This window comes from Thalassophryne amazonica, unplaced genomic scaffold (assembly GCF_902500255.1).
Source record: "Thalassophryne amazonica unplaced genomic scaffold, fThaAma1.1, whole genome shotgun sequence".
NCBI lineage: Eukaryota > Metazoa > Chordata > Actinopteri > Batrachoidiformes > Batrachoididae > Thalassophryne > Thalassophryne amazonica.
The window spans coordinates 3,069-75,157 of record NW_022986308.1 but is presented as its reverse complement, the minus strand read 5'-3'; the positions used below and the strand labels follow the sequence as shown (position 1 = coordinate 75,157).

General features: G+C 42.4%; 1 long non-coding RNA gene across 1 annotated transcript; it reads right to left on the bottom strand.

Moving 5' to 3' along the window:
- Positions 1–42,892: 42,892 nt before the first annotated feature.
- Positions 42,893–68,092, bottom strand: LOC117506029. Its single transcript, XR_004559340.1, has 4 exons — positions 68,074–68,092; positions 67,896–67,977; positions 43,047–43,137; positions 42,893–42,970 (listed from the first exon to the last, which is right to left on the bottom strand). It is a non-coding gene; the product is annotated as an uncharacterized LOC117506029 (long non-coding RNA).
- Between the last annotated feature and the right edge of the window lie 3,997 nt (positions 68,093–72,089).

The following is a 72,089-nucleotide window of genomic DNA, read 5'->3' as shown; positions in this document are numbered from 1 at the left end:
AAGTAGAGAGGGTGTCTGTCTCCCTGATCTGAATTGGGAGCTGGTTCCACAGGAGAGGAGCCTGAAAGCTGAATTCTACTCTTACAAACCCTAGGAACTACAAGTAAGCCTGCAGTCTGAGAGCGAAGCGCTCTATTGGGGTGATATGGTACTATGAGGTCCCTAAGATAAGATGGGACCTGATTATTCAAAACCTTATAAGTAAGAAGAAGAATTTTAAATTCTATTCTAGAATTAACAGGAAGCCAATGAAGAGAGGCCAATATGGGTGAGATATCTCTCCTATCAGCTCAAGGTTGATTAGCACACTCCTGACCGATCAGCCAGGTCCCTCTGGAATGCCCATGATGCCAGGAAGCCCAGTGTTGTCAGCACCTGTGTGGGCACATACAACCCCTGGCTCTTCATTGTATTGCGCTCTGTGCCGATCACAGTTCTGTGCGCAACTCCAGTAACAGCGGCCTTAGTAATGAAAATTGGTTTATGACAATTATTGTCATTTGCAAGTAAATCCTCATGTTCCCTGAATACATGCTCACGTCGGTTTCCACCATTTGCAAGATCCTCTAACAACACTAACGCAGCAGTTGTTAGTGTCATTTTACCATGGTTGCAATTTGTTGGGGGATAGGGGGGACATGTCCACCCCCCACCTTTTCAACCAGGGGGACAGAATATGGTATGCCCCCCACCCCCACCTTCTGACATATATGTGTGTACTTGAAACATGCTGTGTCAGTCTTATGTGCAAACCATGTCAGAATAGTATCTTTGTTTCTGTAAGTTTGTATTTTTTGCAGCATTGACTTGTTTCCAACACCTGTTTCTTGTTTGTCACATTCAGAATTTTCTGCATTTGCCCAGATTTGAATCCAAAAATAGTTGCCTCTAGGGACTAGTGTCTACACATAAGTATCAATGGACCATATGCTAATGTACTGAATTCTGAAAGTTAGAAAGGAAATCAGAAAAGCTATCTGGGACCTCAGAAAGCCCATCTGTAATTATTGCTTGATCTCCAAAATCAGTCTATGTGTTGTGGGCTGGGGTGTTTGGCTGGCTTGGTTTTTGTTTTCTGTTTCTCCCACCAGGTGGTATGCATTCAGGACTGAGTGGCTGAGCATTAGGACCTCACCCTGAACACCTGAGGCTTGTTTTCACGTGCAGGTCATCAGGACTCACAGCTGTGGTGTATTTTGTCTTAATCAGAGATTGCTGCATTTAAACCTTGAATGCACAGTGTGATTGCCAGAGACTCGACCTTGTGAGCAGACGTGTGAGATCGATGTCAGGAGAACAATCTCACCATCACGGACGCAGAGACCGCTCCAGGTTTGACGCCACATTCTGTGAAGGAGGATTGGGTGAGGTCTCACGCTCTTCAGCACACTTCCTGAGGTAATTTGGTTTTGGTGACTTTTATGAAGTAATGACAGTGGATTTGGTGTCCCTCACACCTTGTGTTATTGAGCTGTCACGTTATGCTAATTGTCTAATCAGCTTCTGCTGCAGTGGAGATTTGAACTGAGTTGTTCCGTGCCTGCAGGGTGAGAAGCTGATGTATAGATTTAAGCCAGGAAGTGTTTGCTGATTGCGTGCACCTTTGAGTTGTGTCTCTCTGTGTGGAGTTGGACTCACCTCATGTTTTCTTTCTTCACAGACTTGGTTTGTCGCGGCCACCTGGGGGGTGTCGGCGGGGTCCCTGGGTCCGAACTGCTGTGGCTCTGGACCGTTTGCGCTGTTGAGAGCGCACCGTGTTTCCACCTCACCAGACCGCGGACTTTTTAGTTGTTTAACACTTCACTCACTGTTATGTTTATTAAATTCTGTTATCCTTTGAACCGTGCTCTGCTTATTTTATGCTGGGTCCTTTCAAACGCTGGGTCGGTGCTCCGACCGCGTCTGAAACATAACAGTAGTCTCCGGTCATTTAACAATGGACCAGCGGAAGCAGAGATGGTATTTTTGCCGGGAAGGCTGCAGCAGATGTTGGAGTTGATCCGGGATCAGTTGCGGGTGCTCTCCGCCCGGGTTGTGCTCGTTGGTGCGCGCATGGTGGAGTTTACAGCTTGGGTCGTGTCACACCCCGCTGTTACGGCTGTAGCCCCATCTCCTCCCGTGCAGCTGGCTCCGACGCCTGTTGTAGCAGCCCCGGTGGTATTTAGTTTGCACTTTAAGCTGTTTGGTATAACCTGCTGTCGTTTACAGCAGTGTGTATTGGTTTTTACTCTGTTACCACAGGGATTTTCTTATTTGGCACTTTGGCTCCCTCTGTTGGTGACAGAGGCACATTACCGTCTAGGTTCAAAGGATGGAAAATATGTTTTTCCATTCTTTGCACTTGACAATGTAGGCCAATGTTAGTTTTTTTTATTGGTCTATTATCTGTTTCTTGTTTTAGTATGTGGTGTTTTTATCAGGGGTTAATTTGTTGTTTTTGTGGATTATAGCACTGTCAGTGGTCTGGTGGAGTTGAAATACAGGCTGTCTGGAGCATGGCATGGACCCAGGTGACTTTGTTTGTCTGTTGGTCTTTTTTATTTCTTTTGGTTTCACCTCCCAGGGTTTGATGGGACGGTCCTCTGGGGGGTGATTGGGGGGGTAATTGGGTTGTTTTTTCTTTTTTCTTTTTTTTTGTTTTTGTTGTTCCCTCTCTTCTCCTCTGGCTCCAGCCGTGTGAGCCGTACGTTGTCAGCGTTGTTGGAATGGTGCAGTTTGGTTATGCTGGGCGTTTCCCAGGTAACCTCTGCACCCGGGGGGGGGGGGGGGGGGGGGGTTCGGGGTGTTGTTTTTTTGTTGATTCCCTGTTCCACCTCCGGCTTCAGCGCGCCTTTGAGCCGTATGCCGTCGGCGTAGCTGAGGTTTGGGGCAGTGGAATATACCCGCAGCTGGTGGCTGGTTTAAAAGTTGGAGGGGTGGCGCCGTCTTGTGCCGTACGCCATTACCGCTGTTCCACTCCTCCCGGTTGACTTTTGGGGTATAGTCATGGTTGGTGACACTTTACGTACTTCCAGTTTCCACTGCCCTGAGGGGGTGGGGTTGGGGTTGTTTTGTTTGTATGTTTTTTTTTTCCCCCCAGTTTCCGCCCTCAGGGTGTGACTGTGGTGTCCTCTGGGGGGGAAAGGGCGGTGGGGTCCATCTAGCCGTAGACGGCCGGGACTGGGTCTGTTAGTCATGAGGGGGGGCGTCTCCTGGGGTTTGATGGAACGGTCCTCTGGGAGGCGCTGGGAGTCCCCGTGGGTGACTTTGGATCCCAGAGGGACCTCGGCTGTGGTTATTACTCCTGGAGCTGGCGAGATGTCCTCTGGGGGGTGTTGGTCCCTACATGTCGTCCGGGGGGGGGGGGGTGTAAGTTATTTTTTTTGCAAGCTTAAGTTTGGGTTGTGTCTTTTTTTTTCTCCTCTTCCCGGGGTTTGATGGGATGGTCCTCTGGGGAGGGGGGGTTGGTATGGTTGTTTGTGTTTGTCTTTTTTTCCTATTTTTGTCTTATGACTAAGCAGACTTTAACACACAGTCGGAAGAAGGCTGAGTGCACAGGTTCAAGAACTCCTGGCCAAAATTATGCAAAGTGAACAACTAAAGTAAGAGTCAACAGGAATGAACGCAAAGATGCAGTCAGAGGTGGAGACTCTAACAGGTTTGCTAAATGAAACAGAGGGCAAGACCATTAAAGTCAACAAAGGATATCTCTGCACTGGAGTGTCAGCTGCGGAGCAGTCTACTGCAGACAGGCTCAGGGTGATAAAGGATGAGCTCCAGGATGAGAGTGATAGTCTTGGCACAAAGTTCCCTGTTGACAGAGAAGAGGCGGCTGGAAGCGTGCATTATCCAGCTGAAGGAAGAACTAGAGAAGCTCAACATTTAGATGATCAATGACTGCATGAAGAAATTAACATTGCAGGTGGAGCAGCTGATGATGGAGCTGTCGTCAGAGCACAGTAACGCACAGCTCCTGGAGACGGGCCTTTCCCAGCTGGATCGTCAGCACAAGGAGCTGAAACTGAAGCTGCAGGAGGTGTTTTTTGTTCCCAGCCAACATTCCAGCCATGGTCCCTGGAGGGGGGCTTTGTTTTTTCTGGCCCAGGTCCGTGTGGTCGCTGGGAGGCTTCCCGTGAGGGTGGGGTACTGTTGTGGGCTGGGGTGTTTGGCTGGCTTGGTTTTTGTTTTCTGTTTCTCCCACCAGGTGGTATGCATTCAGGACTGAGTGGCTGAGCATTAGGACCTCACCCTGACTTGGTTTGTCGCGGCCACCTGGGGGGTGTCGGCGGGGTCCCTGGGTCCGAACTGCTGTGGCTCCGGACTGTTTGCACTGTTGAGAGCGCGCCGTGTTTCCACCTCACCAGACCGCGGACTTTTTAGTTGTTTAACACTTCACTCACTGTTATGTTTATTAAATTCTGTTATCCTTTGAATCGTGCTCTGCTTATTTTATGCTGGGTCCTTTCAAACGCTGGGTCGGTGCTCCGACCGCGTCCGAAACATAACACTATGCAAGTGAAATTATGTTCAGTATGAGTGTTGTCATTAGTGCCACTTTGAAAATTTAATTCATGATAAGTAGTTTATCCTAAACTTATGATCTGTTGTTTTTTCAAACTTATGCAAAAACAAATCTTGAGGAAAAAAATACAGTATGTGATAGTTAATAATTATTAAGAGCCTGTTCGTTCATATTTATAAATACATTTTACCACATTGCAGTTGTTTTTTTTTTTAATGAAAACTCAACCTATCATTCTTTTTGAGTTCTACACATGTGGTGATACCATATTTACACCAGGATGTTAATAAAATCAATGCTGGCTATTCTCAGAATAAAGTACTTATATCTATAGTTTCAAATTGCACAAGTCAAATGGTGTCCACTTTATGGTCTTCTCAAAACATTAAAATGACTGTTCTGGATGCTCAGAATGCATCTGAGCTTATCTAGAAACCGTTGGCTTCTGCGGGCCTAAAGCAGCCCCCAGACCCGTGGCCTATGGGCTTCAGCCCTGCGGGCCTCGCACTTTGTCCCCCCCAATTTCTAGTTCTAAATTGTGCCCTTGCATTTTACGCATCACTTTGCACGTTTTTATATCCACCCATATTACTGCAAACACGTGGATGTGTTAAATGTTCATCAGTGTGTCTCTGATGTGCATGTCACTCTGATGACTTCATGTTTTCACACTATCAACAGTTCCCAGCATCACCTCTACGTGTTGGCAGAGGAACAATAGCTGTAGAAACGTGTGCACGCCAGCCAGGATTTTTGCGTGATGCACTGCACATTTCCATACTCATTTCACTTTTGATACATCTGAACATTGCCGTGAGGATGGCCGTACACCAGGTTTTTGTGCGTAAGCAGGCTTTGTCCATGAGGCCCCTGGTTTCAGCAGAGCAGGTGTGTGTATTTGTGCATTCGTAACACATTCAGGCAGTCTGCAGTTCTTGACCGCACTTTCTGGCATTGTCTTATAAATATAGCGGTGTTACCTTTCTTTTTCATTTGGTCCTCGTCACCCTCTGTGGGAACTTCCGCCTCCTTCCGGGGAGAAGTACTCTGCGCTGGTTGCCATGGTGCATGGGAGAATCTGCGATCGATGGAGTGGAGGAATCTGCGTGCACACACTGATCCATGATTGGCATCACCTGGTTCATAGTATCCATGTCTGCTCATGCTGGCTTGGTCTCTCAGCTCAGTCATTTATCCTGGATGTCTGAAGCCAACGTTTTGTGCAATAGGGCCCAGGTCTGGGCTCTGGCTGGACCACTCAAGGACATTCACAGAGTTTTTCTGAAGCCACTCCTTTGATATCTTGGCTGTGTGTTTAGGGTCATTGTCCTGCTGAAATATGAACTGTCGCCCCAGTCTGAGGTCAAAAGAGCTCTGGAGCAGGTTTTCATCCAGGATGTCTCTGTACATTGCTGCATTCATCTTTCCCTCAATCCTGACTAGTCTCCCAGTTCCTGCTGCTGAAAAACATCCCCACAACCTGATGCTGCCACCACCATGCTTCACTGTAGGGATGGTGCCTGGTTTCCTCCAAACATGATACCAAAGAGTTCAATCTTTGTCTCATCAGACCAGAGAATTTTGTTTCTCCTGGTCTGAGAGTCCTTCAGGTGCCTTTTGTCAAACTCCAGGTGGGCTGCCATGTGTCTTTTACTAAGGAGTGGCTTTTGTCTGGCCACTCTACCATGCAGGCTTGCAGAGATGGTTGTCCTTCTGGAAGGTTCTCCTCTCTCCACAGAGGAATGCTGGAGCTCTGACAGAGTGACCATCGGGTTCTTGGTCACCTCCCTGTCTAATGTCCTTCTCCCCCAATCGCTCAGTTTTGACGGGTGACCAGCTCAAGGAAGAGTCCTGGTGAATCTGAACTTCTTCCATTTATGGCTGATGAAGGCCACTGTGCTCATTGGGACCTTCAAAGCAGGAGAAATGTTTCTGTTCCCTTCCCCAGATTTGTGCCTCCAGACAATCCTGTATCAGAGGTCTACAGACAGTTCGTTTGACTTCATTCTTGGTTTGTGCTCTGACTGTCATCTGTGGGACCTTATATGTAGACAGGTGTGTGTCTTTCCAAATCATGTCCAATCAACTGAATTTACCCCAGGTGGACTCAATTCAATTCAATTCAATTCAATTTTTTTTTTATATAGCGCCAAATCACAACAAACAGTTGCCCCAAGGCGCTTTATATTGTAAGGCAAGGCCATACAATAATGATGTAAAACCCCAACGGTCAAAACGACCCCCTGTGAGCAAGCACTTGGCTACAGTGGGAAGGAAAAACTCCCTTTTAACAGGAAGAAACCTCCAGCAGAACCAGGCTCAGGGAGGGGCAGTCTTCTGCTGGGACTGGTTGGGGCTGAGGGAGAGAACCAGGAAAAAGACATGCTGTGGAGGGGAGCAGAGATCGATCACTAATGATTAAATGCAGAGTGGTGCATACAGAGCAAAAAGAGAAAGAAACAGTGCATCATGGGAACCCCCCAGCAGTCTACGTCTATAGCAGCATAACTAAGGGATGGTTCAGGGTCACCTGATCCAGCCCTAACTATAAGCTTTAGCAAAAAGGAAAGTTTTAAGCCTAATCTTAAAAGTAGAGAGGGTGTCTGTCTCCCTGATCTGAATTGGGAGCTGGTTCCACAGGAGAGGAGCCTGAAAGCTGAAGGCTCTGCCTCCCATTCTACTCTTACAAACCCTAGGAACTACAAGTAAGCCTGCAGTCTGAGAGCGAAGCGCTCTATTGGGGTGATATGGTACTACGAGGTCCCTAAGATAAGATGGGACCTGATTATTCAAAACCTTATAAGTAAGAAGAAGAATTTTAAATTCTATTCTAGAATTAACAGGAAGCCAATGAAGAGAGGCCAATATGGGTGAGATATGCTCTCTCCTTCTAGTCCCCGTCAGCACTCTAGCTGCAGCATTTTGAATTAACTGAAGGCTTTTTAGGGAACTTTTAGGACAACCTGATAATAATGAATTACAATAGTCCAGCCTAGAGGAAATAAATGCATGAATTAGTTTTTCAGCATCACTCTGAGACAAGACCTTTCTGATTTTAGAGATATTGCGTAAATGCAAAAAAGCAGTCCTACATATTTGTTTAATATGCGCTTTGAATGACATATCCTGATCAAAAATGACTCCAAGATTTCTCACAGTATTACTAGAGGTCAGGGTAATGCCATCCACAGCAAGGATCTGGTTAGACACCATGTTTCTAAGATTTGTGGGGCCAAGTACAATAACTTCAGTTTTATCTGAGTTTAAAAGCAGGAAATTAGAGGTCATCCATGTCTTTATGTCTGTAAGACAATCCTGCAGTTTAGCTAATTGGTGTGTGTCGTCTGGCTTCATGGATAGATAAAGCTGGGTATCATCTGCGTAACAATGAAAATTTAAGCAATACCGTCTAATAATACTGCCTAAGGGAAGCATATATAAAGTGAATAAAATTGGTCCTAGCACAGAACCTTGTGGAACTCCATAATTAACTTTAGTCTGTGAAGAAGATTCCCCATTTACATGAACAAATTGTAATCTATTAGACAAATATGATTCAAACCACCGCAGCGCAGTGCCTTTAATACCTATGGCATGCTCTAATCTCTGTAATAAAATTTTATGGTCAACAGTATCAAAAGCAGCACTGAGGTCTAACAGAACAAGCACAGAGATGAGTCCACTGTCTGAGGCCATAAGAAGATCATTTGTAACCTTCACTAATGCTGTTTCTGTACTATGATGAATTCTAAAACCTGACTGAAACTCTTCAAATAGACCATTCCTCTGCAGATGATCAGTTAGCTGTTTTACAACTACCCTTTCAAGAATTTTTGAGAGAAAAGGAAGGTTGGAGATTGGCCTATAATTAGCTAAGATAGCTGGGTCAAGTGATGGCTTTTTAAGTAATGGTTTAATTACTGCCACCTTAAAAGCCTGTGGTACATAGCCAACTAACAAAGATAGATTGATCATATTTAAGATCGAAGCATTAAATAATGGTAGGGCTTCCTTGAGCAGCCTGGTAGGAATGGGGTCTAATAAACATGATGATGGTTTGGATGAAGTAACTAATGAAAATAACTCAGACAGAACAATCGGAGAGAAAGAGTCTAACCAAATACCGGCATCACTGAAAGCAGCCAAAGATAACGATACGTCTTTGGGATGGTTATGAGTAATTTTTTCTCTAATAGTTAAAATTTTGTTAGCAAAGAAAGTCATGAACTCATTACTAGTTAAAGTTAATGGAATACTCAGCTCAATAGAGCTCTGACTCTTTGTCAGCCTGGCTACAGTGCTGAAAAGAAACCTGGGGTTGTTCTTATTTTCTTCAATTAGTGATGAGTAGAAAGATGTCCTAGCTTTACGGAGGGCTTTTTTATAGAGCAACAGACTCTTTTTCCAGGCTAAGTGAAGATCTTCTAAATTAGTGAGACGCCATTTCCTCTCCAACTTACGGGTTATCTGCTTTAAGCTACGAGTTTGAGAGTTATACCATGGAGTCAGACACTTCTGATTTAAAGCTCTCTTTTTCAGTTCAGACTCCAGTTAAGCTGTAGAAACATCTCAAGGATGATCAGTGGAAACAGGAGACACCTGAGCTCAATTTTGAGCTTCATGGCAAAGACTGTGAATACTTATGTACATGTGATTTCTTATACCCCCATCACACTAGAGGCCAAATGAGCCTGAATCCCCTCCGAATGAAAATTCAACCCATATTCTGGAAATGCCGAGGTGCATTCGGAAATGTCGGACTGCATACTCATGACAGTCTAAACAGTCAGTCATGATCGTGTGGCTGCTCTGAATGTTTTGGTCATGTTCAAAACATTCGTGGCACAGTTGAAGTGGAAAAATAATGAACAGCAGTTGAGGTGGTCTGACTGTGTTCTAAATACTCTCACGGCATCAAAACAGCATTCGGAACAGTCTGATCGCACTCAAGAGACATTCACCATGGTAAGCCAAGTCAACTCCTGCTGTTCTGGACCGAGTTCATTTCATAAGTAATTAGTGTGTTATTTCCTCCTCCTACCACTAGGTGGTGTCTTTGTTTTTGGGGTTGGGCTTGACATTTGGGCAGTCATATTGAAATTCATGGTAGTCATGTGACAGCAACAACATCTTAATCCATCCTCTTTTGAAATCACTTATAGGAGCATCGTCTGTGAGTATTTTTGAAGGATATTGTTAGTATAAATATATAATGTGTATATTTCTGTATATTTTTGTAATTTCAACGAAGTGAGAGCTATTGATCTTTGACATGCTATTTCATATATCCAGCTAGTTACTGTAGTAGCTTTCTAGGCTAGCTGTAGACCATATGTTTGGGGATGTGTCTTAGATATCTTAGTTTATACATATTTTATGCTGATTGTGTGTTTTATTTTGTTTCTTCCTTTTAGTTTTACACCTTTTGCATGCTGTCAGTTTGAATAAATTTGCCAAATCTGACCAGTGTGTGATGGGAGTCATCTGTCTGTCTAACTGAAGAAGGGGGACTCTTTAATGAGGGCAGAACACCTGCCGACATGTGCTGAATGCTGCACAGAGCTGCCGGACAGCACCAGCAGTCCATCCCATTTGGGGTGTGCAAAGGAAATATCATAATGTGCAATGTCTGTAGCAAATTAACATTGTGCCACGTTGCATGAACATTGCACAATCAAACCAAAAACACTGTATGTCACTGGGAGACAATGCATCTCTGAGAAGCACGAGAGTAGCATGCACAGCTGAACGGAGTGTTACGTCCATAATGAGCATGATATTACAGATACATTGTCACCTCATGTGTAAGAAGATGCATCTGTAATATAATGTTGTCATGGCTGTAACACCCAATTCAGATGGCTATACGCCAGGGTAGGCAACCTGTTCCAGAAAGAGCCATGAGGGTGCAGGTTTTCTTTGCAGCCACTGACTCCACCAGGTGATTTCACTGATTAACTGATTCCATCTGCTCAAAGTGATATTAATCAGTAAAATCACCTGGTGGAGTCAGTGGCTGCAAAGAAAACCTGCACCCTCATGGCTCTTTCTGGAACAGGTTGCCTACCCCTGCTATACGCTGTGAGTCAGGGTGTCACAGAGACGCCCTGACTCACAGGGCTCTCTTTTTTTGTAGATTTAACAGTTTTTTTAATGTGAGTCAGCCGTGGTTCATTCACTGTAAATCCATTTACATATTATGTCTGTAAAGTTATCTACTGTGATGCTGTATTTTTTTTTTACAGGAAAACACTGGCAACCACAGCTGCCAGTGTTTTCCTGTAAAAACAACAGTCATTTTTTACAGTGTATAATGACGATACATCATCTAAACCATTAGAAATACTAACAATGCAAGCATTTACCAAGGCACTACAATGTAAGTAAAGTAAGTAATAACCTTTGGAATGGCTCCAGACGTGCCTCCCACCGCACGCCGACCACTTGCCATGCTGCAGCCTGTCATGTCATCCGTGTGATATGGGTTCGAAGTGGACAGATGCTTCGTCCACTACAAAATAGTAGTATCAATACTACTTGCAGTAGTAATACTGCAAGTAGTACTGATTCTACGAGTAATAATTCTTGGATTAACAATAATACATTCAATAAACCTGTGTCAATGTTTATTGGTGGAACCGACGAAAAAGAAATAATTGATTTGGTTCATAATTTTAAAAGTAAGAAATCGACTGACTATAATAATCTGGATATGGCTTTATTAAAAATAATTATTGATTGTATAGTAAAACCTTTCAACCGCATTTGCAATATGTCATTAAGTACTGGTAAATTTCCCTCTCAAATGAAAATAGCTAAAGTATTACCCTTGTTTAAATCCGGTGACAAACATGTTTTTTTCTAATTATAGACCTATTTCACTCCTACCACAATTTTCCAAAATTCTTGAAAAAATATTTGCTAAGAGATTGCATGACTATTTATTAAAGCATGAGATACTTTGTGATGAGCAATATGGATTCAGAAAATCTCGGACTACATCACTGGCATTGATGGATTTTGTTGAAAGTATAGTGACGCCAATTGATAGAAAACAATATACAGTTGGCATTTTCTTTGATCTACAGAAAGCATTTGACACGGTGAATCATGCAATATTACTAACTAAATTACAAAAATATGGGATCAGAGGTCTTGCATATGACTGGATAAAAAGTTATTTACAGGGAAGATTTCAATATGTTCAGTTCAATAACACTGACTCTGTACTTTGGGAAATTACTTGTGGAGTGCCGCAGGGCTCTGTGCTTGGTCCCTTGTTGTTTATTTTATATATTAATGATATAGGTTGGGTGTCGCAATTACTAAAGTGTATTTTATTTGCAGATGATACAACTGTCTTCCGTAGTGGTGATAAACTAGAACAGCTTCTGGACATGGTGGAAGATTAGTTGAAAAGGTTTAAGGCTTGGTTTGATGCTAATAAATTGTCACTCCACCTTGGGAAAACTAAATATATTATATTTGGAAATAAACAAGTACCTAAATGTAAAAGCCTTACTATAAACAATATGGAAATAGAAGTAGTAATGCAGAACAAATTCTAGGTGTTATAATTAATAACAAACTCAGCTGGAAACCACATATAAATGATATCAGATTGAAAATGTCAAAATCATCGCCATTTTGTATAAAACTAAAGACATACTTTCACAAAAAGGGTTACTTACTTTATATCACACCTTGATAACTCCATACATGACATATTGTGTTGAGATGTGGGGAAATACATATCAAATACTAATCAAATATTTCTTTTACAAAAACGAGCTATAAGAATCATCTACAATAAACATTAACGTGAACCAACGCATTCTCTGTTTGTGTCTTTACATTTATTAAAATTCCAAGATCTGGTGGATTACATCACAATTTAATCTTTGTTTAAAGCAAAAAGCCAAGCCTTACTGACACATGTCCAGAATCTGTTCAGGTTGAGGGACTCCGGTTACAGTTTATGCAGTTTTTAAGAAACCACCAGTAAGAACAAATGGAAAGGGTTTTTGTGTGTCTGTGACTGCGGTGAAGAAGTGGAATGAATGTCCAACAGAGATTAGAATGTGTGGTACTTTAGTATTTTTCAAGAGATTATTTATAAAGAATATTATAACAAAATATTACAGTGAAGAAAATATGATTTGAATTATAGGTATTGTTTAATTATGGACAAATATATGCATATGTGTGTGTTGTGGACATGTATGTATCATGCGTTTGTGTGAGTGTATGAATATGTGAGTCTGTGTCTGCGTAGTGATATGTGTTTACGAGCCTGTGAGTATGAGTGAATATAACTGTTAGATTTGTGGTATAAGGGGTGGGCGTGATCCGCTCTGCTTCAACCCACTGCCTTTCAGACACATGGGGTTTGTTTTTTGGTTAATATTATTATTTTGTTATAATGTTATATTGGTTTTTTATTGTTTTTGTTAAATTGTTATATTATTAACGTGTGCAGAATAAATAAACTCATTCATTCATTCATTCAAATAATTAGTCCATATGATGCCGCGTCCAGACAGAGCTTGCCGCTCGCTCGCTCGCTCGCCCAGCCACTCCCCTCTCTCTCTCTCTCTCTCTCTCTCTCTCTCTCTCTTACTCTCTCCAGGACATTGGGACTTTAGTAGACAGCAGACCTTCCTGCTGTCCTGCAACTGTAAGCGGTGATGAGGGTGGAAGTTTCTGTGTGGAAGATCCTGTTATGTGTCGGACGCAGTCGGAGCACCGACCAGCGTTTGACAGTAGGACCCAGCATAAAGGAAACAGAGCACGGTTCAAAGGATAACAGAATTTAATGACATAACAGTGAGTGCTCAATTTACAACCAATAAGTGCGCAGTCTGGCGAGGTGGAAAAACGGCGCGCTCCCAGCAGCACAAACGGTCCGGAGCCAGAACAGTTCGGACCCAAGGACCCCACCGACACCCCCCAGGTGGCCGCGACCAACCGAGTCTGTGAAAGAAGAAACCATCATGTGAGTCCACCACTCCACACACAGAGAGACCACTCAAAGGTGTACATAATCAGCAAACACTTCCTGGCTTAATCACCAATCAGCTTCCCACCCTGCAGGCATGGAACACCCAGTTCAATTCTCCACTGCAGTGGAAGCTGATTAAACGACTAACATAACAGCTCAATATAATAAAGTGTGAGGGACACCACATCTACTGACTGTACTCATGTTAGTCACAAAACCTAAAGTACCTCAGGAAGTGTGCTGATGAGCGTGAGACCTCACCCCCTCCTCTTTCACAGACCATGGCATCAAACCTGGTACGGTCTCTGCATCCATAAAGATGAGATGGTTCTCCAAACGTCGATCTCACCCATCTGGTCACAAGGTCAAGTCTCTTGCAAATACACACTGTGTACTCCAGACTTAAATGCAACCATGCCCCAATCCATACAGATGCACCACAGCTGTGAGTCCTGACGAGCTGCACATGACCAACCTCAGGTGATCAGGGTGAGGTCCTAATAACTCAGCCACACATCAGCCACTCAGTCCTGAACGCATGCCACCTGGAAGGAAAAACAGAAGACAGAAACAAAAGCCAGCCAGGCACCCCAGCCACACAACAGATCCCTGATGAACTGTACATTTCAGAGTGGCCTTTTACTGTGGCCAGCCTAAGGCACACCTGTGCAATAATCAGTATCTTGATCTGCCACACCTGTGAAGTGGGATGGATTATCTTGGCAAAGGAGACCACAGATTTAGACAGATTTGCAACCAATATTTGAGAGAAATAGACCTTTTGTGTATATAGAAAATGTTTTAGATCTTTGAGTTCAGCTCATGAAAAATTGGAGCAAAAACAATGTTGCTTTTATATTTTTGTTCAGTATATGATATCCAATATATGGCTTGATACATATAGTCCAGGTTCTCCTGATTGTGGGCGTACTGTGATGCATCACAGGCTGGAGGCTATCACTGCTACACCAGTAATGACGAGCGTGCACATCAATCAATCAATTTTTTTATATAGCGCCAAATCACAACAAACAGTTGCCCCAAGGTGCTTTATATTGTAAGGCAAGGCCATACAATAATTATGTAAAACCCCAACGGTCAAAACGACCCCCTGTGAGCAAGCACTTGGCTACAGTGGGAAGGAAAAACTCCCTTTTAACAGGAAGAAACCTCCAGCAGAACCAGGCTCAGGGAGGGGCAGTCTTCTGCTGGGACTGGTTGGGGCTGAGGGAGAGAACCAGGAAAAAGACATGCTGTGGAGGGGAGCAGAGATCAATCACTAATGATTAAATGCAGAGTGGTGCATACAGAGCAAAAAGAGAAAGAAACACTCAGTGCATCATGGGAACCCCCCAGCAGTCTAAGTCTATAGCAGCATAACTAAGGGATGGTTCAGGGTCACCTGATCCAGCCCTAACTATAAGCTTTAGCAAAAAGGAAAGTTTTAAGCCTAATCTTAAAAGTAGAGAGGGTGTCTGTCTCCCTGATCTGAATTGGGAGCTGGTTCCACAGGAGAGGAGCCTGAAAGCTGAAGGCTCTGCCTCCCATTCTACTCTTACAAACCCTAGGAACTACAAGTAAGCCTGCAGTCTGAGAGCGAAGCGCTCTATTGGGGTGATATGGTATTACGAGGTCCCTAAGATAAGATGGGACCTGATTATTCAAACCTTATAAGTAAGAAGAAGAATTTTTAAATTCTATTCTAGAATTAACAGGAAGCCAATGAAGAGAGGCCAATATGGGTGAGATATGCTCTCTCCTTCTAGTCCCCGTCAGTACTCTAGCTGCAGCATTTTGAATTAACTGAAGGCTTTTTAGGGAACTTTTAGGACAACCTGATAATAATGAATTACAATAGTCCAGCCTAGAGGAAATAAATGCATGAATTAGTTTTCAGCATCACTCTGAGACAAGACCTTTCTGATTTTAGAGATATTGCGTAAATGCAAAAAAGCATATTTGTTTAATATGCGCTTTGAATGACATATCCTGATCAAAAATGACTCCAAGATTTCTCACAGTATTACTAGAGGTCAGGGTAATGCCATCCAGAGTAAGGATCTGGTTAGACACCATGTTTCTAAGATTTGTGGGGCCAAGTACAATAACTTCAGTTTTATCTGAGTTTAAAAGCAGGAAATTAGAGGTCATCCATGTCTTTATGTCTGTAAGACAATCCTGCAGTTTAGCTAATTGGTGTGTGTCCTCTGGCTTCATGGATAGATAAAGCTGGGTATCATCTGCGTAACAATGAAAATTTAAGCAATACCGTCTAATAATACTGCCTAAGGGAAGCATGTATAAAGTGAATAAAATTGGTCCTAGCACAAACCTTGTGGAACTCCATAATTAACTTTAGTCTGTGAACAAGATTCCCCATTTACATGAACAAATTGTAATCTATTAGACAAATATGATTCAACCACCGCAGCGCAGTGCCTTTAATACCTATGGCATGCTCTAATCTCTGTAATAAAATTTTATGGTCAACAGTATCAAAAGCAGCACTGAGGTCTAACAGAACAAGCACAGAGATGAGTCCACTGTCCGAGGCCATAAGAAGATCATTTGTAACCTTCACTAATGCTGTTTCTGTACTATGATGAATTCTAAAACCTGACTGAAACTCTTCAAATAGACCATTCCTCTGCAGATGATCAGTTAGCTGTTTTACAACTACCCTTTCAAGAATTTTTGAGAGAAAAGGACATCAGTGATCTGATGTCCGTCGTGGTCTGATCACATGGGTGTACATGCATTACAGTGGTGTGATAGCCAGTGGGCCCTGGTTTACATGTCATGGTTTACATGTCATGTTTACAGGTCTCCAAAAGATAGTGGACCACAGTGCTCGCTCTGCCATGCTCCTCCCCTTAATTGCCCTCCACCCAGATTTTGGGTGGTGTTCGAACTGCAGTCGTACAGCATTCGAGGTGCATTTGTGATATTCATACTGTAATTTAACGGCATCCTAGGTATTCATACTGTGTTCCAAAAACATTTGGACTGCAGTTGGGAGCTGATACACACTGAATGTGCATGAATCAGTCGAGGTGGGATCCGCCCACATTCTAAGTAGTCGAAGGGCATTCTTAGACAGCTGGTGGAATATCTGTCCGATTGTGGCTCGAATTGTGGCTTCTTTTCCTGTTTGGTCAGATTTTTTGTTATTGTTGAGTTTGTGTGCCAAATAAATTCGTTCATCCATTCATTCTGCTTGATTCTGCTCATTCTTGGCATGTGTAATGGGGCCCTTAGTTTTTAATTTTTTATTAAATCTGCAATAATTAAAAAAACACCTTTTTTCTTGTCATTATGGGGTACTGTGTGTAGAATTTTGAGGAAAAAATAATTAATTCAATTTGGAATAAGGCTGTAAAATAACAAAATGTGGAAAAAGTGAAGCACTGTGAAACCTTTCTGGATGCACTGTAGAATAGGATAAAGATACATGTCAAACCTGCAACCAGTAATTTAATTTAATTAGATTTTGTGCTTACAGTCCTCGACACACTAAATCCTTCTAAACGGTGCCACCAGCTTCACATGACCACCTGCTATCAGTCGCACTTTTAATAAATCACCCACAAAACAGTCTCCAGCTCAATGTGTAAGGGTCTGGACTCTCCACGCGATTCAGTGTGAATGTTTTATTTGATGCTGTTGGGGTTGTTTTGGCATCTTTGTGGTAATTTATTCTGGTGATTGGTTTCATTTTTTTTACAATGAACATTTTGAGTTTTTATTGTCTTCTGCGATGTTAGCAATGTGTCGTGTTGTTTATTTTTCCATCACGTGTCCGCAGCGCAGAGTGGTGGTCTTACAGGGATGTAGCTGGCGTTGATGTAGTCAGAGCAGGGGTCATCATCCACATAGGACAGCTTCACCCGCGTCGAGTCATCTGAACACAAGATAAATCAGAGCAGCTATGTCATATGACGTCTGTAAATGAGGAGGGGCATGGCGTTTGCACTCACAGGGCCAGAATATTGTTGTAGCGGTTCTTTCCACGGTTCTCAGGCAGCAGGGCTGTGTCCAGAGGCTGGTTCCGGCCAACGTCTTTCAGGTCCTGAGAAGACAACAACGTATCCACTGTAACATCCAATGCAACATCAACGGTTTAGGGCCCTGTTCCACTGGGGAGAGGATTAATTGCGCATGAATTGAGTACACAAAGTACGGGCGTTTGTTGTCGTCCGCAACAAAAATGGCCAAAAATGACAAATGTCCCAGTATGAATTACGGATATATTAATAATATATAGTGAATATATGATGAACAATCACAGTTATATAACATGTGTAGTGAGGAAACGGATCCGACACATTGAGATTATCACGGCAGTATTACAGGTGTATTATGAATGCATTTCGGACGTGTTGACAACCCCTGGTATTGTCCTAAATGTGTGTTGCCGCAGATGTCTGACTCTTTGTTCGATCCTGCTGATGATGCCCTCCAGCCTGTTGATCCAGTCTCAGACGAACCCGAACCGAGGCAATACAACTTCCTGCACTCCAAGGGCCTCAACTTCGTACACATCAACATGCGGAACCTTGTTCCAAAGCTGGATGAACTACGCAGGTTGGTGGTGGACACTGAAATAGCCGTGATAGGAGTACGGAGACATGGCTCGACGCAACAGTGTCAGACGCAGAAGTGGAAATACCTGGTTACCTGCTTACACGTAAAGACAGGAATCGTGAAGGCGGAGGTGTCAGTATTTATGTAAGGAGTGACATTGCTTTCAACCCGCGGAACGACATCAGCGATGATCTAGAGACAGTATAGACTGACATATATCTCCAAAGACGAAGCCCATCCTCATCGGCGCGTGCTATAGATCACCAAAGCAGACAGACTTTTTCTAATGTTTAGAGGAATCATGCATGAACTGTGACAGCTTCACAGCTAGGGAATGTATTATAATGGGTGACTTCAATGTGGACGTTAGTGCTCCTAAAGCAAAAACCAGTGAACTTCACACTAGCTATAAACTTTTTTTTTTTTTTATCGCAGTTTGATTTGTCACAGCTAATTACTGAGCCAACAAGGATTACTCCAACCACAGCAACTGCTCTAGATTTGTTTATTGTATCTGACCGTGCCAAAATATCTCAAACTGGTGTATCAGATTTCACTGTTAGTGATCATCCACTCATTTATTGTACTCGTAAGCTTAAAAAGTCACCAATTAATCAGCATAATGGTATACATATCAGGTCTCTCAAAAATTATAGTAAACAACTGTTTGAAACTTGTCTGTCTGAGGTGGACTGGCAGGAGGTGTATGGTTGTACATCGGTGGATAGGGCATGATATGTATTTAAAAATAAGTTTCTCTCCATCATGGACCAAATAGCACTGCTCAAATATGTTTGCATTAAACAACATACAGATCCCTGGATGACAGGAAAGATCCTGCATCTTATACATCATCCCATGATGAAGAACGTTTCAAAGAAGACATGGCAGGAATTATACACACATTAGGGATATACTATCCAGGTAAGCATAAGGAGGGGCAGATCCTGGCCGTTTTGAAGAGCCCACCAATCCCAAAGGACAAGATGGGGACCAGAGAGTGGCTTGTATGGTGGTGTAAACTTCTCAGAGAAGAGTGGAAAAAAGGACAAATCACCACCTTAATAAGCCCCAAGAAAAGTTATGACTCCGTAGTAAAAATGACAGCTGGGTTGTTGGAAGTAGAGACGGTCCTGGTTGATGTTAAAGCAAAATCAGTGTCTGCATATGCTGAGTTTAAGTCCATGGCAGAACGGCTAAAAGGGTTAAGAAGAATGCTTAAGGAACAATATCCTATAATGGAAGATATGAGTGGAAGTCAGATCCTCGATAATGAAGACGAAGGCAAGATAGACTCCCAGGCCGAATCCGAACAAAGTGATGAGGAACACAACCCAGAGGTAGGTGGAGATGAATCGATATCCCTGGGAGGTCCTAATCCTGGGGGAAGTGGTCAAGAATATAAAAGCCTGGACCAGCTCCACACAAGCTTTGACCCAGAGTGGCCAAAACTGCCCCTAGGAAGTGTGAGAGGAACAACCTCAACAGTTAGAAAACAGACAGAACGCCTGGTTGAGCAGGATAAAGACGAAGAAGCCTTCAGGGAGTGTCTGGACAGATATTCCATCAATCGCCGGAATGTGGGCCCAGAAGCTTGGGACAGCTTAAAGCTGAAGAATGTGTTGCCGGACCGAGTTACCATATTAAAGAGGAAGGGCGTTCGCAGGAGATCTTTAGAAAATCTAAAGCAAAAACCCACCATGTATACACTGAATCTGACTACATGGAGGAATTGGACCCTATGCCCGAAGGAACCAAAAAATGGTGGCCCAAGACGGAAGACAGGCATATCATTATTTTGGCAGTCCTTGGGATATAGATGGAGATAGTCTCATTGTCTTCACAAATCCCAGACTGAAAATTGCCAACCGAAATTCCGAGCAAAGCTCAAGGAGCGGGCAGGCAGAGAATACCAAGAAGAGCTTAAGAATATAAAGGGGAGAGATCTGGACGGAAGATCGATGGTGATAACAAGCGCACCACGAATGGCTTATCATGCACTCATACATGTGCCCTTTGAAAGCTACCCAGGGAGAGAAAATCTGATCGAATACATGGAGGAATGTTGATAACTCTGGGAACAGCTATTGATTTGGCCAAAGAATGCCAGCATCGGCGGGTGGTGATATGTGTGGACAGATTATGATCTGGACATATGACATGGGAAGAGGCAGAAAAGATTGCCATGGCAGCCGTGAACCTATACATGCGTACCCCAGGAGCATGGGGATCAATGAGAGAAATTGTGGTGGTCACTAGCAATGAGCAGGAACAAGATCGAGTGAGAAGGGCACTTGAAGCGGTGAACCTAGGACCAAGTAGAGCAGGTCCAAGGAAGGGTGCAGTTAGAGCTAGTGGAATGGCAACTAGTCCCCCGCTAGTGATGCAGTCCATCCCCACAGATGGACTGCATCACTAGCGAGAAAAGATCAGTTCATGCTGTGGGAGTGCAGCAATTAAGGATTAAAACCCCCACGACCAACATTAAAACGAGTTGCAAGTGGGCTCCAGACTATCATATACCCCCACAAGCTCCAATCTCGGATGAAAGAGCCTTTCCAGGCTCCTCCACCGGATATGGAGAAGAGGATCCTATATTCATTCCTCTACCTGTCGGAGATGCCGAAGCATCCGGGTCACCCCGAAAGTCGGAACAAAACAGGGAGCTTCAACCACGAGACCCACATCCTTCCCATGAATCTGATATGGATGACGACCAGGAAAGAGAGTCTGAAGAGGAGATCAATCCACAAGACTCGAAGAGGATGAACCGCTATCTGTGGTAGGGGAAAGAGAAGTCTCACACCCAGAACAACGAACTGGACGCTACAGAGGACGAAAGAAAGGAGTTGGGGTGTATAATGTGCGGTGTAGCATCAGAGAGAATTGCAAGAGATATCAGGGTCAACCCAGTGGAGACCCAAGATAAGCGACAAACCTATGCTCCAGAAGTTGGGCAAACTGGGTATGACATCCCAGAAGAGTGGATTGAGTGACAAGATGAAAAGAAAACTCTTGAGGTAACAGCAACTGTTGGAGAGTGGGCTAATATGCTAATGTGGCCCTTCTATCCTACACTGACTGCCTGTAAACAGTTAACAAATAACTTCAGAGTCGCCTATTTAGGCGTGGCCCATGATGTGATGTTGAGAAAACTAAAAACAGCAGCTTTACGCTGGTCACGGCAAGTGTTGAGAGAAATTAATGAAGAAAAAAAAAAGTAATGGCTTCAGAGGCGCGGGTCACGCATGACCATGCCTACTGGGAGGGGGACAATATCTACACTGATGTGGATGGAGAACCGTACCTGGTGGACACGGGAGCAGAGGTGTCCATGACCCGCAGAAGCCTCGAGACCAAGGGATACCTACTGATCCAGTATGCGAATGCAGCAACGGAGGAAAGACCATTTGGAATATGGAAAGGGGTAGTTGGATAAAGGCCCTTTAATTTGATAACGGTCAAGGATTTGAGAGAATTGCATCGGCCCAAAAGGCTTCGAAATCTAATAAAAAATTAGTGAAAAATTACAGGCAAAAGTCATATGAATGGATATGACTCCAATTGGAAAGAGTCCGGTAAGCTGGTACAAAGAAGTGGATGTACCAGCTGTCACAGAAGAAAAGATTGGAGAAAGTGATTTCTCTGAAGCAGGGAAAGAAAAATTGAGGGAAATTATCTCCAAAGCTAAAGTAGCACGATTTAAAAATGATTGTGGAGATTTGGGGGCTAAATACATTCATGTCATTGAAGGAGGAGTACATCCACCCGTGCGACAATATCCCTTGAACCCTGGAGCGGTTGAGGAAATGGATAAAATAGTAAAAGAATTGGAAGCTTTGGGGATCATTCGAGTGGAATTGAATCCGATCACTAACAGCCCCATCCAAGCAGTTAAGAAGCCAGAGTCGGCAGGAGGAGGCTGGAGACCAGTAATCAACTTCAAGGCTCTCAATCGACGAACAATAGCCAATAGAGCGAGTTTGATAAATCCCCAAGGAGCACTGAAAACGCTCCAAATTAAGAGATACAAATCATGCATTGATCTGGCAAATGGATTCTTTTCCCTGCGATTAGCAAAACAGTCACAAGGGAAAACAGCATTCACACATAAGGGGAAAAGTTATGTGTGGCAACGACTCCTGCAGGGATACAGAAATTCACCAAATGTGTTCCAAGCAGCAGTAATGGAAATATTAAAAGATCTGGGAGTAACAGTCTACATCGATGATGTGTTTATCGCAGATGATGATGAAAATGAACACCTAATGCGGCGCAAAGGTGATACAGAAGCTCACAGAAGCGGGATTAAACTCAACCTGAGGAAATGTCAGTTTGGACAATTCAAGGTTAACTATTTGGGATGCCAGGTATCATCAGACCTGGGACTCTCAGAAGTATACCGAGAAAAATTGAGTCAGATTAAACCACCGCAATCTGAGAATGACCTACAGAAAATATTGGGATTATGTAACTATGTGAGAGATCACGTTCCACACTATCAGAGATACGTAAAGCCCCTTTATGCTCGTCTCAAGAAGAAACCTAATGGACAAGAGCAAAAGCAATGGATTTGGACAGCTACAGATCAGGATTGCTTGGAAAAGCTAAAGAAAGCCATTCAAGACGCAGTTAAGCTGGAGCCGCGTAGTCTGACTACTTGTCTGCTAGCCGAAATAAGCTGTGAAGAAGAGGATTCGGTGGTAAAAGTGAGCAACGAAGGAGGGGGTATGGTAACTTTGTGGAGCTATACTCTGTCTTCGATTGAGAGAAAATATCCACCGGAAGAAAAAGAACTGGCAGTCCTGGCTAGATATTGGAGTGCGTTAAAAGAACTTGCACAAGGACAGGGGATAAAAGTTATCACTCAAAGCCAAGTCCACCGGTTCCTAAGAAAAGGAACTATTGAGAGTACTAAAGCCACAAATGCCAGATGGGGAAGGTGGGAGGACATCCTGCTAGACCCTGAGCTGGAAATTGGGCCAAAACAGTCGGCGACAAAGAAGTTGCCGAAGGAGAGGCAACTCCCTATGGAGCCATACGACTGGACTATGTACACCGATGGGTCGAAGAAGGGTACAGACAATATAGCTTATTGGGGCTATATTCTGAAGTATCAAGATAAAGAGAAATATCGTCGAAAGGTCGAACGCCAGGGAGTGCCCAAGCTGGAGAAGTTACAGCAATACTGGAAGGAATCGTGGAGTTAACCAAGAGGAGAGTAAAAAGGGCTAAAGTGGTTACAGACAGTCATTACTGCGCACAAGCCCTGAAAGAGGACTTATCCATTTGGGAAGAAAACGGATTTGAGGGAACTAAGGGGAAGCCTGTAGCTCATATGGATTTGTGGAGGAAAATAGCCGAGTTGAGGCTAACAATGGACTTAGATGTGGTACATCAGAAGGCCCATGTAAAAGAAGGAGCACATTGGAGCGGGAACGAAGAAGTGGACCGCTATGTGCAGCTGAGAAAAGTCGTCGTTGTCGGGATCGAGAAGTGGGAACAGACACCCAAGGGAAGGGTAGTTCCAAAAGAGTCCGTGAAAGAGGTGGTGCTGCCCGTACATGAAGCGCTTGGCCATGCAGGCACCATTCCCACATGGAAGGAGCTGGAGAAGCTGCAACTTTGGATTCCGAGAAACCAAGTCTGCCGAGTCCTCAAAGACTGTGAAGTATGTGGTCGATACAATGCAGGACGACGAGGACAAAGGGTGGATGGTTTCACCATAAAGAGTACTGTTCCATGGGGATCAGTATGCATGGATGGGCCCATGGGGGTGACCGGTAAGAAAGGAGAGAAGTATCTGTTGGTGCTTGTGGACTATGTGACTGTTAAGCCTGTGAGAAAAGCCAACGGCAGCAGTGTGATCAGCATGTTGGATCAAGTGTGCTCTAATCTGGGGATACCTAGGGAGCTGAGAACGGACAATGGGACATATTTCCGTAATGCTCAGGTCGACCAGTGGTGCCAGGAAAATGGAGTAATGAGAATTTACTCGCCCCCATACACCCCTCAAGCAAATGGAGTCGTGGAAAGGGCTATTGGACTGGTGAAAAACTGGATTGGAAGAATGCTACACGAGGGAATGGAGTACTAAGGCCCTGGAAATTGGACAGGCCCTGAATGACCGCCATCGTGCCGGCAGGCCCACCCCTTCGCAAGAACTGAACCAACGCCCATTTTTGACACCGGAAGTGGGGCGGAGTCAGACTAAAAGGGACGGAGAACCAGAACCAAAGATCCCATTTAAGGTTGGGCAGAAGGTGTGGGTGAGAGCTCGAGATCACCTAACCAACACTGCGTTAACCTAAGTATGAGACCACAGATACAGTAGTGAAGATACTGGACAGCAACACAGTAGAATTGAAGAAGAAGGGAATCCAAGGAGTAGAGCAGCTGAAGCCAACTCCTAACTAGACGAAACCAGGAGCTAAACATGGCCAAAAACACCCAAGATCTTTCACCCTTCGTCAGAGTGGCCACTGTCAATGGGGTGGTTGCCTTAAGAAGAACAAAAATTGACCTCTGGGCAGGCAGAGCCCTGAGAAAACTATATCATGCAAGAAAGGATTTTTATCTTGTGAAAAGGAGATATTACAATGGAAAAAGTTGAGAATCACTGTGTGATTTGCCGCGAAGAAGTACCGCTGACGGTCCAATGGTCGGGACCTGGGTTAGAAAACCCCCAATTCCAAGTGGGGCAAAACATGAGTTCAAGCAAATACTTCATAAGCCGGTGAAGTATTTGGATGCACTTGTATGTGGGTTATGCCGACTAGCCCAGTTGCAGTTGCCAAGAATGGTCTTTTACACCCAGTGGGAGATACGTGGAGACGATGTGGATATGCAGGTGTGCTCATGCTATTGGAATGGACATGCGATCGAGTATTGCCTGGTGTGTAAAGCAAAAACTCATATGGGAAGAATTCTGTATGTGGCAAGAGCAGAAGGATGGCAAGTGAGAAGGTTTTTGGACCCCCTGAGGACCTTTCACACCAATGAAGCCTGTTGGGCTAATCCTGCAGCAACAGTTGCACTTGATCAAGCTGAAGGGAATCAAGGCAGCGGTGACGTGAGTCCAACGGCACCAAGTGTCTATTTGATGTTGGAAACAACTAGAGCAGGAGGAAGTGACCAAGCTGCAGGAGGTGGTGAGCGGAAGCCCTCTTTGTTGCATAAAGCTATACATCAAAGTTGGTCCCATGATCCAGAGTATGGGCAAACTTATGACCCTCCAATAGACACAGTGCAAATTCCACTGGTGTTCAGAGTGTATAGCGATCCGGAGCGACCCGGATATACAAACGTGATGGGAGGACTGACAGATGATCAACAGCAAAAAGCCCAAGAAGAAGGATGGATTGGCCCTTGGGAATTGACAACTTGGGCCAAATTGATAGAAGAAGTTCTAAAAAACCCAGAAATTCCACTGGAAGATGCAGAAAAGGTGCCACAAGAAAAAGAGGGCAGAGAAACCCTCATGCATTATTTTACCACTGGACTAGATGCCTGGGGAAATAGAGCAGCAAAACCGAAGAAGAAGTCAGCCGAGTACCACGTGACACCCGAAGAATGGGTGAGAAAGAGGAGGATACAATCTTTGGGGGAGTGGCTAGCAGAGCAGGCACTCCTAGTAGGCCGGACCAAACACTTAGGGTGCGGCTCACAGTGCTGGTGGTGCTGGTCCCCTATGTGGGGGTTTACTCTGTCGGGGCACATGTTGACCTCCTGGAGGAACAGCGGCAGTTGTTACACCAACCGAATCAAGGTGAGGAAAAATCAGGAAAGCCTCAGAGTCGCTGGATGCTTCCTCCATTTTCCGCGGGATAAGCGGCTGTTTGCAAAATGTCGCAAGGACCAGATGTAAATAGAGTACCCATTATTAATAATCGAGGAAGATTTGGACCCTATATACAATGTGGCATTGGTGCTGAGAAACTATACTTAAATTGGCCAGAAAAAGATTTTGATGAAGAAGATTGGGAACTAGCATCTAAAAGAGATGCCGACTTAACAGAGACAACAGGACAAAAATTACTTGCGGAACGAGTGCTTAGTGAAGAAAGTCTGCGGCATTGGTACATAATAGGACGCCGAAAACTACCCCAATCGGTTCCAAGATGTCCAAACACCTACCCCTGGATATTAAATGTGGTTTACCTACAACTCAAAGACCTGAGATTCACATTGAGATGGGGGATTAATTACGTTGAGCCACTCCAAGGAGTCTATGTTGAAATATACCTTAACCAGTGCTTGATCTGGACAACGAGCCCCAACATGCGACGTCAAATGTACAGACGACTGCAAGACCCAAGATATCACGTTTTAGATAATCAGACATTAAATTTGAGAGTAATCGATCAACCTCGGGCCTGTATGAGCCGCCTACCCCCAACGATACCAACAATTTTTGTAAATCAAGACTTCTTTTACCTGTACAAAAACGGAGTCTGGAACTGTTGTCAAGTAAGGAAGATTCAGCTTCAAATTGAACCTAAGGGTCAAGAGGAGAAGCCTATAGTTCCTCTTTATCTAGCCCTATCACAGACCTGGTATTCTGGAAAACTGTTTTGGCAGCATTGGCAAGATCTATGGAACTATGTACCCCCACATCACTGGCAGAGGATCCCTGAGGGACCCCTTCCTAAACCTGACAGGATAATCGTTATGATGTGGAAGTGGGTGTGGAAAGGAATGGACTCAGAACTTAAGCACCCATCTCCCATCTACACTCATCTCTTTAAGAGACAACAACTACTCCCCATGGTGGTGCATCTTGGCAGATGGCGGAGTGACAACTCACTCTGAATCATGCCGCGGACCTTCAAACTGGATGTAAATAATGTAAATAGTCTACGATCCAGGCATGGAGGACTTACACCATACTTGGAATTACCCTACAAGAAAATATGTTTAAACTGGCCACAAAAGGATTACAAAGAGAAAGGATGGGTGCTGGGAACAGGAGGATACTTTGTAGATAATGATTCGTATAAAAGGACTGCTGACCTTGCAGAGCCTGGATTATACACTCCTCTGTAAGTTATTATGGACAAGGTTGGACAACACTGGTATTGCCCTAGGGTCGGATGGAAGTTTTACCCAATTCCCCGGTGTCCAGACTCATACCCCTGCATCTTGAACGTAGTGCATGTACAAAAAAGGGGCTACAGGTTTAAAATGAGGTGGGGACCTAATTATGTTGATCCATTACAGGGAGTGTATGTGGATATTTGGCTTGGATCTTTCCAGATCTGGATCAGTAGTCCCTATATGTTTAAAAGACTTCAACTACAAGAGGCACGTTCAACTTTCTATTTGATTGAGAACCAAACTTTGCCAATATGCACGACGGTACAGTACCTTGACATCGAGAATAGCGGATGTTTCCCACCTATTAGAAGCAGACGGCAAAACAGAGAACTAGTGGGGCTTTGGCATCCCCCAAGGGCTATACTGATACGACTTAGTATAAAGTCGGGAAGAGAACTATTCCAGAGATTGACTCCTCTGTACTCTGTGATGGTGCAGTATGTCTACAGTGGAATGGCATATCGGGACGCCTATGAAGATATCTTGCACCTACGTAGAGAATTGAATCCTGCACCTTCACAGTGTTTCTACACACCCCAAGGACCACGCCTGAAATGAAGGAGGTGACAGTCGTCACTTGGAAATGGGCGTGGTGAGGACTAGATATTAGACTCCCATGGCCATCTCCCTTGTTAGTCACCCTTCTGCAGCAACGAGCATCAAGTGTTTCTGTTGGGAGCACGAGACAAACAACAGCACCTAAGATCATCTATCTCCGAGATGGAAGGACCACGGGAAGACAGCGTGATCACCACGCAACCTCAAAGAACCAACGAAAGACCAGAGAAGAGGAGTTTGGCATAGAAATGCCACTACTGCAACGACCCCAAAAGCTGGAGCCGCTGTCACCAGTACCAAGTGAATTCTACTACGAAATGTTGGAAGAAAGCAGCAGCAACAAAGCCAGCCACAAAAGAAAAGTGCCTCCAATGTTGGAGTTGGATGGCTAAAATTACAGCATGTTAGTCGGCGTTGCTGTACTTCTAGCTATCCTGTACTACTATGGTAGTACGCCCTGGACCTTAACCCATATCAGGGTCCAGTACTCAACAACTAAAACTTTCCAACAGACATGTTGGGGAGTTGAATCAAGAAACATCTACATGATATGGGACCAGAATTCTACAGAGAAATGGGCAAGATGAAGAACCTAACCCAGCAGATGCTAAAGAATAAGTGGCTGCAATACTTGAACGACAGTGGGTATTTTCCAACCGTCACCACCAATTACAACCTGACCACCGGAGCAGATATCCTTCAAAACCTACAAATAAGGGATCAAGAGGTCATCGTGGTAACCATCTTACGTTTAAAACAAAAAGAGCGAAGAGAGTAGCTGCACCTGGATAGACCTGAACCTGGCGAGCCAGCCTGGTATTGCTTATGGGATGCAGAGTACTACTAGGCTATCGAGCAGGATATTGGGAAAAAGAAGCTGTTTTTCCAGCATTACCAAGACATGATGTTTGCAGAATGATAATGCCTACCTGGAAACATTGGGGTAATTATAACCTCACCTGTGACAACACCCGCAGCAGAGTGCGAAAGTGGATACAATATCTACAACAGTCCCTCTGTTGAACAACCGCTACCGGCATGGGAGCAGGGATATTATTTCCAACTAACCGCCATCCCACCAGCAGCATCAGTGGGATCCACAAAGATATCAGCAACACAGGGAAAAACCAAACAACTCCCTACATCGCCAACACAAGATGCCCAGCAAGTATTAGAACCAAAGTTAAAAGTATTGGTAACGCGGCTAAAAAAAGATGGAAGAAGATTCATGATTATTGTGTAAAAGAAAAAGTAGCAAAATTAGATAGATGTTATTGGAATCGACCTATTGGATGTAAATCTCAAAACTACATGGTGCTTGCACCAGTCATCGATTTGATAGACAGGATTACTTGGAAACAGAAACAAGAGGCAAAACAAGATGAATGGCTTAACGACACCTTTCCGTGGGTCTGGAGCGTTCCACGGATACATTTTGAGGGGAATTTTCCGAAGGGATACACGTGGACTGGGCATAGTTTGCGGGGTCCACATATAGCAAACTTCTATGTGCAAAAACTACCAAAGCCTGATGAGCTAAGGTCAGTACCTCAGGAAGATTTTAGAAAGATTGATCAATGTGTGGTGAATAAAATTTATGAAAACTTACATGAGACAGAATACCATAGTAATTTGGCCGAAGGTTCTGGTAAATCCCCCTGATGTCCCATAGACCAAATTAAGACCGGGAATTGGCTAAGATGGGTATAACTGTACACAGTTGTTACAGATTCCAACCATTAAGGGGACCCTTCAAGCATGGCAGTAAGAGTTAGACGTAGTAAGGACGTCACCTGGTGGGGAATGGAGAAATATGAAGTTGAAGATTGGGTATTCCCGTTTGGATCAAAGTAATAATTATTGGGTTAAATATCAATACATCGCCACGGTCTACTCCAGAGACAGAGCTACTTGGTCCAGTGTACTCTGGAGACCAAACCCTTATGTTACGCCACGGCCCTGGAAAATGATTTGTAACAGACTTAATACCACATGCACGATAATCCTTGCCCGCCAAAATTGTAGGAATGTTCCCGGCTGGGAAGGATATTGTGACGCTTACTATGACGGCGAGTATGACACTTATGGCCATCAAACAGTTTGGGAGAAGAACAGAGCTGGTGCATGGATAAGAGCTTTTCCACCCAACGTTGGATGTGCCAAGGCTGTCCTGGGACATGGAATGTCGAAAAGGAAGCAGGTCCTAGGCCGCATAGTGCCATTTGTTGGTGATGCTTTGATAATGCTTGAGAAAGGATATGCCTTCAAGAAAAGTCTATGCGAAGGACGAGAATTGTCAGTTACGAATGGTTGGGACCCAATCGGATTTACAATAATGGTACATGTGAATCGCCTGCAGAACATTGGTTGAGCTGTGGAAAAGGAAGAGGTCGGCATTAATGTTCTTGGTGGGAAAGAACGCAAATAATAGCTGGAGGAATCATCACCACTTTCGCTGCAGAGACCGGAGAAGTCATTAAAGAAGGTCTCGAAGTAGTGACTGGTTGGATTGGACATTTGTTTGGATATCTTTGGCCCTATATGTTAATCATAATAGGACTTATTATTGCTGCAGTGATTGGATATGTTTTGTTAAAAGGAGGTTTCGCAGCCGCCCTGCGCTTGTGTGGGAGGAGCACACAACGCAGTGATATGGAGCCCCTCCTCCGTTAGGGGAGGAGTGATGAAGCCTACAAAGCCCGACGCCGAGACATGCCCTGTTCATTCTGCCTTGGGGGAGTGAAGGAAGAAGAAGCATCTACATAACAGCATACCAACTTAAGGAGATAAGTAAAAAGAATAAGAGAGCACAATGTCCAACAATACTGGCGGCATAAATGACACCATCTTCAAGTGAGTAGAGTGGAGTTTATTGCACTACTGTTAATATGGCTGCTATACTGCTGTGTCGGCCGTTGGGACTTACGACAACCACTGCGAATAGTAACGCTACTACATGGATGTGTCAGATTGGCGATCATCAATCTGCACTACGGTCAGAGTGACTTAGGGTTGTCTTTATTCATCACTCACGTCCTCGGTCGCTTTAATCTCCAGTTTGACTGTTGGGGAATATGGCAGTACACATCAATTACAATTTGGATGGTGATAGATATGACAGCAATCTTTACGCCCCGGCAGTGATAGCTGACATTGTGTGTGAGGCCGTGATGACCTTGACCCTGTTGGCGTACATAACTACGTTAACTGGAGCCGTACAACGCAAGAAACCCTGGCTCTACAAACTTGGACTTATCATAATTTGCGGCTTAGGATGGGGAATATTATCAGCTTTATACTGGCTGTCCATGGTTACTCAACTACTCCCTGCTATGGTTTACAACCTATGATGCTTGCTTCCCGCATACGGCTCCTTCAGCTACAGCGGGAATGACAACGTCACCACAGTCCCGCTCTCATACGGTGATCATGAGGCATCTCTGGCGTACATCTGAATAATCCCGGCGAACACTTCTGCTTGCTTGCAATATAACAGTTAAAAGACTAATGTTTCCTCTTACACTACAGGGGGATATAAGATGTATTCATTGTCAAGCCACCCTGGAGCAAGCGCTCTACTTTTGGGAGATAACACCGACTCTGTGGTGCCCGACGTGCTACGGCAACAACTTCCCTGTTCAAGTGGCGTGGGGAATAGTGGGACAGAAGGATACTTCTTTCTGCCCCAGGTACCATCGGAAGCATACTTAAAAATTGAGGTCGAGGCAGAAATGATCTGGCATTCTCTTGATTGATCAATTACGAGCTGACACCATAGTGTCTCCAGAGGGATATATGTATTGCCCCGTGTTTACCAAAATGTGGATGTATCCTACGGGAATAAGATTCTCCACAGCTCATCTCGCCGATGGCCGGATTGTGGCCATTGGTCCTTCATTACCACCAGTTCCACGTTCACCTCCACGGCGCACTACAGAGGTTGGGGTGCAAACCGAGGAAATGAACTGGTGTTTGGAGGCCCTTACGCAGGTGTTCCTGGACGAACACCTTCAACAGCCCAAGTCCCAGGATATTCTCGCTGAGGCTTCACCTCGAACGAAGGATACATCATCGCGACCATCTACACCAGTTACATCGTGTTATACACCCATCACCCCCACTTCACCATGCGCACCATCCCTGACGGATTATCATCTCGGGAATATGAGGCAAATCCGCCTCCTTTGGGATTACCATCACAATCACCACTACTGGAAGGGCAGCCTTCTGACGGTGACGGCAATCTACAAGTGGGAGGAGAGGAGTACGTGGTGCTGGATGAGTGTCGTTCAACTCCAGCTCCTCCGGTTCTGTCTCCAATGGTGGATGAAAAAGAAGTGCTCACCCTTCATCCTGTCGATGACGACGAGGATGTTTTTATGGAGGTATAGAGATCGGCGGAGCTTCAAGTCATGGAGGGAGTGTCAGGAAAGATGACTTTAAGCTTGCTCTCAGCTTGTTTTCATCTTGGAGTATAATACGTGCCATAGGATTAATATACATGCTGTTGAATTAAACTGCACAGTTTTTGGTACCTCCCAGGAGTAAGTGAGGTCATGCCGGACTTTTCCATTGCAAATGGGGAGGTCCACGGAATGAACTCGGTGGTGAAGACGAGGGAATATATCTAAAAATGATTCTAACATGACAAGTATGATCAAATGAAGTAGTAATGTGTTAAAATTAAGAGTTGATTAGAAGATGTATTCTACGAATAAGTGAAATGAATGATTATATGAGTGTTTTTCATAAAGAGTGCAGAGTCAGGAAAAAGAGGGAGTGAAGAAGATGTCGCAAGTGGGGCAAGAAAAACTGATGTGAAACAACTGACCAAATGATTAAGTGTTGGTAAAATATAAAATCAATCAATCAATCAATCAATCAATTTTTTTATATAGCGCCAAATCACAACAAACAGTTGCCCCAAGGTGCTTTATATTGTAAGGCAAGGCCATACAATAATTATGTAAAACCCCAACGGTCAAAACGACCCCCTGTGAGCAAGCACTTGGCTACAGTGGGAAGGAAAACTCCCTTTTAACAGGAAGAAACCTCCAGCAGAACCAGGCTCAGGGAGGGGCAGTCTTCTGCTGGGACTGGTTGGGGCTGAGGGAGAGAACCAGGAAAAGACATGCTGTGGAGGGAGCAGAGATCAATCACTAATGATTAAATGCAGAGTGGTGCATACAGAGCAAAAAGAGAAAGAAACACTCAGTGCATCATGGGAACCCCCCAGCAGTCTGCTGCTTTAGACGTAGATTGTGGGGGGGTTCCCATGATGCACTGTTTCTTTCTTTTTGCTCTGTATGCACCACTCTGCATTTAATCATTAGTGATCGATCTCTGCTCCCCTCCACAGCATGTTTTTCCTGGTTCTCTCCCTCAGCCCCAACCAGTCCCAGCAGAAGACTGCCCTCCCTGAGCCTGGTTCTGCTAGAGGCTTCTTCCTGTTAAAAGGGAGTTTTTCCTTCCCACTGTTGCCAAGTGCTTGCTCATAGGGGGTCGTTTTGACCGTTGGGGTTTTTCATAATTATTGTATGGCCTTGCCTTACAATATGGAGCGCCTTGGGGCAACTGTTTGTTGTGATTTGGCGCTATATAAGAAAAAAGTTGATTGATTGATATAGCAGCATAACTAAGGGATGGTTCAGGGTCACTGATCCAGCCCTAACTATAAGCTTTAGCAAAAAGGAAAGTTTTAAGCCTAATCTTAAAAGTAGAGAGGGTGTCTGTCTCCCTGATCTGAATTGGGAGCTGGTTCCACAGGAGAGGAGCCTGAAAGCTGAAGGCTCTGCCTCCCATTCTACTCTTACAAACCCTAGGAACTACAAGTAAGCCTGCAGTCTGAGAGCGAAGCGCTCTATTGGGGTGATATGGTACTACGAGGTCCCTAAGATAAGATGGGACCTGATTATTCAAAACCTTATAAGTAAGAAGAAGAATTTTAAATTCTATTCTAGAATTAACAGGAAGCCAATGAAGAGAGGCCAATATGGGTGAGATATGCTCTCTCCTTCTAGTCCCCGTCAGTACTCTAGCTGCAGCATTTTGAATTCACTGAAGGCTTTTTAGGGAACTTTTAGGACAACCTGATAATAATGAATTACAATAGTCCAGCCTAGAGGAAATAAATGCATGACTTAGTTTTTCAGCATCACTCTGAGACAAGACCTTTTGATTTTAGAGATATTGCGTAAATGCAAAAAAGCAGTCCTACATATTTGTTTAATATGCGCTTTGAATGACATATCCTGATCAAAAATGACTCCAAGATTTCTCACAGTATTACTGGAGGTCAGGGTAATGCCATCCAGAGTAAGGATCTGGTTAGACACCATGTTTCTAAGATTTGTGGGGCCAAGTACAATAACTTCAGTTTTATCTGAGTTTAAAAGCAGGAAATTAGAGGTCATCCATGTCTTTATGTCTGTAAGACAACACTGCAGTTTAGCTAATTGGTGTGTGTCCTCTGGCTTCATGGATAGATAAAGCTGGGTATCATCTGCGTAACAATGAAAATTTAAGCAATACCGTCTAATAATACTGCCTAAGGGAAGCATGTATAAAGTGAATAAATTGGTCCTAGCACAGAACCTTGTGGAACTCCATAATTAACTTTAGTCTGTGAAGAAGATTCCCCATTTACATGAACAAATTGTAATCTATTAGACAAATATGATTCAAACCACGCAGCGCAGTGCCTTTAATACCTATGGCATGCTCTAATCTCTGTAATAAAATTTTATGGTCAACAGTATCAAAAGCAGCACTGAGGTCTAACAGAACAAGCACAGAGATGAGTCCACTGTCCGAGGCCATAAGAAGATCATTTGTAACCTTCACTAATGCTGTTTCTGTACTATGATGAATTCTAAAACCTGACTGAAACTCTTCAATAGAATTCCTCTGCAGATGATCAGTTAGCTGTTTACAACTACCCTTTCAAAAATGAATAATAAGGAATGAAAATGTTATATGATCATATGAATTGTTTTTATGTGAAACAGAGTTGTAATGAAATGATTGAATATGATTGATGTAATTTTGAAGAAATTATTTAAAAGAATGAATTCTCAGAAAAGCTTAAGTGTTAACAGAAAAGAGGAACTTGAGAAATAAGTTACTGGTAGGGGCTGCGGAGATTTCCAGTAAAGCAGAAGGAGAAGGGAGGAGGTTTTGAGTCAACAGTGTCGCCATGGTAGCCAAGATCATCTGAGGACGACTGGAGTCAGGAACATATATAACTTGTTGAAACACCAGAAAACGGGGTTATTCTTCCAGGGAGAGGTGCTGTTGCCACTACTCCCCTGCTACGAGGAGATCACAAGACTTGACCATCTTGTGAGCATCAATTGGAATCGTGGAGTGAGAGGATTGGAGCCGTGCAGAGTCGTTTGAGAGATATTACGACGCCCACTCAGGCCGTCCAGTTACGGAGTAGCAGAACGATGGAGGAAACCACTGGCCTTAAGTCTGAGTTGACCGTTGGGGTTTTACATAATTATTGTATGGCCTTGCCTTACAATATAAAGCGCCTTGGGGCAACTGTTTGTTGTGATTTGGCGCTATATAAAAAAATTGATTGATTGAATTGATTGAGTGGGGAATGTTCAACGATTTCTCTCTCAAGGAATATCACAGCATACCAGAATGGATTAGATCAACTTGTGGTTGATTGAAGATGGAATAATATCTTATGTGGATTAACTTTGCTGAAGGATCACAATATCGCACAAGGATTGTGGTCAGCCAACAATTAATAGCTGATGAATTTACACCTTTTGCATGCTGTCAGTTTGAATAAATTTGCCAAATCTGACCAGTGTGTGATGGGAGTCATCTGTCTGTCTAACTGAAGAAGGGGGACTCTTTAATGAGGGCAGAACACCTGCCGACATGTGCTGAATGCTGCACAGAGCTGCCGGACAGCACCAGCAGTCCATCCCATTTGGGGTGTGCAAAGGAAATATCATAATGTGCAATGTCTGTAGCAAATTAACATTGTGCCACGTTGCATGAACATTGCACAATCAAACCAAAAACACTGTATGTCACTGGGAGACAATGCATCTCTGAGAAGCACGAGAGTAGCATGCACAGCTGAACGGAGTGTTACGTCCATAATGAGCATGATATTACAGATACATTGTCACCTCATGTGTAAGAAGATGCATCTGTAATATAATGTTGTCATGGCTGTAACACCCAATTCAGATGGCTATACGCCAGGGGTAGGCAACCTGTTCCAGAAAGAGCCATGAGGGTGCAGGTTTTCTTTGCAGCCACTGACTCCACCAGGTGATTTCACTGATTAACTGATTCCATCTGCTCAAAGTGATATTAATCAGTAAAATCACCTGGTGGAGTCAGTGGCTGCAAAAAAACCTGCACCCTCATGGCTCTTTCTGGAACAGGTTGCCTACCCCTGCTATACGCTGTGAGTCAGGGTGTCACAGAGACGCCCTGACTCACAGGGCTCTCTTTTTTTGTAGATTTAACAGTTTTTTTAATGTGAGTCAGCCGTGGTTCATTCACTGTAAATCCATTTACATATTATGTCTGTAAAGTTATCTACTGTGATGTATTTTTTTTTTACAGGAAAACACTGGCAACCACAGCTGCCAGTGTTTTCCTGTAAAAACAACAGTCATTTTTTACAGTGTATAATGACGATACATCATCTAAACCATTAGAAATACTAACAATGCAAGCATTTACCAAGGCACTACAATGTAAGTAAAGTAAGTAATAACCTTTGGAATGGCTCCAGACGTGCCTCCCACCGCACGCCGACCACTTGCCATGCTGCAGCCTGTCATGTCATCCGTGTGATATGGGTTCGAAGTGGACAGATGCTTCGTCCACTACAAAATAGTAGTATCAATACTACTTGCAGTAGTAATACTGCAAGTAGTACTGATTCTACGAGTAATAATTCTTGGATTAACATAATACATTCAATAAACCTGTGTCAATGTTTATTGGTGGAACCGACGAAAAAGAAATAATTGATTTGGTTCATAATTTAAAAGTAAGAAATCGACTGACTATAATAATCTGGATATGGCTTTATTAAAATAATTATTGATTGTATAGTAAAACCTTTCAACCGCATTTGCAATATGTCATTAAGTACTGGTAAATTTCCCTCTCAAATGAAAATAGCTAAAGTATACCCTTGTTTAAAACCGGTGACAAACATGTTTTTTTCTAATTATAGACCTATTTCACTCCTACCACAATTTTCCAAAATTCTAGAAAAAATATTTGCTAAGAGATTGCATGACTATTTATTAAAGCATGAGATACTTTGTGATGAGCAATATGGATTCAGAAAATCTCGGACTACATCACTGGCATTGATGGATTTTGTTGAAAGTATAGTGACGCCAATTGATAGAAAACAATATACAGTTGGCATTTTCTTTGATCTACAGAAAGCATTTGACACGGTGAATCATGCAATATTACTAACTAAATTACAAAAATATGGGATCAGAGGTCTTGCATATGACTGGATAAAAAGTTATTTACAGGGAAGATTTCAATATGTTCAGTTCAATAACACTGACTCTGTACTTTGGGAAATTACTTGTGGAGTGCCGCAGGGCTCTGTGCTTGGTCCCTTGTTGTTTATTTTATATATTAATGATATAGGTTGGGTGTCGCAATACTAAAGTGTATTTTATTTGCAGATGATACAACTGTCTTCCGTAGTGGTGATAAACTAGAACAGCTTCTGGACATGGTGGAAGATTAGTTGAAAAGTTTAAGGCTTGGTTTGATGCTAATAAATTGTCACTCCACCTTGGGAAAACTAAATTATTATATTTGGAAATAAACAAGTACCTAAATGTAAAAGCCTTACTATAAACAATATGGAAATAGAAGTAGTAATGCAGAACAAATTCTAGGTGTTATAATTAATAACAAACTCAGCTGGAAACCACATATAATGATATCAGATTGAAAATGTCAAAATCATCGCCATTTTGTATAAAACTAAAGACATACTTTCACAAAAAGGGTTACTTACTTTATATCACACCTTGATAACTCCATACATGACATATTGTGTTGAGATGTGGGGAAATACATATCAAATACTAATCAAATATTTCTTTTACAAAAACGAGCTATAAGAATCATCTACAATAAACATTAACGTGAACCATTCTCTGTTTGTGTCTTTACATTTATTAAAATTCCAAGATCTGGTGGATTACATCACAATTTAATCTTTGTTAAAGCAAAAAGCCAAGCCTTACTGACACATGTCCAGAATCTGTTCAGGTTGAGGGACTCCGGTTACAGTTTATGCAGTTTTTAAGAAACCACCAGTAAGAACAAATGGAAAGGGTTTTTGTGTGTCTGTGACTGCGGTGAAGAAGTGGAATGAATGTCCAACAGAGATTAGAATGTGTGGTACTTTAGTTTTTTCAAGAGATTATTTATAAAGAATATTATAACAAAATATTACAGTGAAGAAAATATGATTTGAATTATAGGTATTGTTTAATTATGGACAAATATATGCATATGTGTGTGTTGTGGACATGTATGTATCATGCGTTTGTGTGAGTGTATGAATATGTGAGTCTGTGTCTGCGTAGTGATATGTGTTACGAGCCTGTGAGTATGAGTGAATATAACTGTTAGATTTGTGGTATAAGGGTGGGCGTGATCCGCTCTGCTTCAACCCACTGCCTTTCAGACACATGGGGTTTGTTTTTTGGTTAATATTATTATTTTGTTATAATGTTATATTGGTTTTTTATTGTTTTTGTTAAATTGTTATATTATTAACGTGTGCAGAATAAATAAACTCATTCATTCATTCATTCAAATAATTAGTCCATATGATGCCGCGTCCAGACAGAGCTTGCCGCTCGCTCGCTCGCTCGCCCAGCCACTCCCCTCTCTCTCTCTCTCTCTCTCTCTCTCTCTCTCTTACTCTCTCCAGGACATTGGGACTTTAGTAGACAGCAGACCTTCCTGCTGTCCTGCAACTGTAAGCGGTGATGAGGGTGGAAGTTTCTGTGTGGAAGATCCTGTTATGTGTCGGACGCAGTCGGAGCACCGACCAGCGTTTGACAGTAGGACCCAGCATAAAGGAAACAGAGCACGGTTCAAAGGATAACAGAATTTAATGACATAACAGTGAGTGCTCAATTTACAACCAATAAGTGCAGTCTGGCGAGGTGGAAAAACGGCGCGCTCCCAGCAGCACAAACGGTCCGGAGCCAGAACAGTTCGGACCCAAGGACCCCACGACACCCCCCAGGTGGCCGCGACCAACCGAGTCTGTGAAAGAAGAAACCATCATGTGAGTCCACCACTCCACACACAGAGAGACCACTCAAAGGTGTACATAATCAGCAAACACTTCCTGGCTTAATCACCAATCAGCTTCCCACCCTGCAGGCATGGAACACCCAGTTCAATTCTCCACTGCAGTGGAAGCTGATTAAACGACTAACATAACAGCTCAATATAATAAAGTGTGAGGGACACCACATCTACTGACTGTACTCATGTTAGTCACAAAACCTAAAGTACCTCAGGAAGTGTGCTGATGAGCGTGAGACCTCACCCCCTCCTCTTTCACAGACCATGGCATCAAACCTGGTACGGTCTCTGCATCCATAAAGATGAGATGGTTCTCCAAACGTCGATCTCACCCATCTGGTCACAAGGTCAAGTCTCTTGCAAATACACACTGTGTACTCCAGACTTAAATGCAACCATGCCCCAATCCATACAGATGCACCACAGCTGTGAGTCCTGACGAGCTGCACATGACCAACCTCAGGTGATCAGGGTGAGGTCCTAATAACTCAGCCACACATCAGCCACTCAGTCCTGAACGCATGCCACCTGGAAGGAAAAACAGAAGACAGAAACAAAAGCCAGCCAGGCACCCCAGCCACACAACAGATCCCTGATGAACTGTACATTTCAGAGTGGCCTTTTACTGTGGCCAGCCTAAGGCACACCTGTGCAATAATCAGTATCTTGATCTGCCACACCTGTGAAGTGGGATGGATTATCTTGGCAAAGGAGACCACAGATTTAGACAGATTTGCAACCAATATTTGAGAGAAATAGACCTTTTGTGTATATAGAAAATGTTTTAGATCTTTGAGTTCAGCTCATGAAAAATTGGAGCAAAAACAAATGTTGCTTTTATATTTTTGTTCAGTATATGATATCCAATATATGGCTTGATACATATAGTCCAGGTTCTCCTGATTGTGGGCGTACTGTGATGCATCACAGGCTGGAGGCTATCACTGCTACACCAGTAATGACGAGCGTGCACATCACATCAATTTTTTTATATAGCGCCAAATCACAACAAACAGTTGCCCCAAGGTGCTTTATATTGTAAGGCAAGGCCATACAATAATTATGTAAAACCCCAACGGTCAAAACGACCCCCTGTGAGCAAGCACTTGGCTACAGTGGGAAGGAAAAACTCCCTTTTAACAGGAAGAAACCTCCAGCAGAACCAGGCTCAGGGAGGGGCAGTCTTCTGCTGGGACTGGTTGGGGCTGAGGGAGAGAACCAGGAAAAAGACATGCTGTGGAGGGGAGCAGAGATCAATCACTAATGATTAAATGCAGAGTGGTGCATACAGAGCAAAAAGAGAAGAAACACTCAGTGCATCATGGGAACCCCCCAGCAGTCTAAGTCTATAGCAGCATAACTAAGGGATGGTTCAGGGTCACCTGATCCAGCCCTAACTATAAGCTTTAGCAAAAAGGAAAGTTTTAAGCCTAATCTTAAAAGTAGAGAGGGTGTCTGTCTCCCTGATCTGAATTGGGAGCTGGTTCCACAGGAGAGGAGCCTGAAAGCTGAAGGCTCTGCCTCCCATTCTACTCTTACAAACCCTAGGAACTACAAGTAAGCCTGCAGTCTGAGAGCGAAGCGCTCTATTGGGGTGATATGGTATTACGAGGTCCCTAAGATAAGATGGGACCTGATTATTCAAAACCTTATAAGTAAGAAGAAGAATTTTAAATTCTATTCTAGAATTAACAGGAAGCCAATGAAGAGAGGCCAATATGGGTGAGATATGCTCTCTCCTTCTAGTCCCCGTCAGTACTCTAGCTGCAGCATTTTGAATTAACTGAAGGCTTTTTAGGGAACTTTTAGGACAACCTGATAATAATGAATTACAATAGTCCAGCCTAGAGGAAATAAATGCATGAATTAGTTTTTCAGCATCACTCTGAGACAAGACCTTTCTGATTTTAGAGATATTGCGTAAATGCAAAAAAGCATATTTGTTTAATATGCGCTTTGAATGACATATCCTGATCAAAAATGACTCCAAGATTTCTCACAGATTACTAGAGGTCAGGGTAATGCCATCCAGAGTAAGGATCTGGTTAGACACCATGTTTCTAAGATTTGTGGGGCCAAGTACAATAACTTCAGTTTTATCTGAGTTTAAAAGCAGGAAATTAGAGGTCATCCATGTCTTTATGTCTGTAAGACAATCCTGCAGTTTAGCTAATTGGTGTGTGTCCTCTGGCTTCATGGATAGATAAAGCTGGGTATCATCTGCGTAACAATGAAAATTTAAGCAATACCGTCTAATAATACTGCCTAAGGGAAGCATGTATAAAGTGAATAAAATTGGTCCTAGCACAAACCTTGTGGAACTCCATAATTAACTTTAGTCTGTGAACAAGATTCCCCATTTACATGAACAAATTGTAATCTATTAGACAAATATGATTCAAACCACCGCAGCGCAGTGCCTTTAATACCTATGGCATGCTCTAATCTCTGTAATAAAATTTTATGGTCAACAGTATCAAAAGCAGCACTGAGGTCTAACAGAACAAGCACAGAGATGAGTCCACTGTCCGAGGCCATAAGAAGATCATTTGTAACCTTCACTAATGCTGTTTCTGTACTATGATGAATTCTAAAACCTGACTGAAACTCTTCAAATAGACCATTCCTCTGCAGATGATCAGTTAGCTGTTTTACAACTACCCTTTCAAGAATTTTGAGAGAAAAGGACATCAGTGATCTGATGTCCGTCGTGGTCTGATCACATGGGTGTACATGCATTACAGTGGTGTGATAGCCAGTGGGCCCTGGTTTACATGTCATGGTTTACATGTCATGTTTACAGGTCTCCAAAAGATAGTGGACCACAGTGCTCGCTCTGCCTGCTCATGCTCCTCCCCTTAATTGCCCTCCACCCAGATTTTGGGTGGTGTTCGAACTGCAGTCGTACAGCATTCGAGGTGCATTTGTGATATTCATACTGTAATTTAACGGCATCCTAGGTATTCATACTGTGTTCCAAAAACATTTGGACTGCAGTTGGGAGCTGATACACTGAATGTGCATGAATCAGTCGAGGTGGGATCCGCCCACATTCTAAGTAGTCGAAGGGCATTCTTAGACAGCTGGTGGAATATCTGTCCGATTGTGGCTCGAATTGTGGCTTCTTTTCCGTTTGGTCAGATTTTTTGTTATTGTTGAGTTTGTGTGCCAAATAAATTCGTTCATCCATTCATTCTGCTTGATTCTGCTCATTCTTGGCATGTGTAATGGGGCCCTTAGTTTTTAATTTTTTATTAAATCTGCAATAATTAAAAAAACACCTTTTTTCTTGTCATTATGGGGTACTGTGTGTAGAATTTTGAGGAAAAATAATTAATTCAATTTGGAATAAGGCTGTAAAATAACAAAATGTGGAAAAAGTGAAGCACTGTGAAACCTTTCTGGATGCACTGTAGAATAGGATAAAGATACATGTCAAACCTGCAACCAGTAATTTAATTTAATTAGATTTTGTGCTTACAGTCCTCGACACACTAAATCCTTCTAAACGGTGCCACCAGCTTCACATGACCACCTGCTATCAGTCGCACTTTTAATAAATCACCCACAAAACAGTCTCCAGCTCAATGTGTAAGGGTCTGGACTCTCCACGCGATTCAGTGTGAATGTTTATTTGATGCTGTTGGGGTTGTTTTGGCATCTTTGTGGTAATTTATTCTGGTGATTGGTTTCATTTTTTTTACAATGAACATTTTGAGTTTTTATTGTCTTCTGCGATGTTAGCAATGTGTCGTGTTGTTTATTTTTCCATCACGTGTCCGCAGCGCAGAGTGGTGGTCTTACAGGGATGTAGCTGGCGTTGATGTAGTCAGAGCAGGGGTCATCATCCACATAGGACAGCTTCACCCGCGTCGAGTCATCTGAACACAAGATAAATCAGAGCAGCTATGTCATATGACGTCTGTAAATGAGGAGGGGCATGGCGTTTGCACTCACAGGGCAGAATATTGTTGTAGCGGTTCTTTCCACGGTTCTCAGGCAGCAGGGCTGTGTCCAGAGGCTGGTTCCGGCCAACGTCTTTCAGGTCCTGAGAAGACAACAACGTATCCACTGTAACATCCAATGCAACATCAACGGTTTAGGGCCCTGTTCCACTGGGGAGAGGATTAATTGCGCATGAATTGAGTACACAAAGTACGGGCGTTTGTTGTCGTCCGCAACAAAAATGGCCAAAAATGACAAATGTCCCAGTATGAATTACGGATATATTAATAATATAGTGAATATATGATGAACAATCACAGTTATATAACATGTGTAGTGAGGAAACGGATCCGACACATTGAGATTATCACGGCAGTATTACAGGTGTATTATGAATGCATTTCGGACGTGTTGACAACCCCTGGTATTGTCCTAAATGTGTGTTGCCGCAGATGTCTGACTCTTTGTTCGATCCTGCTGATGATGCCCTCCAGCCTGTTGATCCAGTCTCAGACGAACCCGAACCGAGGCAATACAACTTCCTGCACTCCAAGGGCCTCAACTTCGTACACATCAACATGCGGAACCTTGTTCCAAAGCTGGATGAACTACGCAGGTTGGTGGTGGACACTGAAATAGCCGTGATAGGAGTAACGGAGACATGGCTCGACGCAACAGTGTCAGACGCAGAAGTGGAAATACCTGGTTACCTGCTTACACGTAAAGACAGGAATCGTGAAGGCGGAGGTGTCAGTATTTATGTAAGGAGTGACATTGCTTTCAACCCGCGGAACGACATCAGCGATGATCTAGAGACAGTATAGACTGACATATATCTCCCAAAGACGAAGCCCATCCTCATCGGCGCGTGCTATAGATCACCAAAGCAGACAGACTTTTTCTAATGTTTAGAGGAATCATGCATGAACTGTGACAGCTTCACAGCTAGGGAATGTATTATAATGGGTGACTTCAATGTGGACGTTAGTGCTCCTAAAGCAAAAACCAGTGAACTTCACACTAGCTATAAACTTTTTTTTTTTTTATCGCAGTTTGATTTGTCACAGCTAATTACTGAGCCAACAAGGATTACTCCAACCACAGCAACTGCTCTAGATTTGTTTATTGTATCTGACCGTGCCAAAATATCTCAAACTGGTGTATCAGATTTCACTGTTAGTGATCATCCACTCATTTATTGTACTCGTAAGCTTAAAAAGTCACCAATTAATCAGCATAATGGTATACATATCAGGTCTCTCAAAAATTATAGTAAACAACTGTTTGAAACTTGTCTGTCTGAGGTGGACTGGCAGGAGGTGTATGGTTGTACATCGGTGGATAGGGCATGATATGTATTTAAAAATAAGTTTCTCTCCATCATGGACCAAATAGCACTGCTCAAATATGTTTGCATTAAACAACATACAGATCCCTGGATGACAGGAAAGATCCTGCATCTTATACATCATCCCATGATGAAGAACGTTTCAAAGAAGACATGGCAGGAATTACACACATTAGGGATATACTATCCAGGTAAGCATAAGGAGGGGCAGATCCTGGCCGTTTTGAAGAGCCCACCAATCCCAAAGGACAAGATGGGGACCAGAGAGTGGCTTGTATGGTGGTGTAAACTTCTCAGAGAAGAGTGGAAAAAAGGACAAATCACCACCTTAATAAGCCCCAAGAAAAGTTATGACTCCGTAGTAAAAATGACAGCTGGGTTGTTGGAAGTAGAGACGGTCCTGGTTGATGTTAAAGCAAAATCAGTGTCTGCATATGCTGAGTTTAAGTCCATGGCAGAACGGCTAAAAGGGTTAAGAAGAATGCTTAAGGAACAATATCCTATAATGGAAGATATGAGTGGAAGTCAGATCCTCGATAATGAAGACGAAGGCAAGATAGACTCCCAGGCCGAATCCGAACAAAGTGATGAGGAACACAACCCAGAGGTAGGTGGAGATGAATCGATATCCCTGGGAGGTCCTAATCCTGGGGGAAGTGGTCAAGAATATAAAAGCCTGGACCAGCTCCACACAAGCTTTGACCCAGAGTGGCCAAAACTGCCCCTAGGAAGTGTGAGAGGAACAACCTCAACAGTTAGAAAACAGACAGAACGCCTGGTTGAGCAGGATAAAAGACGAAGAAGCCTTCAGGGAGTGTCTGGACAGATATTCCATCAATCGCCGGAATGTGGGCCCAGAAGCTTGGGACAGCTTAAAGCTGAAGAATGTGTTGCCGGACCGAGTTACCATATTAAAGAGGAAGGGCGTTCGCAGGAGATCTTTAGAAAATCTAAAGCAAAAACCCACCATGTATACACTGAATCTGACTACATGGAGGAATTGGACCCTATGCCCGAAGGAACCAAAAAAATGGTGGCCCAAGACGGAAGACAGGCATATCATTATTTTGGCAGTCCTTGGGATATAGATGGAGATAGTCTCATTGTCTTCACAAATCCCAGACTGAAAATTGCCAACCGAAAATTCCGAGCAAAGCTCAAGGAGCGGGCAGGCAGAGAATACCAAGAAGAGCTTAAGAATATAAAGGGGAGAGATCTGGACGGAAGATCGATGGTGATAACAAGCGCACCACGAATGGCTTATCATGCACTCATACATGTGCCCTTTGAAAGCTACCCAGGGAGAGAAAATCTGATCGAATACATGGAGGAAATGTTGATAACTCTGGGAACAGCTATTGATTTGGCCAAAGAATGCCAGCATCGGCGGGTGGTGATATGTGTGGACAGATTATGATCTGGACATATGACATGGGAAGAGGCAGAAAAGATTGCCATGGCAGCCGTGAACCTATACATGCGTACCCCAGGAGCATGGGGATCAATGAGAGAAATTGTGGTGGTCACTAGCAATGAGCAGGAACAAGATCGAGTGAGAAGGGCACTTGAAGCGGTGAACCTAGGACCAAGTAGAGCAGGTCCAAGGAAGGGTGCAGTTAGAGCTAGTGGAATGGCAACTAGTCCCCCGCTAGTGATGCAGTCCATCCCCACAGATGGACTGCATCACTAGCGAGAAAAGATCAGTTCATGCTGTGGGAGTGCAGCAATTAAGGATTAAAACCCCACGACCAACATTAAAACGAGTTGCAAGTGGGCTCCAGACTATCATATACCCCACAAGCTCCCAATCTCGGATGAAAGAGCCTTTCCAGGCTCCTCCACCGGATAATGGAGAAGAGGATCCTATATTCATTCCTCTACCTGTCGGAGATGCCGAAGCATCCGGGTCACCCCGAAAGTCGGAACAAAACAGGGAGCTTCAACCACGAGACCCACATCCTTCCCATGAATCTGATATGGATGACGACCAGGAAAGAGAGTCTGAAGAGGAGATCAATCCACAAGACTCGAAGAGGATGAACCGCTATCTGTGGTAGGGGAAAGAGAAGTCTCACACCCAGAACAACGAACTGGACGCTACAGAGGACGAAAGAAAGGAGTTGGGGTGTATAATGTGCGTGTAGCATCAGAGAGAATTGCAAGAGATATCAGGGTCAACCCAGTGGAGACCCAAGATAAGCGACAAACCTATGCTCCAGAAGTTGGGCAAACTGGGTATGACATCCCAGAAGAGTGGATTGAGTGACAAGATGAAAAGAAACTCTTGAGGTAACAGCAACTGTTGGAGAGTGGGCTAATATGCTAATGTGGCCCTTCTATCCTACACTGACTGCCTGTAAACAGTTAACAAATAACTTCAGAGTCGCCTATTTAGGCGTGGCCCATGATGTGATGTTGAGAAAACTAAAAACAGCAGCTTTACGCTGGTCACGGCAAGTGTTGAGAGAAATTAATGAAGAAAAAAAAAAAGTAATGGCTTCAGAGGCGCGGGTCACGCATGACCATGCCTACTGGGAGGGGGACAATATCTACACTGATGTGGATGGAGAACCGTACCTGGTGGACACGGGAGCAGAGGTGTCCATGACCCGCAGAAGCCTCGAGACCAAGGGATACCTACTGATCCAGTATGCGAATGCAGCAACGGAGGAAAGACCATTTGGAATATGGAAAGGGGTAGTTTGGATAAAAGGCCCCTTTAATTTGATAACGGTCAAGGATTTGAGAGAATTGCATCGGCCCAAAAGGCTTCGAAATCTAATAAAAAAATTAGTGAAAAAATTACAGGCAAAAGTCATATGAATGGATATGACTCCAATTGGAAAGAGTCCGGTAAGCTGGTACAAAGAAGTGGATGTACCAGCTGTCACAGAAGAAAAGATTGGAGAAAGTGATTTCTCTGAAGCAGGGAAAGAAAAATTGAGGGACATTATCTCCAAAGCTAAAGTAGCACGATTTAAAATGATTGTGGAGATTTGGGGGCTAAATACATTCATGTCATGAAGGAGAGTACATCCACCCGTGCGACAATATCCCTGAACCCTGGAGCGGTTGAGGAAATGGATAAATAGTAAAAGAATTGGAAGCTTTGGGGATCATTCGAGGTGGAATGAATCCGATCACTAACAGCCCCATCCAAGCAGTTAAGAAGCCAGAGTCGGCAGGAGGAGGCTGGAGACCCAGTAATCAACTTCAAGGCTCTCAATCGACGAACAAATAGCCAATAGAGCGAGTTTGATAAATCCCCAAGGAGCACTGAAACGCTCCAAATTAAGAGATACAAATCATGCATTGATCTGGCAAATGGATTCTTTTCCCTGCGATTAGCAAAACAGTCACAAGGGGAAAACAGCATTCACACATAAGGGGAAAAGTTATGTGTGGCAACGACTCCTGCAGGGATACAGAAATTCACACAATGTGTTCCAAGCAGCAGTAATGGAAATATTAAAAGATCTGGGAGGAACAGTCTACATCGATGATGTGTTTATCGCAGATGATGATGAAAATGAACACCTAATGCGGCTGCAAAAGGTGATACAGAAGCTCACAGAAGCGGGATTAAACTCAACTGAGGAAATGTCAGTTTGGACAATTCAAGGTTAACTATTTGGGATGCCAGGTATCATCAGACCTGGGACTCTCAGAAGTATACCGAGAAAAATTGAGTCAGATTAACCACCGCAATCTGAGAATGACCTACAGAAAATATTGGGATTATGTAACTATGTTGAGAGATCACGTTCCACACTATCAGAGATACGTAAAGCCCCTTATGCTCGTCCAAGAAGAAACCTAATGGACAAGAGCAAAAGCCAATGGATTTGGACAGCTAACAGATCAGGATTGGCTTGGAAAAAGCTAAAAGAAAGCCATTCAAGACGCAGTTAAGCTGGAGCCGCGTAGTCTGACTACTTGTCTGCTAGCCGAAATAAGCTGTGAAGAAGAGGATTCGTGGTAAAAGTGAGCAACGAAGGAGGGGTATATGGTAACTTTGTGGAGCTATACTCTGTCTTCGATTGAGAGAAAATATCCACCGGAAGAGAAAAGAACTGGCAGTTCCTGGCTAGATATTGGAGTGCGTTAAAAGAACTTGCACAAGGATCAGGGATAAAAGTTATCAACTCAAAGCCAAGTCCACCGGTTCCTAAGAAAAGGAAACTATTGAGAGTACTAAAGCCACAAATGCCAGATGGGGAAGGTGGGAGGACATCCTGCTAGACCTGAGCTGGAAATTGGGCCAAAACAGTCGGCGACAAAGAAGTTGCCGAAGGAGAGGCAACTCCCTATGGAGCCATACGACTGGACTATGTACACCGATGGGTCGAAGAGGGTACAGACAATATAGCTTATTGGGGCTATATTCTGAAGTATCAAGATAAGAGAAATATCGTCGAAAAGGTCGAACGCCAGGGAGTGCCCAAGCTGGAGAAGTTACAGCAATACTGGAAGGAATCGTGGAGTTAACCAGAGGAGAGTTAAAAAGGGCTAAAGTGGTTACAGACAGTCATTACTGCGCACAAGCCCTGAAAGAGGACTTATCCATTTGGAAGAAAACGGATTTGAGGGAACTAAGGGGAAAGCCTGTAGCTCATATGGATTTGTGGAGGAAAATAGCCGAGTTGAGGCTAACAATGGACTTAGATGTGGTACATCAGAAGGCCCATGTAAAAGAAGGAGCACATTGGAGCGGGAACGAAGAAGTGGACCGCTATGTGCAGCTGAGAAAAGTCGTCGTTGTCGGGATCGAGAAGTGGGAACAGACACCCAAGGGAAGGGTAGTTCCAAAAGAGTCCGTGAAAGAGGTGGTGCTGCCCGTACATGAAGCGCTTGGCCATGCAGGCACCATTCCCACATGGAAGGAGCTGGAGAAGCTGCAACTTTGGATTCCGAGAAACCAAGTCTGCCGAGTCCTCAAAGACTGTGAAGTATGTGGTCGATACAATGCAGGACGACGAGGACAAAGGGTGGATGGTTTCACCATAAAAGAGTACTGTTCCATGGGGATCAGTATGCATGGATGGGCCCCATGGGGGTGACCGGTAAGAAAGGAGAGAAGTATCTGTTGGTGCTTGTGGACTATGTGACTGTTAAGCCTGTGAGAAAAGCCAACGGCAGCAGTGTGATCAGCATGTTGGATCAAGTGTGCTCTAATCTGGGGATACCTAGGGAGCTGAGAACGGACAATGGGACATATTTCCGTAATGCTCAGGTCGACCAGTGGTGCCAGGAAAATGGAGTAATGAGAATTTACTCGCCCCCCATACACCCCTCAAGCAAATGGAGTCGTGGAAAGGGCTATTGGACTGGTTGAAAAACTGGATTGGGAAGAATGCTAACACGAGGGAATGGAGTACTAAGGCCCTGGAAAATTGGACAGGCCCTGAATGACCGCCATCGTGCCGGCAGGCCCACCCCTTCGCAAGAACTGAACCAACGCCCATTTTTGACACCGGAAGTGGGGGCGGAGTCAGACTAAAAGGACGGAGGAACCAGAACCAAAGATCCCATTTAAGGTTGGGCAGAAGGTGTGGGTGAGAGCTCGAGATCACCTAACCAACACTGCTGTTAAACCTAAGTATGAGACCACAGATACAGTAGTGAAGATACTGGACAGCAACACAGTAGAATTGAAGAAGAAGGGAATCCAAGGAGTAGAGCAGCTGAAGCCAACTCCTAACTAGACGAAACCAGGAGCTAAACATGGCCAAAAACACCCAAGATCTTTCACCCTTCGTCAGAGTGGCCACTGTCAATGGGGTGGTTGCCTTAAGAAGAACAAAAATTGACCTCTGGGCAGGCAGAGCCCTGAGAAAACTATATCATGCAAAGAAAGGATTTTTATCTTGTGAAAAGGAGATATTACAATGGAAAAAAGTTGAGAATCACTGTGTGATTTGCCGCGAAGAAGTACCGCTGACGGTCCAATGGTCGGGACCTGGGATTAGAAAACCCCCAATTCCAAGTGGGGCAAAACATGAGTTCAAGCAAATACTTCATAAGCCGGTGAAGTATTTGGATGCACTTGTATGTGGGTTATGCCGACTAGCCCAGTTGCAGTTGCCAAGAATGGTCTTTTACACCCAGTGGGAGATACGTGGAGACGATGTGGATATGCAGGTGTGCTCATGCTATTGGAATGGACATGCGATCGAGTATTGCCTGGTGTGTAAAGCAAAAACTCATATGGGAAGAATTCTGTATGTGGCAAGAGCAGAAGGATGGCAAGTGAGAAGGTTTTTGGACCCCCTGAGGACCTTTCACACCAATGAAGCCTGTTGGGCTAATCCTGCAGCAACAGTTGCACTTGATCAAGCTGAAGGGAATCAAGGCAGCGGTGACGTGAGTCCAACGGCACCAAGTGTCTATTTGATGTTGGAAACAACTAGAGCAGGAGGAAGTGACCAAGCTGCAGGAGGTGGTGAGCGGAAGCCCTCTTTGTTGCATAAGCTATACATCAAAGTTGGTTCCCATGATCCAGAGTATGGGCAAACTTATGACCCTCCAATAGACACAGTGCAAATTCCACTGGTGTTCAGAGTGTATAGCGATCCGGAGCGACCCGGATATCCAAACGTGATGGGAGGACTGACAGATGATCAACAGCAAAAAGCCCAAGAAGAAGGATGGATGGCCCTTGGGAATTGACAACTTGGGCCAAATGATAGAAGAAGTTCTAAAAAACCCAGAAATTCCACTGGAAGATGCAGAAAAGGTGCCACAAGAAAAAGAGGGCAGAGAAACCCTCATGCATTATTTTACCACTGGACTAGATGCCTGGGGAAATAGAGCAGCAAAACCGAAGAAGAAGTCAGCCGAGTACCACGTGACACCCGAAGAATGGGTGAGAAAGAGGAGGATACAATCTTTGGGGGAGTGGCTAGCAGAGCAGGCACTCCTAGTAGGCCGGACCAAACACTTAGGGTGCGGCTCACAGTGCTGGTGGTGCTGGTCCCCTATGTGGGGGTTTACTCTGTCGGGGCACATGTTGACCTCCTGGAGGAACAGCGGCAGTTGTTACACCAACCGAATCAAGGTGAGGAAAAATCAGGAAAGCCTCAGAGTCGCTGGATGCTTCCCTCCATTTTCCGCGGGATAAGCGGCTGTTTGCAAAATGTCGCAAGGACCAGATGTAAATAGAGTACCCATTATTAATAATCGAGGAAGATTTGGACCCTATAAACAATGTGGCATTGGTGCTGAGAAACTATACTTAAATTGGCCAGAAAAAGATTTTGATGAAGAAGATTGGGAACTAGCATCTAAAAGAGATGCCGACTTAACAGAGACAACAGGACAAAAATTACTTGCGGAACGAGTGCTTAGTGAAGAAAGTCTGCGGCATTGGTACATAATAGGACGCCGAAAACTACCCCAATCGGTTCCAAGATGTCCAAACACCTACCCCTGGATATTAAATGTGGTTTACCTACAACTCAAAGACCTGAGATTCACATTGAGATGGGGGATTAATTACGTTGAGCACTCCAAGGAGTCTATGTTGAAATATACCTTAACCAGTGCTTGATCTGGACAACGAGCCCCAACATGCGACGTCAAATGTACAGACGACTGCAAGACCCAAGATATCACGTTTTAGATAATCAGACATTAAATTTGAGAGTAATCGATCAACCTCGGGCCTGTATGAGCCGCCTACCCCCAACGATACCAACAATTTTTGTAATCAAGACTTCTTTTACCTGTACAAAAACGGAGTCTGGAACTGTGTCAAGTAAGGAAGATTCAGCTTCAAATTGAACCTAAGGGTCAAGAGGAGAAGCCTATAGTTCCTCTTTATCTAGCCCTATCACAGACCTGGTATTCTGGAAAACTGTTTTGGCAGCATTGGCAAGATCTATGGAACTATGTACCCCCACATCACTGGCAGAGGATCCCTGAGGGACCCCTTCCTAAACCTGACAGGATAATCGTTATGATGTGGAAGTGGGTGTGGAAAGGAATGGACTCAGAACTTAAGCACCCATCTCCCATCTACACTCATCTCTTTAAGAGACAACAACTACTCCCCATGGTGGTGCATCTTGGCAGATGGCGGAGTGACAACTCACTCTGAATCATGCCGCGGACCTTCAAACTGGATGTAAATAATGTAAATAGTCTACGATCCAGGCATGGAGGACTTACACCATACTTGGAATTACCCTACAAGAAAATATGTTTAAACTGGCCACAAAAGGATTACAAAGAGAAAGGATGGGTGCTGGGAACAGGAGGATACTTTGTAGATAATGATTCGTATAAAAGGACTGCTGACCTTGCAGAGCCTGGATTATACACTCCTCTGTAAGTTATTATGGACAAGGTTGGACAACACTGGTATTGCCCTAGGGTCGGATGGAAGTTTTACCCAATTCCCCGGTGTCCAGACTCATACCCCTGCATCTTGAACGTAGTGCAATGTACAAAAAAGGGGCTACAGGTTTAAAATGAGGTGGGGACCTAATTATGTTGATCCATTACAGGAGTGTATGTGGATATTTGGCTTGGATCTTTCCAGATCTGGATCAGTAGTCCCTATATGTTTAAAAGACTTCAACTACAAGAGGCACGTTCAACTTTCTATTTGATTGAGAACCAAACTTTGCCAATATGCACGACGGTACAGTACCTTGACATCGAGAATAGCGGATGTTTCCCACCTATTAGAAGCAGACGGCAAAACAGAGAACTAGTGGGGCTTTGGCATCCCCCAAGGGCTATACTGATACGACTTAGTATAAAGTCGGGAAGAGAACTATTCCAGAGATTGACTCCTCTGTACTCTGTGATGGTGCAGTATGTCTACAGTGGAATGGCATATCGGGACGCCTATGAAGATATCTTGCACCTACGTAGAGAATTGAATCCTGCACCTTCACAGTGTTTCTACACACCCCAAGGACCACCGCCTGAAATGAAGGAGGTGACAGTCGTCACTTGGAAATGGGCGTGGTGAGGACTAGATATTAGACTCCCATGGCCATCTCCCTTGTTAGTCACCCTTCTGCAGCAACGAGCATCAAGTGTTTCTGTTGGGAGCACGAGACAAACAACAGCACCTAAGATCATCTATCTCCGAGATGGAAGGACCACGGGAAGACAGCGTGATCACCACGCAACCTCAAAGAACCAACGAAAGACCAAGAGAAGAGGAGTTTGGCATAGAAATGCCACTACTGCAACGACCCCAAAAGCTGGAGCCGCTGTCACCAGTACCAAGTGAATTCTACTACGAAAATGTTGGAAGAAAGCAGCAGCAACAAAGCCAGCCACAAAAGAAAAAGTGCCTCCAATGTTGGAGTTGGATGGCTAAAATTACAGCATTGTTAGTCGGCGTTGCTGTACTTCTAGCTATCCTGTACTACTATGGTAGTACGCCCTGGACCTTAACCCATATCAGGGTCCAGTACTCAACAACTAAAACTTTCCAACAGACATGTTGGGGAGTTGAATCAAGAAACATCTACATGATATGGGACCAGAATTCTACAGAGAAATGGGCAAAGATGAAGAACCTAACCCAGCAGATGCTAAAGAATAAGTGGCTGCAATACTTGAACGACAGTGGGTATTTTCCAACCGTCACCACCAATTACAACCTGACCACCGGAGCAGATATCCTTCAAAACCTACAAATAAGGGATCAAGAGGTCATCGTGGTAACCATCTTACGTTTAAAACAAAAAGAGCGAAGAGAAGTAGGCTGCACCTGGATAAGACCTGAACCTGGCGAGCCAGCCTGGTATTGCTTATGGGGATGCAGAGTACTACTAGGCTATCGAGCAGGATATTGGGAAAAAGAAGCTGTTTTTCCAGCATTACCAAGACATGATGTTTGCAGAATGATAATGCCTACCTGGAAACATTGGGGTAATTATAACCTCACCTGTGACAACACCCGCAGCAGAGTGCCGAAAGTGGATACAATATCTACAACAGTCCCTCTGTTGAACAACGCTACCGGCATGGGAGCAGGGATATTATATTCCCAACTAACCGCCATCCCACCAGCAGCATCAGTGGGATCCACAAAGATATCAGCAACACAGGGAAAAACCAAACAACTCCCTACATCGCCAACACAAGATGCCCAGCAAGTATTAGAACCAAAAGTTAAAAGTATTGGTAACGCGGCTAAAAAAAGATGGAAGAAGATTCATGATTATTGTGTAAAAGAAAAAGTAGCAAAATTAGATAGATGTTATTGGAATCGACCTATTGGATGTAAATCTCAAAACTACATGGTGCTTGCACCAGTCATCGATTTGATAGACAGGATTACTTGGAAACAGAAACAAGAGGCAAAACAAGATGAATGGCTTAACGACACCTTTCCGTGGGTCTGGAGCGTTCCACGGATACATTTTGAGGGGAATTTTCCGAAGGGATACACGTGGACTGGGCATAGTTTGCGGGGTCCACATATAGCAAACTTCTATGTGCAAAAACTACCAAAGCCTGATGAGCTAAGGTCAGTACCTCAGGAAGATTTTAGAAAGATTGATCAATGTGTGGTGAATAAAATTTATGAAAACTTACATGAGACAGAATACCATAGTAATTTGGCCGAAGGTTCTGGTAAATCCCCCTGATGTCCCATAGACCAAATTAAGACCGGGAATTGGCTAAGATGGGTATATAACTGTACACAGTTGTTACAGATTCCAACCATTAAGGGGACCCTTCAAGCATGGCAGTAAGAAGTTAGACGTAGTAAGGATGTCACCTGGTGGGGAATGGAGAAATATGAAGTTGAAGATTGGGTATTCCCCTGTTTGGATCAAAGTAATAATTATTGGGTTAAATATCAATACATCGCCACGGTCTACTCCAGAGACAGAGCTACTTGGTCCAGTGTACTCTGGAGACCAAACCCTTATGTTACGCCACGGCCCTGGAAAATGATTTGTAACAGACTTAATACCACATGCACGATAATCCTTGCCCGCCAAAATTGTAGGAATGTTCCCGGCTGGGAAGGATATTGTGACGCTTACTATGACGGCGAGTATGACACTTATGGCCATCAAACAGTTTGGGAGAAGAACAGAGCTGGTGCATGGATAAGAGCTTTTCCACCCAACGTTGGATGTGCCAAGGCTGTCCTGGGACATGGAATGTCGAAAAGGAAGCAGGTCCTAGGCCGCATAGTGCCATTTGTTGGTGATGCTTTGATAATGCTTGAGAAAGGATATGCCTTCAAGAAAAGTCTATGCGAAGGACGAGAAATTGTCAGTTACGAATGGTTGGGACCCAATCGGATTTACAATAATGGTACATGTGAATCGCCTGCAGAACATTGGTTGAGCTGTGGAAAAGGAAGAGGTCGGCATTAATGTTCTTGGTGGGAAAGAACGCAAATAATAGCTGGAGGAATCATCACCACTTTCGCTGCAGAGACCGGAGAAGTCATTAAAGAAGGTCTCGAAGTAGTGACTGGTTGGATTGGACATTTGTTTGGATATCTTTGGCCCTATATGTTAATCATAATAGGACTTATTATTGCTGCAGTGATTGGATATGTTTTGTTAAAAGGAGGTTTCGCAGCCGCCCTGCGCTTGTGTGGGAGGAGCACACAACGCAGTGATATGGAGCCCCTCCTCCGTTAGGGGAGGAGTGATGAAGCCTACAAAGCCCGACGCCGAGACATGCCCTGTTCATTCTGCCTTGGGGGAGTGAAGGAAGAAGAAGCATCTACATAACAGCATACCAACTTAAGGAGATAAGTAAAAAGAATAAGAGAGCACAATGTCCAACAATACTGGCGGCATAAATGACACCATCTTCAAAGTGAGTAGAGTGGAGTTTATTGCACTACTGTTAATATGGCTGCTATACTGCTGTGTCGGCCGTTGGGACTTACGACAACCACTGCGAATAGTAACGCTACTACATGGATGTGTCAGATTGGCGATCATCAATCTGCACTACGGTCAGAGTGACTTAGGGTTGTCTTTATTCATCACTCACGTCCTCGGTCGCTTTAATCTCCAGTTTGACTGTTGGGGAATATGGCAGTACACATCAATTACAATTTGGATGGTGATAGATATGACAGCAATCTTTTACGCCCCGGCAGTGATAGCTGACATTGTGTGTGAGGCCGTGATGACCTTGACCCTGTTGGCGTACATAACTACGTTAACTGGAGCCGTACAACGCAAGAAACCCTGGCTCTACAAACTTGGACTTATCATAATTTGCGGCTTAGGATGGGGAATATTATCAGCTTTATACTGGCTGTCCATGGTTACTCAACTACTCCTGCTGCTATGGTTTACAACCTATGATGCTTGCTTCCCGCATACGGCTCCTTCAGCTACAGCGGGAATGACAACGTCACCACAGTCCCGCTCTCATACGGTGATCATGAGGCATCTCTGGCGTACATCTGAATAATCCCGGCGAACACTTCTGCTTGCTTGCAATATAACAGTTAAAAGACTAATGTTTCCTCTTACACTACAGGGGGATATAAGATGTATTCATTGTCAAGCCACCCTGGAGCAAGCGCTCTACTTTTGGGAGATAACACCGACTCTGTGGTGCCCGACGTGCTACGGCAACAACTTCCCTGTTCAAGTGGCGTGGGGAATAGTGGGACAGAAGGATACTTCTTTTCTGCCCCAGGTACCATCGGAAGCATACTTAAAAATTGAGGTCGAGGCAGAAATGATCTGGCATTCTCTCTTGATTGATCAATTACGAGCTGACACCATAGTGTCTCCAGAGGGATATATGTATTGCCCCGTGTTTACCAAAATGTGGATGTATCCTACGGGAATAAGATTCTCCACAGCTCATCTCGCCGATGGCCGGATCGTGGCCATTGGTCCTTCATTACCACCAGTTCCACGTTCACCTCCACGGCGCACTACAGAGGTTGGGGTGCAAACCGAGGAAATGAACTGGTGTTTGGAGGCCCTTACGCAGGTGTTCCTGGACGAACACCTTCAACAGCCCAAGTCCCAGGATATTCTCGCTGAGGCTTCACCTCGAACGAAGGATACATCATCGCGACCATCTACACCAGTTACATTGTGTTATACACCCATCACCCCCACTTCACCATGCGCACCATCCCTGACGGATTATCATCTCGGGAATATGAGGCAAATCCGCCTCCTTTGGGATTACCATCACAATCACCACTACTGGAAGGGCAGCCTTCTGACGGTGACGGCAATCTACAAGTGGGAGGAGAGGAGTACGTGGTGCTGGATGAGTGTCGTTCAACTCCAGCTCCTCCGGTTCTGTCTCCAATGGTGGATGAAAAAGAAGTGCTCACCCTTCATCCTGTCGATGACGACGAGGATGTTTTTATGGAGGTATAGAGATCGGCGGAGCTTCAAGTCATGGAGGGAGTGTCAGGAAAGATGACTTTAAGCTTGCTCTCAGCTTGTTTTCATCTTGGAGTATAATACGTGCCATAGGATTAATATACATGCTGTTGAATTAAACTGCACAGTTTTTGGTACCTCCCAGGAGTAAGTGAGGTCATGCCGGACTTTTCCATTGCAAATGGGGAGGTCCACGGAATGAACTCGGTGGTGAAGACGAGGGAATATATCTAAAAATGATTCTAACATGACAAGTATGATCAAATGAAGTAGTAATGTGTTAAAATTAAGAGTTGATTAGAAGATGTATTCTACGAATAAGTGAAATGAATGATTATATGAGTTGTTTTTCATAAAGAGTGCAGAGTCAGAGAAAAAGAGGGAGTGAAGAAGATGTCGCAAGTGGGGCAAGAAAAACTGATGTGAAACAACTGACCAAATGATTAAGATGTTGGTAAAATATAAAATCAATCAATCAATCAATCAATCAATTTTTTTATATAGCGCCAAATCACAACAAACAGTTGCCCCAAGGTGCTTTATATTGTAAGGCAAGGCCATACAATAATTATGTAAAACCCCAACGGTCAAAACGACCCCCTGTGAGCAAGCACTTGGCTACAGTGGGAAGGAAAAACTCCCTTTTAACAGGAAGAAACCTCCAGCAGAACCAGGCTCAGGGAGGGGCAGTCTTCTGCTGGGACTGGTTGGGGCTGAGGGAGAGAACCAGGAAAAAGACATGCTGTGGAGAGGAGCAGAGATCAATCACTAATGATTAAATGCAGAGTGGTGCATACAGAGCAAAAAGAGAAAGAAACACTCAGTGCATCATGGGAACCCCCCAGCAGTCTGCTGCTTTAGACGTAGATTGTGGGGGGGTTCCCATGATGCACTGTTTCTTTCTCTTTTTGCTCTGTATGCACCACTCTGCATTTAATCATTAGTGATCGATCTCTGCTCCCCTCCACAGCATGTCTTTTTCCTGGTTCTCTCCCTCAGCCCCAACCAGTCCCAGCAGAAGACTGCCCCTCCCTGAGCCTGGTTCTGCTAGAGGCTTCTTCCTGTTAAAAGGGAGTTTTTCCTTCCCACTGTTGCCAAGTGCTTGCTCATAGGGGGTCGTTTTGACCGTTGGGGTTTTTCATAATTATTGTATGGCCTTGCCTTACAATATGGAGCGCCTTGGGGCAACTGTTTGTTGTGATTTGGCGCTATATAAGAAAAAAGTTGATTGATTGATATAGCAGCATAACTAAGGGATGGTTCAGGGTCACCTGATCCAGCCCTAACTATAAGCTTTAGCAAAAAGGAAAGTTTTAAGCCTAATCTTAAAAGTAGAGAGGGTGTCTGTCTCCCTGATCTGAATTGGGAGCTGGTTCCACAGGAGAGGAGCCTGAAAGCTGAAGGCTCTGCCTCCCATTCTACTCTTACAAACCCTAGGAACTACAAGTAAGCCTGCAGTCTGAGAGCGAAGCGCTCTATTGGGGTGATATGGTACTACGAGGTCCCTAAGATAAGATGGGACCTGATTATTCAAAACCTTATAAGTAAGAAGAAGAATTTTAAATTCTATTCTAGAATTAACAGGAAGCCAATGAAGAGAGGCCAATATGGGTGAGATATGCTCTCTCCTTCTAGTCCCCGTCAGTACTCTAGCTGCAGCATTTTGAATTCACTGAAGGCTTTTTAGGGAACTTTTAGGACAACCTGATAATAATGAATTACAATAGTCCAGCCTAGAGGAAATAAATGCATGACTTAGTTTTTCAGCATCACTCTGAGACAAGACCTTTCTGATTTTAGAGATATTGCGTAAATGCAAAAAAGCAGTCCTACATATTTGTTTAATATGCGCTTTGAATGACATATCCTGATCAAAAATGACTCCAAGATTTCTCACAGTATTACTGGAGGTCAGGGTAATGCCATCCAGAGTAAGGATCTGGTTAGACACCATGTTTCTAAGATTTGTGGGGCCAAGTACAATAACTTCAGTTTTATCTGAGTTTAAAAGCAGGAAATTAGAGGTCATCCATGTCTTTATGTCTGTAAGACAATCCTGCAGTTTAGCTAATTGGTGTGTGTCCTCTGGCTTCATGGATAGATAAAGCTGGGTATCATCTGCGTAACAATGAAAATTTAAGCAATACCGTCTAATAATACTGCCTAAGGGAAGCATGTATAAAGTGAATAAAATTGGTCCTAGCACAGAACCTTGTGGAACTCCATAATTAACTTTAGTCTGTGAAGAAGATTCCCCATTTACATGAACAAATTGTAATCTATTAGACAAATATGATTCAAACCACCGCAGCGCAGTGCCTTTAATACCTATGGCATGCTCTAATCTCTGTAATAAAATTTTATGGTCAACAGTATCAAAAGCAGCACTGAGGTCTAACAGAACAAGCACAGAGATGAGTCCACTGTCCGAGGCCATAAGAAGATCATTTGTAACCTTCACTAATGCTGTTTCTGTACTATGATGAATTCTAAAACCTGACTGAAACTCTTCAAATAGACCATTCCTCTGCAGATGATCAGTTAGCTGTTTTACAACTACCCTTTCAAAAAATGAATAATAAGGAATGAAAATGTTTGTATATGATCATATGAATTGTTTTTATGTGAAACAGAGTTGTAATGAAATGATTGAATATGATTGATGTAATTTTGAAGAAATTATTTAAAAGAATGAATTCTCAGAAAAGCTTAAGTGTTAACAGAAAAGAGGAACTTGAGAAATAAGTTACTGGTAGGGGCTGCGGAGATTTCCAGTAAAGCAGAAGGAGAAGGGAGGAGGTTTTGAGTCAACAGTGTCGCCATGGTAGCCAAGATCATCTGAGGACGACTGGAGTCAGGAACATATATAACTTGTTGAAACACCAGAAAACGGGGTTATTCTTCCAGGGAGAGGTGCTGTTGCCACTACTCCCCTGCTACGAGGAGATCACAAGACTTGACCATCTTGTGAGCATCAATTGGAATCGTGGAGTGAGAGGATTGGAGCCGTGCAGAGTCGTTTGAGAGATATTACGACGCCCACTCAGGCCGTCCAGTTACGGAGTAGCAGAACGATGGAGGATAACCACTGGCCTTAAGTCTGAGTTGACCGTTGGGGTTTTACATAATTATTGTATGGCCTTGCCTTACAATATAAAGCGCCTTGGGGCAACTGTTTGTTGTGATTTGGCGCTATATAAAAAAATTGATTGATTGAATTGATTGAGTGGGGAATGTTCAACGATTTCTCTCTCAAGGAATATCACAGCATACCAGAATGGATTAGATCAACTTGTGGTTGATTGAAGATGGAATAATATCTTATGTGGATTAACTTTGCTGAAGGATCACAATATCGCACAAGGATTGTGGTCAGCCAACAATTAATAGCTGATGAAGAGGAAATCAAGTTCATCGAGCTGGGGACCTTAACCTCGAAAACCTTCCTCCCTCACTCCCAGGAATATTTGTTAAGAAATCAATCCAGTCCCAGTCAAAGCAAGATCAGTCAGAATTATTGTATTATTAAAAAAAAAAAAAAAAATAATAATAATAATAATAACAAATCTCAGCCAATCATTATTTTAATTATATTTGTATTACTGTTGTGAAATCATCAGCATATAACCCATGATGAATATGTTATCGGCCCTTGCAAAACCTGCAATAAAACTCCAAGCATGCAGTCAAAGTGTTAAGGCTCGGACATTGGATTATTGATGCTTCTTAAGGTGTGAAAGTTAAGTTTATTGGGTGTACAACATCAAAGTGCTCTAAAAGGTTAGTCTGGTTTTCAATAAAAATAACACATCCTGGGGACTCGCTGTACGAGTCACTAAATTTAAAATCTAGCAACATTCCAAGAGCCCCGATCCACAAGAGGAGAGCTGCCGTTAACGGGCGTGGCCGGTTCGTATCCTGGTTCCTGAGGAGGCTATTCAACCGGGGTGCGAGATCAACTTCAGCGGGGTGGACGTCCGGATGGAGGCAGTGAGCAGCTAGACGAATCTCCTCGACAGCAGCTTAAATAGCCTTTGTGTAGCCTTGCTGGGTAATACCCGTGGAGACACGAAGGTCAGACCCCAGAGACAGAGAGCTGGTTTTACACAACCACACTCATCTGAGGGTGAGCGTGTGCCATGTATCTAGGTAGTGGGATCGGACACTTCACATTTCTCAAAACAGAGTTGCCAATAACCAGAGTTTGATCCTCGGCGGGTGTGTCTTCGAGTGGGGAAAAACGGTTAGAAATGTGAACGGGTTGGCGGTGTACACGGGGCTTCTGTTTAGGGCTAATCATAGAATGGCTGATTGATAACAAGCTATCTTTACATTTAGGCAAAACAGAGTCAATACTTTTCAGGTCTAAAAATAAACTCTGCAAATCTAATTCCATTCAGGTGCAATGTGCTGGCAATATATTGAATTGTCAAACAAATACCTGGGTGCCAAACTTGATCAATCTCTATCTGGAGCTGGCATTGGTGAAAATGTCACCAGTAAGTCAAATGCCAAATTGAAATTTTTATATAGACAAGCGAGGAATGTCGACCTGAAAACCAAGAAAAGGCTAGTATCGGCACTCATTCAATGTCACTTTGACTATACCAGCACCTCTTGGTACACTGGACTAACCAAGAAATATTGAACTCGGTTGCAGTGTATCCAGAACAAAGTGATTCGGTATCTTTTAAATGCACCGGCCATAAAACATATCGGCGTTCATGAATTCGAACAAGTTGGTATGTTACCAGTGGAGTTGCATGTTCACCAACTGAAACTAAACCAAATGCACAACATCGTTCTTGGAAATGCTCCATCATATTTGGCCCGTCCTTTTGAGCGAACACATAATCTCCACTCAATCGGTACAAGATCCAGTGCCATGTCCTACCAAGTACCCAATGTTAAGTCTCATGGAAAATCTTTGTTTAATTATACAAGTGTTTTGTTATGGAATCAATGACCTAGTCATGTACAGAGTCAAAGGAGCAGGTCTCTTTTTAAACGTCTAGTCAGACAATTTTTATTTGATAACCTCAATGCTGAGGAATCTAGTTCTTTCATATATTATTAATATTTTTGAAATTGTGTACTATTTAGGTACCTTTTAATTTTTTATTCCACTAGTCATAAATTCATATCTTCTCTTTACATTGTTAAAAAAACATGTTTTGTACCTATGTTGATCATGTACTGTATCTGGTTTTTTTTTTTTGTGTAATCCTTTTATTTTAATGTTACTTGTATACAGTATTTGTTAATTGTTATACAATGTACATTTTAATAATAAACAAATCAATCAATCAATAAATAAAATAAGCTCACTCGGGCCTTTCGGCATCACTATTCACACCAACAATACAGCCTCTGGAGCATTTGCTGGACTTGGACAAGTTGATCACAGAGTTAATGTTCATTTTGTCATGTGAGGGTTAACTGTTCATGAGTTTGGGGAGTGGGAGGGGGGAAGCCGCTCAGGGTGTGAGACGGTGTTTTTTTTTTTTTTTTGAGCAGTGTTGCCAAATGTACGATAATTATCATTTTTGTACGATAGTTTTGCCCTCTGTACGATCAATAATGGGAAAAAATCCAAAATGTACGATAATTTCAGTTGGTTGCCCAAACGCATCTCTCTCTGACACCCAAGAATCATTTTGCAGGTGTTGCACTCAGGCGGCATCAAAGACACAACGGTTTTGGCCGCCGGGACAGAGTCATCTGAAAGCCCGCCCCCTCTCCATACAAAGTGCCCCTCCCTCCCTGGGCCCAAGACAACTGACCTTTTTTTTTTTTTTTTACAAAACTTTATTTCAACAAATGCAATAACAAACGAACAAAACACAAGAGCAAAGAGATACACAAGAAAAATATAAAAAAGTTCAAGTTCCTTATGGAGGTGTCAACATTTTTTGTGTTCAACAAAATAGTTTGTTTTCACTTCACGCTTTCTTTACATTTGTTACTTTTTTATGATTGAGAAGTTGTGCAACACAGTGCATTTTTTTTTAAAGATTAACGATAAACACACAAAGTACAAAGGTATGCCAGAGGTCAACGAATAAAGAAAAACATGAATAAATATGTAGACTGTTTTGGCTGCACATGCACACACACACACACACACACACACACACACACACACACACACACACACACACACACACACACACACACACACACACACACACACACACACACACACACACACACACACACACACACACACACACAACTTTTGAGCCTACCAGCTAGTCTGGTAAGTAACATGTTTGTGTCCCTTCACAGAAAAAAAAAAAAATCTTTCTACTCTGGTAGTGCATTTGCGTTGTTTTTGTGTCATAGTTTCCTCATTACTATAGGGTTATTATGAATTACTGTTTAAAAATGTGACATAAAATTCTTTGGAAATTAAAAAAAAAACCCTAAAATAGCTACGTTGTATGCGTTTTGTTTGTGTACGATAATTTCTCCCAAAATACGATAATTTTGAGGTTTTGGTACAACAGTTGCATATTTCCTATCTGGCAACACTGTTTTTGAGAGTTTCACAGAAAACAGACGTCAGCGTGAGTTGTGGCTGAACAGCAACTCTTCCTTTTATTGGTGTTAAATAAAAGTCCTGGATTGCAGCAGCTACGTCTTTGTGGATCTACACAGCCGGACTGGCACTGACTGGTAGGTATGTTGATTTCTGCCACACTTTGGCTTTACATGACGTGTTTGTTATACATTCACAGATTGTCCACAAATCAACTGCAAAGCAGATCTAATAAAATGCTTTATTTCTGGCCAATCTGTATGCATTTGCTACAACATATTTTAGTTTGTGATGTGGAGATGATGGGCTCAATATATATCTGTTTGACACACTGTCCCAGTCCGCTGCCAAGCCGCAAATCCCCTTCAGTTGCAGATATCAGCAGTTAACGGCAGATATACAGCGCATAGAGTGAGTATGTATTGTGTATGAATTGACTATATATGGAGTATGTGAGGCGGATGTTATCAGCACATGCGTGCCTCTGTGGATGATCACGGACGTGTTCGGATGACGGCCAACTCATACAGGCATGTTACACAGATAGTGCAAAAGTTTGGCAAATATGGGCCAATTTTGTGTGCAATCGATATGCAAATCCTCCTAAATGCCAGTTGGACAGGCCCCTAAAATCAAGTTAACTTAAAAAAGAAACAAACTAACTTGCACCCTGAGATCTCGTTAACCTCAACACATTAATTACATTTACCTTTACATTTATTAGTGCACAGTGAGTCACAGCTACAGTTTGAATATAACCACACAAAAAAAACAAGCAGATAAACGACGGCAATAAGAGCAACCACAACACAATCACAGAAAACTATTAACCAGTGCTGACCACAGGAAACTGTCCTGAAGACATCACAAATCACAGAAATATGCAGGGTAACAAGAGGGAGAAGATATAATGAGGAAATGTTTACGAGAGCTAAAACTCCTTACATCTAGTACCTTCTGAACAGAGTGTGACACATTTAACTCTATGCAGAGTGTGACAGATATAAATCTATGTAGAGTCTGACAGATATAAATCTATGTAGAGTCTGACAGATATAAATCTATGCAGAATGTGACAGATATAAATCTATGCAGAGTGTGACAGATATAAATCTATGCAGAGTGTGACAGATATAAATCTATGTAGAGTGTGACAGATATAAATCTATGCAGAATGTGACAGATATAAATCTATGCAGAGTCTGACAGATATAAATCTATGCAGAGTCTGACAGATATAAATCTATGCAGAGTGTGACAGATATAAATCTATGCAGAGTGTGACAGATATAAATCTATGCAGAGTGTGACAGATATAAATCTATGCAGAGTCTGACAGATATAAATCTATGCAGAGTCTGACAGATATAAATCTATGCAGAGTCTGACAGATATAAATCTATGCAGAGTCTGACAGATATAAATCTATGCAGAGTGTGACAGATATAAATCTATGCAGAGTCTGACAGATATAAATCTATGCAGAGTCTGACAGATATAAATCTATGCAGAGTCTGACAGATATAAATCTATGCAGAGTGTGACAGATATAAATCTATGCAGAGTCTGACAGATATAAATCTATGCAGAGTGTGACAGATATAAATCTATGCAGAGTGTGACAGATATAAATCTATGCAGAGTGTGACAGATATAAATCTATGCAGAGTCTGACAGATATAAATCTATGTAGAGTCTGACAGATATAAATCTATGTAGAGTCTGACAGATATAAATCTATGTAGAGTGTGACAGATATAAATCTATGTAGAGTGTGACAGATATAAATCTATGTAGAGTGTGACAGATATAAATCTATGCAGAGTGTGACAGATATAAATCTATGCAGAGTCTGACAGATATAAATCTATGTAGAGTCTGACAGATATAAATCTATGTAGAGTCTGACAGATATAAATCTATGTAGAGTCTGACAGATATAAATCTATGTAGAGTCTGACAGATATAAATCTATGTAGAGTGTGACAGATATAAATCTATGCAGAGTGTGACAGATATAAATCTATGCAGAGTCTGACAGATATAAATCTATGTAGAGTCTGACAGATATAAATCTATGTAGAGTGTGACAGATATAAATCTATGTAGAGTCTGACAGATATAAATCTATGTAGAGTCTGACAGATATAAATCTATGTAGAGTGTGACAGATATAAATCTATGTAGAGTCTGACAGATATAAATCTATGTAGAGTGTGACAGATATAAATCTATGCAGAGTGTGACAGATATAAATCTATGTAGAGTCTGACAGATATAAATCTATGCAGAGTGTGACAGATATAAATCTATGTAGAGTCTGACAGATATAAATCTATGCAGAGTGTGACAGATATAAATCTATGTAGAGTCTGACAGATATAAATCTATGTAGAGTCTGACAGATATAAATCTATGTAGAGTGTGACAGATATAAATCTATGCAGAGTGTGACAGATATAAATCTATGTAGAGTGTGACAGATATAAATCTATGCAGAGTCTGACAGATATAAATCTATGTAGAGTCTGACAGATATAAATCTATGTAGAGTGTGACAGATATAAATCTATGCAGAGTGTGACAGATATAAATCTATGCAGAGTCTGACAGATATAAATCTATGTAGAGTCTGACAGATATAAATCTATGCAGAGTCTGACAGATATAAATCTATGCAGAGTCTGACAGATATAAATCTATGCAGAGTCTGACAGATATAAATCTATGTAGAGTCTGACAGATATAAATCTATGTAGAGTGTGACAGATATAAATCTATGCAGAGTGTGACAGATATAAATCTATGCAGAGTCTGACAGATATAAATCTATGTAGAGTCTGACAGATATAAATCTATGCAGAGTCTGACAGATATAAATCTATGTAGAGTCTGACAGATATAAATCTATGTAGAGTCTGACAGATACAGTTGTGCTCAAAAGTTTACATACCCTGGCAGAATTTTTGTTTGTTTTTTTTTGGCCATTTTTCAGAGAATATGAATGACAACAAAAAACTTTTTTTCCTCATTGTTAGTGGTTGTGTGAAGCCATTTATTGGAAAACAACTGTGTTTCCTGTTTTGAAATCATAATGACAACACAAACTATCCAAATGGTCCTGATCCAAAGTTTCCATCCCCCTGTTCTTAATACTGTGTGTTGCCCTCTTTAACATCACTGACAGCTTGGAGTCAAAATGCAAATTTTACACTGTGTACAATTCCTCCAATCACAGCCACATAAGCCCATAACTTCTTCTGGGTTGTCTTGGTGGCTTTCCTCACTTTTCTCCTTCGTGCACAGTCAGTTTTTCAGAACTGTCTACTCCATGCAGATTCACCAAAAAGTGTCATCTTGTTTGTATTTCTTTGTAATTAATGTAAATAAAGTCTGAAACATACTCAGCTTCATCATCAGAGAGCCTCGTCCACAACCACCACAAAAGACTCAAAAGCTGTCAGTGATGTTAAAGGGGGCAACACACAGTATTAAGAACAGCGGGATGGAAACTTTTGGGTACAACTGTGTCACTCTGGAAAGTTTTGTGTTTGAAGGTTTTCAGTGTCCTGATCTTCTTGATTTGGATTCTTCCAAACTGGACTCACCTCATATTCCTCTGACAGCAGGTAGTTGGAGTCAGCGTGTAGTTTGGCGTAATGAGACTCAAAGTTGATGATTTTGATGGGACTGCAGGCCACAGACAACACATTTAAACACACAAAATACACAAAACAACAACCACGAAAGCAAACATAAAATTACAAGTGTGTTTAATTTTATTACCTGGAAATACGGAGATTCCTGGAAATGAGAGAGAGATGTTAGTAACAGTGTGTGACGTCACGTATCAGTGTTATTGTGAGTTATTGTGTGTCTTATAAGTGTTATTGTGAGTTATTGTGTGTCTTATAAGTGTTATTGTGAGTTATTGTGTGTCTTATAAGTGTCATTGTGAGTTATTGTGTGTCTTATAAGTGTTATTGTGAGTTATTGTGTGTCTTATAAGTGTCATTGTGAGTTATTGTGTGTCTTATAAGTGTTATTGTGAGTTATTGTGTGTCTTATAAGTGTCATTGTGAGTTATTGTGTGTCTTATAAGTGTCATTGTGAGTTATTGTGTGTCTTATAAGTGTCATTGTGAGTTATTGTGTGTCTTATAAGTGTTATTGTGAGTTATTGTGTGTCTTATAAGTGTCATTGTGAGTTATTGTGTGTCTTATAAGTGTTATTGTGAGTTATTGTGTGTCTTATAAGTGTTATTGTGAGTTATTGTGTGTCTTATAAGTGTCATTGTGAGTTATTGTGTGTCTTATAAGTGTCATTGTGAGTTATTGTGTCTTATAAGTGTCATTGTGAGTTATTGTGTGTCTTATAAGTGTCATTGTGAGTTATTGTGTCTTATAAGTGTCATTGTGAGTTATTGTGTCTTATAAGTGTCATTGTGAGTTATTGTGTCTTATAAGTGTCATTGTGAGTTATTGTGTCTTATAAGTGTCATTGTGAGTTATTGTGTGTCTTATAAGTGTCATTGTGAGTTATTGTGTGTCTTATAAGTGTCATTGTGAGTTATTGTGTCTTATAAGTGTCATTGTGAGTTATTGTGTGTCTTATAAGTGTTATTGTGAGTTATTGTGTGTCTTATAAGTGTCATTGTGAGTTATTGTGTGTCTTATAAGTGTCATTGTGAGTTATTGTGTCTTATAAGTGTCATTGTGAGTTATTGTGTCTTATAAGTGTCATTGTGAGTTATTGTGTGTCTTATAAGTGTCATTGTGAGTTATTGTGTCTTATAAGTGTCATTGTGAGTTATTGTGTGTCTTATAAGTGTTATTGTGAGTTATTGTGTGTCTTATAAGTGTCATTGTGAGTTATTGTGTCTTATAAGTGTTATTGTGAGTTATTGTGTGTCTTATAAGTGTCATTGTGAGTTATTGTGTGTCTTATAAGTGTTATTGTGAGTTATTGTGTGTCTTATAAGTGTTATTGTGCGTTATTGTGTGTCTTATAAGTGTCATTGTGAGTTATTGTGTGTCTTATAAGTGTTATTGTGAGTTATTGTGTGTCTTATAAGTGTCATTGTGAGTTATTGTGTGTCTTATAAGTGTCATTGTGAGTTATTGTGTGTCTTATAAGTGTTATTGTGAGTTATTGTGTGTCTTATAAGTGTTATTGTGCGTTATTGTGTGTCTTATAAGTGTCATTGTGAGTTATTGTGTGTCTTATAAGTGTTATTGTGAGTTATTGTGTGTCTTATAAGTGTCATTGTGAGTTATTGTGTGTCTTATAAGTGTCATTGTGAGTTATTGTGTGTCTTATAAGTGTTATTGTGAGTTATTGTGTGTCTTATAAGTGTTATTGTGAGTTATTGTGTGTCTTATAAGTGTCATTGTGAGTTATTGTGTGTCTTATAAGTGTCATTGTGAGTTATTGTGTGTCTTATAAGTGTCATTGTGAGTTATTGTGTGTCTTATAAGTGTCATTGTGAGTTATTGTGTGTCTTATAAGTGTTATTGTGAGTTATTGTGTGTCTTATAAGTGTCATTGTGAGTTATTGTGTGTCTTATAAGTGTCATTGTGAGTTATTGTGTGTCTTATAAGTGTTATTGTGAGTTATTGTGTGTCTTATAAGTGTCATTGTGAGTTATTGTGTGTCTTATAAGTGTCATTGTGAGTTATTGTGTGTCTTATAAGTGTCATTGTGAGTTATTGTGTGTCTTATAAGTGTTATTGTGAGTTATTGTGTGTCTTATAAGTGTCATTGTGAGTTATTGTGTGTCTTATAAGTGTTATTGTGAGTTATTGTGTGTCTTATAAGTGTCATTGTGAGTTATTGTGTGTCTTATAAGTGTTATTGTGAGTTATTGTGTGTCTTATAAGTGTTATTGTGAGTTATTGTGTGTCTTATAAGTGTCATTGTGAGTTATTGTGTGTCTTATAAGTGTTATTGTGAGTTATTGTGTGTCTTATAAGTGTCATTGTGAGTTATTGTGTGTCTTATAAGTGTCATTGTGAGTTATTGTGTGTCTTATAAGTGTCATTGTGAGTTATTGTGTGTCTTATAAGTGTCATTGTGAGTTATTGTGTGTCTTATAAGTGTTATTGTGCGTTATTGTGTGTCTTATAAGTGTCATTGTGAGTTATTGTGTGTCTTATAAGTGTCATTGTGAGTTATTGTGTGTCTTATAAGTGTCATTGTGAGTTATTGTGTGTCTTATAAGTGTTATTGTGCGTTATTGTGTGTCTTATAAGTGTTATTGTGAGTTATTGTGTGTCTTATAAGTGTTATTGTGAGTTATTGTGTGTCTTATAAGTGTCATTGTGAGTTATTGTGTGTCTTATAAGTGTTATTGTGAGTTATTGTGTGTCTTATAAGTGTTATTGTGAGTTATTGTGTGTCTTATAAGTGTCATTGTGAGTTATTGTGTGTCTTATAAGTGTTATTGTGAGTTATTGTGTGTCTTATAAGTGTCATTGTGAGTTATTGTGTGTCTTATAAGTGTTATTGTGAGTTATTGTGTGTCTTATAAGTGTTATTGTGAGTTATTGTGTGTCTTATAAGTGTCATTGTGAGTTATTGTGTGTCTTATAAGTGTTATTGTGAGTTATTGTGTGTCTTATAAGTGTTATTGTGAGTTATTGTGTGTCTTATAAGTGTCATTGTGAGTTATTGTGTGTCTTATAAGTGTCATTGTGAGTTATTGTGTGTCTTATAAGTGTATTGTGAGTTATTGTGTGTCTTATAAGTGTTATTGTGAGTTATTGTGTGTCTTATAAGTGTCATTGTGAGTTATTGTGTGTCTTATAAGTGTTATTGTGAGTTATTGTGTGTCTTATAAGTGTTATTGTGAGTTATTGTGTGTCTTATAAGTGTTATTGTGAGTTATTGTGTGTCTTATAAGTGTTATTGTGAGTTATTGTGTGTCTTATAAGTGTTATTGTGAGTTATTGTGTGTCTTATAAGTGTTATTGTGAGTTATTGTGTGTCTTATAAGTGTTATTGTGAGTTATTGTGTGTCTTATAAGTGTTATTGTGCGTTATTGTGTGTCTTATAAGTGTTATTGTGAGTTATTGTGTGTCTTATAAGTGTTATTGTGAGTTATTGTGTGTCTTATAAGTGTTATTGTGAGTTATTGTGTCTTATAAGTGTTATTGTGCGTTATTGTGTGTCTTATAAGTGTCATTGTGAGTTATTGTGTGTCTTATAAGTGTTATTGTGAGTTATTGTGTGTCTTATAAGTGTCATTGTGCGTTATTGTGTGTCTTATAAGTGTTATTGTGAGTTATTGTGTGTCTTATAAGTGTCATTGTGAGTTATTGTGTGTCTTATAAGTGTCATTGTGAGTTATTGTGTGTCTCATAAGTGTTATTGTGAGTTATTGTGTGTCTTATAAGTGTCATTGTGAGTTATTGTGTGTCTTATAAGTGTTATTGTGAGTTATTGTGTGTCTTATAAGTGTTATTGTGAGTTATTGTGTGTCTTATAAGTGTTATTGTGAGTTATTGTGTGTCTTATAAGTGTCATTGTGAGTTATTGTGTGTCTTATAAGTGTTATTGTGAGTTATTGTGTGTCTTATAAGTGTTATTGTGCGTTATTGTGTGTCTTATAAGTGTCATTGTGAGTTATTGTGTGTCTTATAAGTGTTATTGTGAGTTATTGTGTGTCTTATAAGTGTCATTGTGAGTTATTGTGTGTCTTATAAGTGTTATTGTGAGTTATTGTGTGTCTTATAAGTGTCATTGTGAGTTATTGTGTGTCTTATAAGTGTTATTGTGAGTTATTGTGTGTCTTATAAGTGT